The sequence below is a fragment of the Lemur catta genome, chromosome 4, assembly GCF_020740605.2.
Source record: "Lemur catta isolate mLemCat1 chromosome 4, mLemCat1.pri, whole genome shotgun sequence".
NCBI classification, from domain to species: Eukaryota; Metazoa; Chordata; class Mammalia; order Primates; family Lemuridae; genus Lemur; species Lemur catta.
In genome coordinates, this window is record NC_059131.1 from 82,719,946 (window position 1) to 82,792,034 (window position 72,089).

Below are 72,089 nucleotides of genomic sequence, written 5' to 3' on the forward strand. Positions count from 1 at the left end.
GTACTGTTCTAGGTTCTGAGGATTCAGGAGTGAACAGGAAACACAAAGTCTCTATCTTCATGGTGGGCAAAGTTGATAATAAATTAATACCAGAAGAAAAGCTTCACGATAGTATAAATTTTACCTTTTATTTACTGTTAAATTTTCAGGCCCACAACTAGTTGCTGGCACATAGCCAATGCTCAGTTACTATCCATAGAATGATTAAATGAATTACATTTGGTACAAAAATAAATGGAACAAGGGAGAAAATATTAAAAAATAATATATAATCTACAAATAAATATGCAATATTCCATCCATTAATGATAGTTCTACGAAGAAAAATAAAGTGCAAGAAAAAAATAGACAGTTGTCAGAAGTTACAAGGTGGTAGGGGAAGCCCTTTCTAGAGAAGTTATATTTGAGTAGAGAGCTAGTTAAATTAAGGTAACAATCAGAATAAATATTTATTAATCCCCTAATTATGTAAGCACGGTTCTTAATTCTCCATGTTTTAGATTATTCAGCTGTTCTAAAGCCCAGTGAGGAGGTGTTATTCTCATTGCCACTTTAACATTAATGACATGAGGCATTTGTCTACAGTCAGCCTCTCTTCTGTCTATCTGGATATCCTAGGTATCTCTAGGACAGCTGCATGACCCTAGCACTGTACATTCAAACTTTCTGTGGCCCTACCTAAATTTCACCAAGTAAGGATACATTCCTAAGCCTTGAACCCCTCAGATCCAAAGGATAGAACAATGGCATATTGATTCAGTGTGTTTCAGAATAACCTGTGCTCGAAATGTCAATGGCAGTTGGAGATGTTGTTTGGAGCCTTTAGCAGGCCCCCCCATAGGTGAATTGCAGTGCAGGCCTTTAAGATTCTGGGTCAAAGCCCTGTCATCATCCCCAGATAGCCACCCTCCTTCTGAGAGACAGCTCTTGGCCTGCTACTAGGCCCTGGTAGGAATTGAATGCTTGACTATGGGCTGCTAAGTTGCCATGCCACCTGAGCTGCCTATCATGAACTGGGTGTTATCTGACCTCCCGAGCCCTAACATTAGACAGGCACGGCAACACTGCATCACCAAATGGAAATGGTGTATATGTGATCAGGACCAAGCAGGTCCTGAAGGCACAAGCAAGTTACACAAAGAAGGAGCTCAAATGCCCTTGGTCTCCGCCCCTGCCACCCTGTCTTCTGTCTGCCAGACTGCACCTATGGCTTCATAGGCAGTTTCCTATGATCCTTTGACAGAGAAAGAGAAGATGTGGGCCTGGTTTCAGATGATTCTGCACATAAGCAGACACCACCAAATGTGGGCAGCCAGCAGCCGTAGCACTGCAGCCCCTTTCTGGGACATCCCTGAAGGATAGTGGCAAAGGGAAATCTTCCCAGTGGGTAGAATTTTGGGCAGTGCACCTAGCTGTGCACTTTGCTAGGAAGGAGAAATAGCCAGACTTGCATATATATCAGCTCACGGGCTATATGGTCAAGGGTGTCCTGCATGGTCAGGGACTTGGAAGGAAATGCAGTCTCCATTTTTATTTCTATCTTCTCCACTGGGCCGTGGGCTTCTTCAGGACATGGATTGCAACTGAGCCACTTTTCATTCACTAGGATTTTTGTGGTGCAGACAGAGAGATCCAAGCTGTGGGAAGCGAAGACAGGACAGGATGGCCTGAAAAGGAAAGAACCTGAGGAAAGATAGCGGACCTTGTTGACTCCATCTCTCAAACTGTCCCGGGGCTGGGCATCAGAAAGCAGCCCTGGGCTAGAAGAACTCCAGTTAAAACCATAAATTCCATCCTCACAACTTCTATTTTTGAAATAGCTACACTCACTTTCAGAGGTCCCTGGGTTTGGTTGAGGGTCTTCCTTGTAGGGAGTCCATTGAGCTTTCTTTCATCTTGTGTCTTGAACTTCAGGCTACTCAAAGACCTGGAGTTCGTCTCTCGAGGCACAAACATTGCTCTGCCCTAGAAGCTTGTGGGAGGATGATTAATGCCCCCAAGACGTCCATGCCTAATCCCCGGATCATATGCATATGTTATCCTACATGGCAAAGGGGTGCATATGTGATTAAGGTAACAATCTTGAAATCGGAAGATTATCCTGCATTATCTGCTTGGGCCCAATGTAATCATAAGAACCCCTAGAAGAGGCAAGAAAGGTACTTTGATGTGAGACCATTAGTCAAGGAATGAGGATGGCCTCTAAAAGCTAGAAAAGGCTATGTAGAGATTTTCCCCTAGCACCACTAGAAGGAACAGATCCTTGCCAATACTTTGATTTTAGTTCACCAGGACTGATTTTGGACTTCTAAATTCTGGAACTGTAATGATAACAGATTTATACTGTATAAGCCACTAAGATTGTCATGACATGTTACAGTGGCAATAGGAGACTAGGACAAGCCGCTTGGTGGACGTTCTGAGTTGACAGAGCCCACTTGAAGATGAAAAACCCATTTCTTTTATTTTTTAAATATTATTACAGGTACATAATAGTTGTATGTATTTATAGGGTACATGTGATGTTTTGATACAGGGATACAGTGTGAATTAATCAAATCAGAGTAATTGGGGTATCCATCACCTCAGGCATTTATCATTTCTTTGTGTTAGGAACATTCCACTTCTACTCATTTAGTTATTTTAAAGTATACTCTGAGTGTTGATTTTAGTCACTATTTTGTGCTATCAAATATTGAATAACCCATTTCTATACAAGACAAACAGACATTCTTGTTTCTTATGGGTATGCGAATGAGCCAAAGATGGCCTCTGTGTATTGGTCACCGGGTTGTTTATTTCTTCACAGTAGCTGGAGACCCCTTAGCTCAAAAGCCCACCAGCTCCAAACGCAAATTTTTGCACATCCAATTATTTTAAACATACCCCAAATAATTCATTTAGAATCTGCCTGCTTTGCATACCATGGGAAACCTAACTAGACAATTATCACCCTTTGATAAAATAATGCTCTGTAATTACAAATCCAGAAGAAGCAGTTGCTGCCCTTGGGAGGCCACTGACCCAGAGACTCCTAGCCCCACAGCTGAGCACCGTCTGGACACACAAGCCCCTCTCTGATCCCCCTCTCTCTCGGGAGTTCTCTTGCCCTCACCCACTTCTGGATGGTGGTCCCCTTGCCCTAAGCCCTAAGCATCTGGATGGTCTCATGCTGTGAGGACCTCTCCTCTTATGCAACCCTGTTATAGCTGCTCAAGATCATATCTTACTTCTTGATCGGCCCACAAACCCCTTAAAACTACTATACTTATAAGCTTCTATTAGGGGAAATGTACACTTGCCCCAAACTTCTTTTAAACAACTGAACTATTATTGAAGGAATCAAACCAAACTTTAAGTTGTCGAATTCTCTCTTTATGAGGCTATGCACATTTGTACAATTAACTCTATGAATAAAGTTAAATACAGAAACTCAATCTTATTTCCAATTATAGAACTTTTTTCACTTGGTATCTAGCAGGAAGTGTTGCCATACAAAACCTAGTGGTAACTACTCAATCAATTAGCCTCTGCGCGTGATGGAAATAAACAAAACAAAAAGATGGTGTTTTTTTTATCCCCCCCAGGATTATTCTCATTTATTCACCAAAATAAAATGCAATAAATAAATAAATAAATCATACCCTGCCCTTGCTAGTAAGAAAGTGAGAGACATTTAAAATGGACCATGATCACACTATGTGGGGAGGTTTATTGGGAGTTAATTATCAATGACATTTATGAAAGCTTTCCCTGGACCAAGGATTGTGACTGACTCTTTACTGGCACTATGTCCTTTAATCCTGATGTCATCCCAAGAGCTCAGTATTATTCTACCTGTGTCATAGAGTATGAAATTGAAGCTCCTAAGGATTTAGCAGCTTGGTCAAGTAGATTGTTAAGAGTCCCAAGACAAACATCTTTATGGGTTTTTAAGGTGCTCACTCCATTAATTTATTCTTTTGCTTACTTGAAGGATATCAAATGTATCATCTGCTTTTGACTATTAAGGAGCTCATCTTTTTAGTGTTTTTTTCAATTTGGTCAACTATGCTCAATCCATGATCAAGAATTTTTGTCAAACAGAACTGAAAGGACAATGGGTTAATTTTCACCCTGGAAATAGCTGACTGATGATGCATTGACACTGAGGTTGTAATGTAGAAATTTCATAAGTAGATTTGGAACATGATTTGGGGTGGCAATAACGTACTTCTCAGGATGGGAGAAAATGAAAACTCTGTGTACAGTAGTTTAAATTATAAGTGTAAATGATTTATTAGGTTTGAAGCTAAGTCACAAGTTATTCACATGAAAAGTGGGTGTAATTCGGCCTGCTTCACATTAAGTACCATGTTTATTTCCTGTCTATAAACTGATAAATAATGCAGCAATTGGAAACTGAAATTGTCATCCAACCATGATGCATAGATTTAGTGCTTCTGTGGAAATTTTTATGCATATATGGCAAATGAATCAAGAACATGGTTGACTTGTTTGCAATTAAATACAAAGTTCATATACAGCCTAAGATTGATTTTTCCCCCCTTTTGGGATCTATATATGTGTGTACGTGTGTGTGTGTGTGTGTATGGTAAAAAGTATATAATATTCATTTACCATTTTCATCATTTTAAAGAGTATAATTATAATTCAGAGGCATTAATTACATAAATAATGTTGTGCATCCATCACAACTATTTCCAAGTATTTTTCATTACCCAAATAGAAACTTTGTCCCTATTAGGTAATAGCTTCTCATTGCTCCCTCCTCCTAGCTCCTGGTAACCTCTAATCTACTTCGTGTCTCTATGAATTTTTGCCCATTCCAGATATTTCATATAAGTAAAATCATACAATATTCATTCTTTTGTTTCTGGTTTATGTCACTTAGCATAATGTTCGTAAGGTTCATTCTGTGATAGTCTGTATCAAAACTTTATTACTTTTCATGCCTAAATAATATTTTACTGTATGTACATGTCACAGTTTATCCATTCGTTAGTTGATGGACACTTGGGTTGTTTCTACATTTTGGTGGTTGTGAATAAGAGGAAGATTGAATTTTAATAAATAGATGGGCATGGCTGACTATTCCTTGAGCTTCAACATTCTCCTTTTGTGTCCTTTTCAAAGTTTCCATTCCTCACCCCTCCAGAAAATTAAATAGGACTCTACATTGGGAGAAGGGAGGAACAAATTTTAGAGGAATAAATTTGGTAAACATGAAAAAATATATACCTAATTGAAAATAGTAATTTTATGTTTTCGAAAAGCAGTTAATAGTCTTCTCTCAAAAGAGAGGTAAATTTCCCAACTATTTGGTTGGAGAAATTTTTTTTTTAAATTGGCTTTTATCTGTATCTGTCTATATATGTAGAAGAAAGTAACAGGAAGACCATTTAACATTTTCTTTTCCTTTATTTCCTTAATTAAAAAAAGAAAATGAACTTCATTGTTCTGATAATTATCTCAGAAATGGTTGTTGTTTTTTTTTTTATACAGGGAAAAATAAACTTTTTTCTATATTCTCACTCAATTTCCACATCACCACTTTTGATCACCAAAAGTGTTTTCCTCCCCACACCAAGCAATTTTTCAGTTCTCGGCTGATATCAACTGAAAGTCCTATGATTTAACTCAATCCTGAAACTATCCTGAGTTGATATCAGACCCCACAGGTTAAGGTCTCATTCCCACAAGACTACTCCCACTTCAGAAGCCAAGAACAAGTCCTAGTTTGTCATCAGTACTGCTTCCTTGCCCGGGTATAAATTGAAGTGTTCCCATCACCGCCTTCAGGTCAATAACTTCCTATGATGGCTCATAGAACTCAAGAAAGCTCTTTGCATACCATTACCAGTTAATTATAAAAACTACATCTCAGAAACAGCCAAATGGAAGAGATGTACCATGGCTTGAATGTGTCCCCAGAAATTCATGTGCTGGAAGCTTAATCCCCAAAGCAACAGTGTTGGGAGTGGGGCCTGTTAAGACGTGATCGGTCAGGATAGCTCTGCCCTCATAAAGAGGTTAATGTCATTATCATGGGAGGGGTTAGTTATTGAGAAAGTAGGTTTGTCACAAAAGATAGTTTAACCCCATCCTGTTCTCGAACTCTCACCCTTGCTTGTCTTTCTGCCTTCTTCTGTGGGATGACACAGCACTAAGGCTCTTGGACTTCCCAGTTTTCAGAACCAAGGGACAGATAAATTTACGTTCATTATAATTTACCCAGTCTGTGGTATTTTGTTGTAGCAACAGGTAATGGACTGAGACAGAAAACTGGTACTGGGGAAGTGAGGTTGTTGCTATAACAAATACCTGAACATGTCAAAGTGGCTTTGGAACTGGGTAATAGGCACAGGCTAAAATAATTTAGAAAAGCAAGCTAGAAAAAGCCTAGACTGCTGTACATAGCGCATTAAGGGCTATTCTGGTGAGGACTCAGAAGAGAACAGCTGTAAGGAAAGACTGAATCTTTTTAGAGATTACTGCAGTGGTTGTGATAAGAATGTTGGTAGAAATATGGACAGTAAAGGCCATTCTGATGAGGTTTCAGATAGAAAGGAGGAATATCTCATTGGGAACTCGAATAAAGATCATACTAATTGTAAGTTGACAAAGAATTTGGTTGAATTGCATCCATTTGCAAAAGCTTTATGGAAGACATAATTTTAGAGAGATAAACTAGAATATCCAGCAGAAGAAATTTCTAAGTAAAATATTGAAGAAGCTGAATGGCTACTTTTAACTGCTTACAGTAAGATAAGAGAAGAAAGAAATAATTTAAAGATAGAAATTATAATTAAACAAGAAGCAGAGTAGAAAAATTTGAAAAACTCTTAGCCTGGCCACAGAGAATAAAAAAGCATACTAGAGTCAGAATACTAAGGGTGTGGCCAAGTGACCATTTGCTAAAGAGATTAATATTGGTAGAACAAACCCAGGTTCTATTCATCAAGACAATGAGAAAATGACCCTGAAGGCATTTCAAAGATCTTCTGTGGAAGCCATAAGCGTGGAAGCCATAAGCTTGACAGCAAGGTTTTCAGAAAGGAGCTCAAGGGACCTCAGCATTTGTTGCCTTGTGCTGTTTTGAGGATCTCTCCCTGAATTCCAGTGCAGCACCTCTCAGTTGCCTCAGACATGGCTCAGGTGGGTCTAGGTGTGGCTTTACCCACTGCTCCAAAAGGCACAACCCATAAACTTGGCAGCATTTATGTGATTCTAATTCTACAAGCACATAGAATGCAAGGGCTATGGAGCCATGGAAACCTTCACCAAGATTTTAAAGGCTGTCTCAGTCAGCCTGGGGGCCTAACTTTGTCACAGGTGTGAAGCCACCACAGAAAGCCCCCACTAGGGCAAAGCCTAGTGGCACTGTGGGAGTGGGACAGCCCTTAAGACCCCAGAACTATAAAGCCACCAGAGTGCAACTCCAGCCTGGGGAATTTCAGGCATAAGACTCCAACCTATGAGAATTGCTGAGGGGACTGAACCTTACAAAGCCATAGGGTGGGACTGCATGAGGCATTGGGAGCCCAATCCCCACCTCAGTGTGCTTAGGTTGCAGGAAATTGAATCAAATGAGATTTTTCTCCAGCTTTAAGACTTAATGCTGTTTTCAACATTAAGTTGAGTTTGGGACTTACTTGGGAACAGTTACCCCCTTCTTCTTGTATATTTCACTCTTTTGAAATGGGAATATTTATCCTATGCCTTCCCCATCACTGTATTTTGGAAGCATATAACTTGTTAATTTTACAGGCTCACAGTTGTAGAGGAATTTGCCTCAGGATGAATCCTGCCTTGAGTTTCACCCAGATTTGATTTAGAGTCTCTGGACTTTGGAGTTGATAACGGAATGAGTTAAGATTTTGAGACTATTGGGATGGGATGAATGTATTTTGCATTGTGAGAAGGGCATACATTTTGAGGGCATAAATTTAAATTTTAAAGGGTGGAATTCTATGGTTTGAATGGGTTCCAAAAAGATTCATGTGTGGGAAACTCAATCCCCTATGCAATAGTGTTGGAAGTTTGGACCTGCCTGAGGTGATTAGGTCATGAGGACTCTCCCCGAATAAATGGATTAATGTCATTGTCTCAGAAGTGGGCTAGTTATTGCAAGAGTAAATTTGTTATAAAAGCCAGTGAGCCCCTGTTTGTTCCCTCACTCTTACCCTCACTTGCCCTTCTACTTTCTGCCATGGGATGGCTCAGCATGAAAGCCCTCACAAGTTGCCAGCACCCTGCCATTGGACTTCCCAAACTCCAGAACCATGAGCCAAATAAGTTTCTGTTCATTAAACATCACCAGGTCTGTGGTATTCTGTTAGAGCAGCATAAAACAGACTAAGACAAGACACATAGGGCAAAATATGTGGGAGGAAATGCAGAGCTTCCATGCCTTCTCTGGGCATGTCATTCTCCTAGCACTTCCAAATGTTTATCAATCTGGAAGCTTTCTGAACTCTATCCTTGGGCTTTTATGGTAGCTTCATTAAGTAGGTATGCTTGATTAAATCATGGGACATTGGTGATCAGCAAAATTGTCAGCGCCTCCCTCCTTCCTGGGAGATTAGAGGTGAGGAAGGGTGAGAAGTTGGACTGAAAGTTCAGCCCCTCTAATCACATGGTTGGTTCCTCTGGCAACCAGGCTATACCCTGTGGTCATTTAGGTCCTTTCCAAAAGTCATTTCATTAACATAAACTCAGGTGTGGTTGAAAGGGGCTTGTTATGAGTAAGAAAAGACTCCTCGCCCAGCTTTATTGCTTTTATCATTTAGGAAATTCCAAGGGTTTTAGGAGCTCTGTGCCAGGAATAGGGATGAAGATCAACCAACATACAGATGGTGCTCGACTTACAGTGACTTGACATACAATATTTTGACTTCACAATGGTGTGAAAGACATACAAATTCATCAGCAACCATACTTCAGATTTTGAATTTTCATCTTTTCCTGGGTTACTGAGATCTGTGGCATGATACGCTTTTGTGATGCTGGGCAGAGGCAGCAAGCTTATCGTTCAGTCAGCCACGTGATCACCAGGGCAAACAACTGACACCTGATATCTTCCTGCAGAACACTCTTCTTGCTAAACCGTCAGCAGGCGTCCATGCCCCAGTGCCTTCTACCAGAGATTCTTGGGCCTCATTGGAAGAGAGAAATTGATGAGATGTCAGTGTAGTTTCTACATTCCCAGCAATTAACTTTAGTTCAATGCTTCAGAGATTCTTCAGGATCAATGTGCTTTCAGCTGTGTATGTGAATGGTGAGCACCCACACAACTATTTTGTTTTTCACATTCAGTAAAGTATTCAATAAATTACATGAGATATTCAACACTTTACTATAAAATAGGCTTCATGTTAGATGATTTCGCCAAACTGTAGGCAAACTGTAAGTGTTCTATGTGTGGTGAAGGTAGGCCAGGCCAAGATATAATGTTCTGAAGGTTAGCTGAATTAAATACATTTTGGGCTTATGATATTTTCAACTTATTGGGATATTTCAACTTATAAGGCTTATTGGGATATAGCTACATTATAAGTTGAGGAGCATTTATACATATTTCTTATTATGTCACTATATCATACTTGTCTGTGGCTTGTATTTATGCAAATGGTTATTATTGATTTTTGATGTATTGGCCTTGAAGTTCATGGTGGTACAATGATAGCTAAAGGGCTGTTCTATTGCAGATAGTGAATTTCTATTTATAGACCCTTTGAATGGGCCCACAAAAAGCGTATTAAAAGAGCAACTACTACATGCTGGGCTGTGCTCACAGCCTTTAAGATCCACAACAATTTCTCAAAATCTTATTCCCGTTTAATATATCAGCAAACTGACCATCTGAAATGATTAATCAAATCTGCCCAGTATTACTCAAAATTTAAATGATGATGATGCCAAGATTTAAAACCTAGTTTTCTTTCTGAGAAGATAAACAGATAAATAGAAAAAAAATGTAAATCACAGCTGAATTGGATACTTGAAGTGCAAATCAGAACTAGGTACAGTATTTAATTGTGTGGAAAATGTAAATTGCAACTAAAGATAGAACTCCCAAATTAAAGAAAGTGGAAATCAAGTCTTCCATGCATTCTCTTTTAAATGCTGTGTGCAGCTTTTAATATCCAGTGTTAAATGCCTCAGCAAGCAACATTCTTTCACGTTTGACAAATTATCTAAGAGGTCTTGCAGGTCTGTCAGGCTGTGTGCTTTCATATAACACAAAGTTCTCCAAGCTGACCCTAGCTCACAGTTTGTTCTGAGTGTATACTATACTTTCCTCTCATGGGTTCGTGGAGCCATTAGAAAATTCAGAGGAAGCAACACAGTGCTCATGCCTGCATTCTACTTGTGGAACAAATTGATTTATGCAAAATCGCTTAATCACCATCTCATGTGATCAAAAGATTGGAGTGAAAGTAGTCAAATGCCTTAGGTCAAAATAGTTGAAATTATATAGCAGGCTCATGGTCTTATAATAATGATACCTTACATTTGTATAATGGATGCTAATATCATGAAAACTTACACCCATATTAATCTCCCTTTTTAAGTATGTCCAAAGATCCATTAGGCAGGTGTTCTGTCCATTTGATTGTCAAGGAACAACCAGGTATGGTAGCTAGTCTCCAAAGAGAGCCCCTCTGTGAACCACACCTCCTATTATTCAGCCTCTTATGTGGTCCTTTCCCACACTGAATCTGAGCTGGTCTTGTTGAAACAATAAAATGTAGCAATACTTTCCCTATGAAATATTTGCAACTTTTCTTTAGCCTCTTGGAACATTCTTGAAGAAAGCCAAACACCTTATAAAAATTCCCACTGATATCCCTAAATCTGCCATGCTGTAGGGAAGCCCAGGTGGCCACATGGAGGTGTTGCATTCATCCCAACTTAGGCACCAAATTCATGATGAAAGAAGCCACCTTGGACGTCCAGCTCAGTTCAGCCTTCAGATGACTTCAGTCCTAGCCACCATCCTACTATGACTGCATAAGCCCCCACGCAAGACCTTCCCAGCTGTGCCCAACTTACCCACAAAACCATAGGAGATAATGCAGACTGTCTTGTTAAACCACTAAATTTTGAGGTGGTTTGTTACGTGGCCATAGGCAACTAGAATACTAGGTCTATTGAGCTTTTATTGTTTTTCCTGCCTCACAAAAATATCAAATAAGGAGCATAACTTTAATCACCAACTCTTAGTTGAGTATCTGCTATATGCAGAGAGCGGTGTGAGGCCCTGGTTTCCACACTAAGCAACAGGCCTTCACTTGGGGAGCAAGTGATTAGACAAGAGACATTCAGTGTGGTCGATATTAGGAAGTAGTTCTGAGTTCTCATGTGGACTCTGCCACTACCTGTGTGAACATGAACGGTGACCTTACTCCTCCAGACTTCAAGTCCTTCCATAAAACTAGAAGTTTGACTTAAATGGCCCCTAAGATCCCTTTCAACTCTATCAACTGATGAAGCTGTAGTTTCTTTTTGGTTTTTTTTTGTTGTTGTTGTTTTGTTTTGTTTTGTTTTTAAATCTGGAAAGATACAAACCAAAACGTTGAAATGTTGCCAACTGTTATCTTTGAATGATCTTAGTTGGAGGCTCTGGGTATATAATGGGCATGTATTTTGGGGGTAGCAAAAGGCCACACATTTTGTTTGTTCTCAAGAGAACATACAGAAAAGTGAGTGGAAGGCAAGATGAATGGGTTAGAAAATAGACTTAAGTCTTTGTATTGGTTACCTATTATCTAACGAATTGCCGCAAACTTAGTAGCTTAAACCAACACACATTTATGATCTCAGCTTCCATGGTGCAGAGCCCTGAGCATGCTGAACTTCTGTTGCGGTCTCCTTAGGCAGAAATCAAGGTTTCGGTCAGACTGCTTTGTCAACTGGAGTTTGGGGCCCTCTTCCAAGATAAGTTGGAGACATTTTGTTCTTTGTAACTATAGGTCTTCTTGCTGGATGTTGACTGCGGACCCTCTCAGCTACCACTGGTCACTGTAGTCTCTTGCTACATCAGCCTCTCATAGGCCTCTCACAGTATAGCAGATGATGCCTCCAAGGCCATAGGAGACTTCCTCCCTGGTTTGCTAACTTGGAATCTTATATAACACAATGTTATATCCCATCATCTTTGTCATATAAAGTAAACTAACCAAGAGAGTAAATATCCCATCTTATTTACATTTCTGCTCACAGTCAAAGGGAGGGGACCATGTGGGGTTCATATATCAGCATGTGGGAATCCGGGGGACATCCTATGATTCTGCCTACCACAATATTTTTTCTGCTATTTCTATTAATTTTCTGATCTCTATCTCTGCTTCCTTTGTGTTCTAGCTTTTTCCTTGAGCAGATATATTGGAGAAGGGATTCTCTTTTGCTTTGAAAGGTGGTGTAGCATTCTAGTAATGAAGGCTCTGAGTTCTACCACATGGTGTCATGAAGAAGTAAGTCTAATGACACTTCCTCATGTTCTACTGTCAAGAGCACTGGCCTGAGACAACTTAGAGGTTTATCAACACCTACCTGGAGGTGATGCATTCTAGCTATGTATGAAGAGACTGACCAGGGAACAAAACTGGCTCTACCACTTACCAGGCATGTGATATTGGGCAGAGTACTTGATATCTCTGTGCCTTTGTTCTCCATCCATACATAAAGCAAGGTTAATAGTAGTACCTGTCTGATAGGTTGATATGAAGTTTAAATGAGATAATAATACTCACCTAGATTTCAGTAAACACTCAGTCATTATTTATTAACCTTCTATAGAGGATGACACCAGTACTGATAGCTAACTAGGAATTAGAAGGGGTTACTTTTCAATACCAGGAGGGAGTTTATGGAGTTATGATCTCTTATACATTGTTCATTATCCATGGAATACTCACAGAAGCTCTGTGAAGAAGGCATAATTATTCCTTCTTACAAAAAGGTACTGGAAGTTCAGAGAAGTAAAGGAAATTGCCCAAGGTCACACAGGTATGAAAAATACTGAGGTCAATCTCTAAATTTAGGTCCTCAGAATCTCAGGACAGTGTTCTTTCCAGTGGGCAACATGAGAAAACGCCATTAGACTTGTTCTCCATGACACTGTGTGGGAGAACTTAGATCCATGAGAGGAAGCTAGAGGAATATAGGTTTAGGTGAAGGAAGTAGGAATTCATTAGTTTATTATTCAACAAAAGGTTGCATACTATGGCATAGTGGAAAGAGTTTGGGTATTAGGGTGATTTATTTAGTTAATAAATATTTTATAGCTTCTATGTTGAGTATTGTACTATTTGCTGGGGATATGATGACAAGTAAACATGTGAAGCTTGGATTGATTATTTTTACAGGGGTTTGTGAGGGTTAAATAAAACAACATATTGTAAAATTCCTATAAGTGCTTGCACCAAAAAAGGTGCTCCCAGGATGCTGGCCAGATCATGAGGTTGGGATGTGGTGGAGGGGATTTTCACATTGCACTGACAACCAGTCTAGAGTTGCCATTCAATCCACAAACAATACTTGCTGCCTACCATGTGCCAGGCACTGGGCTGGGTATTAAGGGGCTTGCAGTAAAGAGGAAGAAACATCCATGTAATAGCTCTGAGTGGAATACTTACCAAACAATAGAGATACAAGACCCTGCAACATAAGATGAAACAATACATTCAGATTTGCTGGACCCAGAAAGGTTTCATGAAGGTGGAGCTTAAGCTTGATAATGATATGTTAATATTAGTACTATTTGATAGTCTAATAAGCCAAAAAAGAGCCTACTATTAATACTTGGTAATAATTTTATCTACTATTGTATTTAACACTTTTATGTGCCAGCTAATAAAATGGACTCATCCTCTGTGATCTCTCACTTAATTGGAAGAAGTACAGTAATAGCTCTGTAAGTTGGTAATATCACCCATATGAAAGACCAAAAGAAAAAGACAGGCATGCAAGATTACTATCTTAGATCGGATACCCTAGAAGCAAAGCCTGAGATGGGGATTTCTGTATTCTTGGGCAAACTGACAATGAGAGTGCAGGAGAAATGGGTGAGGCAATGAGGGACAAGGATAAAGTTTGGGAGGAAACAAGCAAAAGTGTGGTTTCAGGAGAAGCCTAGCCTCAGCCTGATCATGGAGGTTGTCCTGCCCAGAGGCAAGGAGGCCTCCCCACTTTCTCTCTCCACCTCCTCACCCCACCCCACGTCAGTCAATCATTAGTCATGTGAGTCATGTGCCTCCCCGCAGGAAAGCCGGGGAATGGGGTGGACAACACTTCCCAAGGATCTCCAGGTGATGTGGCTCCAGCCAACTAAGGGAAATCCTCCTGAAAATAGTAGGGTGAGCCACTATTAGCCAACCCTTGTGGCATCTGGGTTTGGGGGCACTACCCCAGTAACTGGGATCTGGATGTAGTATTAACATCAACAGCTATAGTCACATAGCTGGAAAATAAATGAGGGAAAAAATGACAATGAGTGTTTGCTGACCAGTTCAAAACCAGTTTGTGTCTGTCTCCCAAAGTCCTAAATGCTCTTAACCATTAAGCCACATATACGTAGAGTTTATGGTTTTTACCTACTTTATCTCATTGATTTTTCCCCAAACAGAGTAAAGTAAGTATTAGCCCATTTTTACCAAGAAGGAAATTAAGTTTTTGAGAATCTGAATCGAAGGCCACATGCCAGTAATTGGTAGAGCCAGGATTCACAAACAGGTCTCCTGGCTCTAATTGGTTTTTCTCTCCTAACGGAGAAATCTGGACAAAATGGATTAAAGATCTTAATATCAGAGATAACTGAAGCATTGAGGCCATTTTCTACATCAAAATACTTTAGTGAAGCAACTAAATCAGATGGCGTGGTCTTTAGCTTTGGTCCTTTCTTGTTTGGCATTTGGAGAGCTCTGTCGTGTTGCTCTGGCGTTTAGCTCAAGCTCAGTCTTCCTGAATGAACTTCTGCCAGTTAGGAGCATGTTTTATCATGTCCCTGTTGCATCAAGTCCCAGCCACTGTTTTGCCTGCAGGCGATCTTGGCATCCGCCTACCTGTCCAACCTTGAGTCCTAGATGGCCATAATTTCCCTGGAAGGCTCTGCTTAGTAGACACTCATGTTTTATTTCTCCCTCTATTTACCCACAATTGGATGGGCTGAAAAGTAACACAGCAAGAATACTGGAGACAAAAGTTCAGTTGTAACAAGCAATGGCTCTGTCATTGTGGGCAAACCCTTTAATCTCTGAGTTTGAGTTTCCCCTTTTGTAAAATTAGTACTCCATTTCTTACTTCTCAGAATTGTTATGTGGGTTAGAAGCAACATATTTAAAATACCAAGAACATAGCAGGTGTGTAATCAATGATAGTTATTTTTATGTGACAAACACACCTGCACAGGAGACAAAGACATACGTACAGGAGCTTGCTAAGTAAGCTTGCAACACTTCAGCCTTGGCAAGCAGTGGCTTCTCAATGTGTTTAGCCCACTCAGCATGCCACCTGGACAGGTCTCTTGCCTACCCTCAACCCCTAGCTTCTCCTCTTATCTCTTTCCCACTCCCTATGGCCACTGCTATGATTCTTCAAGCTTCTCTTGTCCAGAGGTCCTGGTCTGGTGGCCTCATTGCCTTCCATACTCCAGCTCCATGGTGATTCCGCCATGAAGTCTTCCTGTGCAAAGAACAGGGTCCCTGTGGCCCACAGCTTAAGTGATCTAGGTCACAGCTCTATCATACTACCTTTGGGAAGTGTCTTCATCTCTTACCTTTTCTAAGAAACGACATTCTGCAGGAAGTCTGTGCCATTTTTCACCTCCTGTTTGTGATCAGGCAGGACCATTTCTTATACCTCAGTTTCCTCCTTTCTATAATGTGGCTCTTTGATTTTTTCCAGGGATGTTGCTGAATTAAATGGCAAACTACAGAACACACTGCACCGCCCCCTCTTTACACAGCTAAATGTTATTTTTCCAGCCCTCCGAGCCCCTCTTTGTTTTTAAGACCTAGAGTAAATAATTAATGACTATTAATTCCAGTTGCATTTTCTTTTTATCTTCTTGAAGGCTTAATACTATGCTGAGCACATAGTAGGGGCCAAGAAGAAAAATACGATTTTAATGAATAATGATGACCTCAGACCCCATGCCTGCAAACAGCAGGCACGCCGGGCACTGGCCTCTCCTCCCTTCAGCTGAGTAACAGCCTCCGGGGATAGAAATAACAAAGCACCCTGTGCTCAGAAGCACATCATTATTTCTGCTAAACTGGAAAATTTTCAGGCTGAGAGCTGATAACCAATGGTGTTAGCAGGATTATAGCACTATCTGATTCCTGGAGGGAGGGGGCGGGGCCATTCTGACTCGGAGGAGCACAGAACTGCAGTGAATATTCAAATCCAATAGCTGAGGCTTTGCTCAGCTGCTCTCAGTGGCCTCTCTGGGAAGGACCTCACCTAGAGCCCCTAGGCTGCCCCTGGGCCTGGGCTAGTTGGGGCAGGAGCCTCATTCCCTCTAGTTGGCATCCGTCTTTGTTGATAGAATTGGTATTCGGCATGTTTGGGAGAGACTAGGTACCCATTAGGGCCTTTCCCCTTTGTCAGGACAGGCCCGGGTCTACTGCAGGGCCTCCTCTGAATTTGGCAGTGCTTGGTGAGATCTAAAAACCTGGGCTAGGTCTTGAGCAATGGCTTTTTACTTTTGTACCTTCCCAGTGACTGGCTGGGGTTGTCACAAAAATGAATAAACTCTGCCCCTAGGACCTTTGACCCCTTGCCCATGGTAGATCCACATGAACACTACCCTAGTCAAGATGCACCCCTAAATTTAAAACAATATATATTGAATTTACATCAACCAATCATTTTACATTGGACCACCCCCTCCCATCAACTATGTGAGCCCCAGCAGGTAGATCATGACCTAGGGCTGGTCCTGTCTTCCTTCTACCCACACCCTACCCCTTGCCAGCAGTGCATGCATCAACCAGACTGTCCCTATCAGGGCATTTATAGGCATTTTGCAAAGAGCAGCCTCTTGGGAGTCAGACAATCTCAATGGAGTTTTCTCTCAGTTACCAAATTCCTGGACAGGCTTAGAAACTTGACTTAACTTCTCTAGGCCCACTTATTTATTCAGCTCTTAAATGAGTTTGATAAAAGCAAGATCCAATGATGTGCTGCAGAGGAAAGCACTCTGTGCATTGCAAAGCACCATGTCCATGGGGAGCATGCTATAAATATCTCTGCTACTTCCTCAGGGAAGACGGTGGCTTAATGACAACCTTGATGGGTTCTGAAGAGGAGGGCATCCGCTTTGCTGTCCGTGCACGACCTGGGGTGGGGCATGGGCCATGCTAAGGTCAGGCCAGCCTGGAGCTGCTGAAACATAACCAAGGTGACTCACTTCCCTGATAACCGGGCTGAGAAAACTGCAGGCTTCTTCTTGCCCTTCCTCTAGCTGGGCCACACCTCTTAGGACAAAAGTTGTTTGGTACCAGAAAAGAAATGTCAAGTCAAATCAGGAAGAACTGGCTGTGAGTCTAAGATTTTCCTTTTGAGTTCAGAAAGAGTTTGGCAATAAGTAAATAACCTGTGCTTTGCCTATTAGTGGACTCCAAGCCCTGCTTGATAGTCAATGTGACCTTGGGTAAGTTTCTCATGTTCTCTGGGCCTATTTCCTCCTCTTTAAACTTGCTATAATTTCAATATCCTGGGGTTACGTGGAGAAATTTCAATGAATTCTTTTGTGTAGGAGATGATCAATAATGTCTATTTCTGTCCTTTTCCTTAAGTATAAACTATATCAGGAAATGGTTTATTTTGCTTGTTTGTATTTTCCCTTTTACTGTAATGAATGTTTTACTTTCATAAGAAAATAATTCCAAACCATTTAATTCTGTAAAAGAAAAACTGAATGAAGAGTGCAAGAGAAAACTTAGGATCAGAGGGGTTTTTATGGCCACCTCCAACAACCTGGGTGTTCAGGGCCAGAAGTGAAACTCAAATCTGGCCTCTAGCCTCTGGGTGTGGCTGCAGGGGTTTCCGTATGTGCTACCCTCAACTCTTTTTAACTTCAACGCTTGGGGGGGTTTAAATTTTCTTTCACATTCAGGGCTCCACATTTAGAGTTGGTTTTGAAAGGTACATATATTTATATCTCAATGCATATGGTATATGTCTATAAATGCATATTGATCTTTCAGGAAATAGATAAACAGACCCCCAGACTAAGTGAAAGGCCAGCCCTTAAGTCAGCTTTCCACAGAATCTACAGGATGAAGACACACATAGATTTTGCAATTTATGCTTTCTATTCCAAGCGGCTTTCTGGAAGCCAATTGCCACCTGGGATAAAATACCCAGCCCTAAAATAATTCTGAAGGCCAAGGGTTTAATCCCCTTTATTGTACGGTTTGCCCCCTGCTAAAATCGGAAGTGTATGCAAATATTCTTTGAGGCAAAGATGCACCACAGGGGACCTCTAGCCAGTTGTTAACTGCTTCTCCATCCTTGATGTTGCCTTGTTCACTTTGAGCTTACGTGGGGTTAAAATACACATTCAAGTACCTGCTGAAGTTGGGAATGGATAAAATTGCCACCTCCAAGAAGCTCAGTGAAGACAAATCTTACAATGCAAGTAAAAAATAAGTCTGATGACCAGAGTGAGACATTAAAAATTAAAAAGAGCCATGCAGAAAGGAGAGGGGACAGAGAGAAACATAATAGACATGAAAAACATTTTTTTTTTTTAAGTAAGAAAAGAATCTAGATTTTTGCAAAGAGTACAACACAGAGAACCGTTTTGAGTTGGGGGCAAGTTAATTATATTCAAAAAAAGATACTGTCTCCAGAAAATTTTTTGTTGTTGTTGCAGTGAAATATTTTAGTTCCTTCATATAGAGACATATTACACAATGTTAACAACCATGAAAAACAATACAAAATGCCCTCCATTTAACAAGTAGAAAAATATAACTAGTATATATGGCAATTGTGAATCTAATACTGTACAGAAGTAATTTATGGATTTTACAAATAAATTATAGCTTAAATGCCTTTTTAAAATCCTTTCTCCCCCCCTCTAGATGTACACCAGAACTTACAATAGGAAAGTTTCCGAGCCTAGTTTATTGCAAATCAGTGCCAGTCAAATGTTCTGCCGACAAGCTCAAAGAATTTCTTATTTGGCTCGTGAAAATATTCGTGCAGTTTGTTGAGTAGTTTGGGATCGACTTGGGGGTGTGCCCGGCCTTTGGACTCGTGTAAGCAGCGGTCCCGGCCACTGTCCCGCAGGCAATAAAAGCCCTTGGTTTTGTTAAAGTAGAAGTTCGAGGCGTTGATCTGCGGCGACAGCTTCAGGAACCTCTCCACCTTTTGGATCTCGGGGAAAGGGTCCCTGATGAGGCGGTCGCCGTCGACGATGTGGATGTGGCGCAGCGGGAAGAAGCGCAGCCAGTTCTGCATGTGCACGTGGTACAGGCTGCGGTTGAGGGCCTTGTAGTCCACGTTGAGCCGGCCGTCCCGCACCAGGAACTCCTCGATGGACGGGTAGGGCTTGCGCTTCTGCACATGGTTGTAGAACACTTGGGTGTAGTCGGACAGCACGCGCTCCGACGGGTCCCGCAGGATAAGCAGCAGCCGGATGGCCGGGTTCATGCTGTGGACCCTCTCAGGCACTTTGGGCGACGTGAAGTAAGCGGGGGTCTTTTCCACCGTGAGCTGGCGCGGGGAGGAGAAGGGCATCTGGCTGAGGTACCAGCCCAGGCCCTGGCTGTAATGCTCCTCCCAGTCGAAGAAGTGGACCTCGTTCTCGGCGGCCGCCACGTCGGGGTGCAGGCTGAGCATCTCCAGCAGCGCGCGGGTGCCGCCTTTGCGCACGCCGATGATGACGGTCTGCGGCAGCTGCCGGGCGGAGCCGTTGGGAGCCGCACTCTCTTGGACGACATCCTGGAGGGTCCCCGCTTTCCGCAGAAGCTCCTGCTGACCTGGCTCGACCCCAGGGGTGGCGGGGCGGGAAGGCACTAGCTGGGGCTGGGCCACCAGTAGCACCGCGCCCAGGAGCAGCACGGCCATGCCGGACACCACGGTGGCTTCACTGGGCCGCGCGCCGCTGGGTCATGAAGCGCTGCAGCGGGGAATGTCTCCGATCAGTGGCACATGGGTGCCGCGGGCTGCCAGTTACTAGGGAACAAAGGGGGTACATATTAAGCCAAAATAAATGCAGGGGTAATCCACCTGGCCACTCTGTAGCCACTCGATACACACCCCCCTCCCCAGAATTCTCAGTTTCTTTATCCAATAAAGCACCAGGTGGCCAACATTTCCTGCAAAGGGCCAGAAGGTAATATTTTAGGCTTTTGGGGACATAACTGTCTCTATGGCAACTCCACTCCAACTATGCTGATACAGATCTAATGCAGCTATAGAGAATACACAAAGGAATGGCCGTGGTTGTGTTCCAAGAAAACTTTATTTGTAGACACTAAGATTTGAATTTCAGGTAATTGTCGTGTCATTAAATATCATTCTTCATTTTATTTATTTATTTATTTATTTTTGCAACCATTTCTGTGTTTAGCTCTTTGGCCACACAAAAATAGGGCCAGGTCTGGCTGACCAGTCACTGGTTGACCAGTTTGCCAACCCCTGCTATAAAGGAAATGATTGGGAAGGTCCTTTACACCTCAGCAAACATCAATGAAATATTTACTACTTGCCAGCCCCTTGCAGAGGGGCAGGTGATACCAAAGCTGGCTTGTTTCTGTGCCCTACTACCCCCCACCAGGGACTCCTAGTCTAATAGAGCAGGTGAATCTATATGGAAGATTGAACATTTAGTCTCAGTTCTTCACCCTGCATCCAACCGTTACTGTGGCCTCATTGTGGGGTAGTGTGCTGCTCAGAAATTTGGTTTGGGCTTGGCCAAACCAAGCCCAGAGGGTTTCCACTAGCCCTGTTTCACTCTTGTCACAGCCAAGAGAAGAATGTACCCTGGCCAGCTTATGGTCCCAGGGGGAGGATGAGAGACACGTATGGCAGAGCTGCCCCATGAGTTCACTGTGTGCAGCGAAGCCATCCCAGCTCACGAGTTGAGAATGCACCATTGGTTTTACGCCACTGAGTTTGGTGTAGTTTGTATTGCAGCATGAACTTGGGAAAGGTTCACTGATGCAACCTGACTACCGGCATCAAGGTGATATATGTTATGACTGTAATTTAGGTTCTATGAAGACACATTTTCATTCATTTTGCCTGAAACAACTGGAGATGGCCTTATCGTAGAAGACATGTTTGAAGTGGGCCTAGAGGAATAAATAGGTGAAGATACTAGAAAGAACAAAAAGCCTTCATGTGTACAAAGCTTCACTATTTATAAAGTGGTCTCACAGTCGGCTCCATTGATTGTCACCACAACCCTACAGCACAAAGCAGGGAAGCAGGAAGCGTTATCACCACCATTTTACAGATGACAGTCTTGTCTAAGGACGCAAACCTGGTCTATTTCAAAATTCACAGCTCAAATTCAAAATTCTAAATGCAGGGCTCTTTTTCCACAAATCACCTCCCTTCTACCAAACTTCTCCTCTTTACCTATCTGAGGTTTTTCATATTTAGGCAAGAAAATCCCTCAAGGACACATCTGCCTGCCTAGATGCTGTGGGGTTCCAAAGATGGGTGAGTCAAGGGTTCATGTTTTTAAGAGCTGATATACAACAATTTGCGTTTGACAATCTCCCAAAAAGAGTAGATTAAAAGCTCTTATTTAAGTCAGCCCAGTTTAAACACATTAAAGAAAAGGTTAGAGTCAGGCCCAGCTTGGAGACTGTGGGATTTACAAAGCTAGTGGAAATATCCCTATCAAGAGGACCCATCATCTTCTTTATAGTAGTTTTAAAGTTTATTTCATTAGTTTAAAACTTGTCCAGAATGAATAAATGAAGAATAAATTCCAAAACTTTCATTTTTATGATCAACCAGTTGATCTACCTCTGAGATTGTGTAATCTGCTTTGAAAAACATATATTAAAGAGCAAGCAATTAAACAAACGGAAGCTTTTAGAGAACCACAATACACTGGAGAAGGGCTTGAGAAATCGCGATGAAAGTCCTTAGGAAAAAAACAAATGTTTAGGCAGGGATGGCCAAGCAAGATGTGGTTTCAGGTTGTTTCTCCTGATTGGATGAGCTCAATTTAATGGGCCATTTGCTTTAGTCAACTGAAAGTTTCATTATGTTTCAGGTGAATTTCATTTCCTTCTCAATCGCCCAAGTGGGGCTGACCAAATGGATCAGTTGTGGTTGCCTTTTACATGTTTGGGGTGTGAGTATGTGTGCATGTGTGTCAGGGATGAGTGAGCCAGGGCGAGACTCTGTGTGTTGGGCACTCCTGTCACCAGCGTACAGTTCTGTATTCAGACTCATGTACAACCGATCCATGTTGTTCAATACTGCAGTGATAGAGCCGGAAGCCAGATGTGAAACTGATATTGTTGAACTGTTCATGCTCTTTCCACGCTAACATGAGGTGTCCTGGTTAGCACATTGCACATGAGATTTTTTCCTAAAAAGAAATTACCAGTAGACAGCAAGGAAGAAACTAAATATAGTTTGCCCTTCATGAAAAAAAAAAAAAAAAACCTGGGCAGTTAGTATTATAGTTTAAAAGCTCCTTGTATGTACTTTAATACTTTCTAAAAATGTATTTACTTATGTCTAGACCTTTTTCATTCCAAAAATATTTGAGGTATATGGAAAAAAATTAGCTGAAGTCTTATATACACATATGGCATATATATATATATACACATACTATATATAGCATACATATAGCATGTTTGTGTATAAGACTATGTGTATATGTATAAACGTGTGTATGCATATATGTGTTTGTGTGTGTATATATATACATATCTGCATATCTAAATATATGTAACATATATTACACATGCACAATAGGCAATGGAATCCGACTTCCTCTTTTTTCTTTTTTTTCTACCCGTTTGAAAGTAAGACCAACTTCCTCTTGTATGGTTTGATAATTTGGACTTCCCAGTAGTACAGACAGAATTTCTGAGCCCTTTAGTAATACCCTCAGAAAAGAAAAGATCCCCAAGCTCAGGTGAACCTATAAGCCACCCTGATCTTGAGTACGGAATTATAAACATCAGAGCAGAAGTGAGTCATTTAGTCTTCACCTCCATACCCCAAGATGACTTGCCCAAAGTCACATAGAAAATCTGCTCCTATAACTCTTGGCCCCTGAATTCCAGATCTGTAGTTTAGCTGCTATTATTTGTCTCCCAAGTAAGAGGTTATAACATAAAATAATGACAATGTTTTTAGGATTCCAAAGAAGAGACATCCAACAAAATCTACCTACCAGTGACAACTCTCTGCCAACCAACTCTAGAATCAGCTGACAAACAAGTTATGTACAGCACGGGATCAAACTCACTAATTTGTTATCTTCAGTACAATGGTCAAAAGGAACTACACAGGTTTTGGAGTAAGAATTCCTGTCTCTAGTTTTGAACTTAGTCAAAGCGACTTAAACTTTCTCAGCATCAATGTCTTCATCTGTAAAACAGTCATAATTCTATCTGCCTCAAATTGTTACTAGGAGACTGAAATGAGATAATGTGTATTAAGGCTGTGCAATAGAAATATGTGAGCCACATATACACTTTAAAATATTCCAGGAGCCACATTCATAAAATAACATACTTCACATAACCCAACATATCCCAAATCACAAAATTAATGAGATAGTTTGCATTTTTTGTGCGAAGTCTTCAAAATCCAGTGTGTATGCATCTAGCCTTACAGCACACCTCAAGGCCACATGTGGCTGGTTGGCAGCTGAGATGCAGAGCACAGAGACAGAGAGCACTGAGGACATTTGCAAATCTTAATCCAAAACCTCTTTAAGTGTGGAAAGCTCTCACTTTCTTAATAGCAAGATTTCCTATCTATTCACAGATTAGGAGCTTCCTGAACAGGAAAAGGACTAGGGAGGCAAGTTTGAATTTTCAGGCATCACAAAGACAAATTCGTTATTCTCTCTCAAGAAATGAACCAGATAGAATCAAACAAATAAAAGCTTTTGAAAGTCTGGAGCATGTAGGTGGCATGTGAATGGACCGAGAATGCTCTACAGCACTTGGAGATGAAGCCATATCACGTGGCAAAAGCAATGATCAGAGCTCCCATCTGCAGCACTTGCTGAGCAGGCACCAGGCTGACAAGCTTGCACACAGGGCTCCCTGCGATCCTCACTGTAGGATCGATCCTCTCTCGATCCTCGAGAGAACTCAGATTATTATAAAAAAGTGAGGCTCAGAGAAATGAAATGGTTTGTCTAGAAAGTTAAAGGCAGAGAAATAATGAGAAATGAATCAAACTCAGTCTGAACACACAAAGCCAGGGACCTTATTGTCCTTTTCACTCCTTGGCAACGTCTGGAGTTAGTATGCAAGTAGTTCCTGGATCCCCTTGGTTTGACTCTTTGGTCCTGTTGAACATTTATGCCTGGTACCAATTCTTTGATGAAGGACAAAAAATTTTTTTAAGGCCTAGACTGGCTAGGATGGGCAAAATAAATTCCCTCCTTCCTGTTGTAGATGGGTCAATAGGTACCAAAGGGAGATACAGTCACCTCTCTGTTTATCTCCCTTTATCAGGGAGGCTGTGTTCTGGGTGGTGCAGTGACACACCAAGCCCTGCGTTTTAAGAATTCACAAGAGTCCTTCCCATCTGCAACACTAGGCTTCCTTGAGCCTAACTGTGAAGACATTAACCATACGTCTGGCATGGGAAACCCAATGGAGTCCACGGCATTTTCCAGATGGAGGCTTCCCTTCCACTTCAAATTAAATCTAAACTCCTTTCTAGGCTGGGGAGGCCCTTAGACATGGACTCTCCTGCCTCAATTTGCTCCTTCAGCCAAGCTACAGCCTCACTCACCTTTCTGTCCTTTTGAACCCACCAAGCTCATCCCAGCTTTGGGCCCTGACATTTGCTGCTCCCTCTTTCCAGGATGCTGCGCCCCAGGTGGTCTGAGCCTGGCTCTTCCTTGTCATTCTGATTTTATTTCAAATGCCAGCTTTCCCTGCAACATGAGCACGCCCTCTCGCCCTCTCTCTTTTCATCGCTTTCTTTCACATCATCCCCTTTTATATGCCTCATATACTACCAAAAATTACATTTGCTTGTTTACTGTCTGTCTCTCCACCCAACAACGTATATTTCAGAGTCTCCTTGTCAGTGCTTTGCCTTCCTCTGTTGCACCCCACAGGACCTGGCATGATTTCTGGTACGTAGTAGGTGGTAGAGACACAATTTGTTGAATGAACTTGTCCAATGCAGCACACAGTGGGGCAAATGGCTGGAAGTTACTGGGAAAGGATTTTAACTTAGCAGAAAGAGAAACTTTCAGGTGGTGAATCTTCAATCCCTGGAGAGTCAAGCAGAAACCAGATGTTGAAAAGGGAACTCAACATGTCCAATGGTGATTAGAAAAAAGATCACCTGAAAGTCTAGGAAATATTTTAATTAAAAAAGGAGGGGAAGGTATGAAATAACCCTTCAAAAATATTTTAATTTTCTCCGTAAATCTCCTTATTACATAATTCACATCATGACCTAGATTTCAAATGTAATTAACTATAATATATTCTTTTGGTCCCACTACTAGAATGCATTCATGGATGAAATGAAATATCTAGAATATTTCATTAAAAAGTAAATTTAATACACGAGAAACAGTGATGCCTGCTTCCTTCTGTCTGTAGGACACTTGCACAACCCCTCAACAAGAGACGGTGACACAACTGTCACAGGCAAGAATCTCCTTCAGGGTAACAGGGATGATCAAAACACTCAACCACAAGCAGTTTAATGCATTTAAGGAGAAGTTGGAAAGAATGAGATTTCTTCCTGAGCACCCACTGTGGGCCAGGCAGTAAGCACTTGGGTGTATTATCTATTCTCATACCTGTGACAATACTGAGAGGTGGTGGTTCTCATTTTATATTTTTTAAGCAATGAAAAGATGGTGAAGCGTATTGGATCAGCAAAGGAGGTTTTGCGGTCAGAGAGATCCAGGCTAGAATTCTTATAGGTAACTGACCTCAGGTAAGTTTCTTACATCTCTGGGGCTCAATGTGCTGCTCTGTAAAAATGAGCTTAAACCTACTTCAGAAGGGTGTCACCATGATTAAATAAGATTACCCTTGCCAAACACATAGCAAGTTGTCTGGCCTACGGCAGGCATTTAACAAATGTTAATGGCCTGCCTTTCTCTCCCAAAAGGTGTGGAAATATGCTATTAATGTTAAATGACCTCCTCAAGGTCACAGAACCAGGAAGTAGCAAAACTAAAATTCCAAGGGCCATCCCCAAGCTGTTCTTCCGTCCACCTACCCATTTTGAACGCTTCCTCTTGGGCAGTGGGGAGTGCTTTCCAGGCATACGGGGAACTTACTCAAGAGCAAGATAAGATAGCAGAAAGCATGAGAGCTATTACACTGTTGCGTAAGATCTGCTTCTTTCCAAGCATCCCATGGTGCTGAGTAATTTGACTTTCTGGCATGTTCTGAAACTCGAGAAAGACAATTTGAACAACAAAAGTGTCACTTTTTTTTTTTTAATCCAGCCAAACTTCTGGGCAATCAAATGGGTAAGATTATTTATTCATCATTAGGAGCCGAATATGTCTTTACTTTCATCTTTGCACGACTACTCAGGAGCACCTTGCAGCAGTGTCGAATTTCCATCCTTGCCAGGTCATCTTGGAAACCAAGAAATCAGAAATAGATTTAGTTTATGCCTGTCAGTCTGTGAAAGGACAGTGATATTTTAAGACCTGCATAAATATTTATTTTCTTGAAATTGCCTACACTTGACACTCTTCAACAAATGTTGACATTCACTTTTGTTTGGATTTACTTATGGCAACAGTTGTGAGGTGGGATGCAGTGGAAAGAGTTCAGGGTAGAAAAAACTAAGTCCAGATAATGTCAATAAATTTCCTTGGACCACATTACTGTCTGGGGGCAAAAAAATGTGTAATCAGGTCCATTTTGCCCTTGAAAAAGAGGAGAACTCTTTGAACATCCCTTCCTCCAGCCTTCTGCACTCCCTTGAATCCTGGGCGAAGCTTAGAGGTTCCATATTTACAAAAGCTTAAGTGGACAATGAACACAACTCTCTAGGACTGAAGGAAGGAGATGCCTTGGCAAGCCAAGGAACGCTGCACGGGGAGATAACAGGAGCAGGAAGTGCAATCCCCACATTACTTCTGAGCCTCTGAGTGCTCCGTGATAAAGTGAGAATGAGACATGCAACCTGTCCCATAGTACCCTGTGAGTATGACATCCCCTCTCAACGTTATTCTCCAGATTAGGTGCAAGATTAGGACCAAGGATCTGGATAAGAAACCCTCCAAGGATTTCTAACCGCAAATTAAAATCACCAGACATAGTGCTTTCCAACCATAACTATGCACAGGGATCCCCTGGGGATCTAGTTACAAATGCAGATTTTCATCCCGGAGGCCTGAGATTCTGCATTCCTAATGAGCTTCCCGAGGAGCTGTCCTACCCACCTACAGTCCTAGGAATGTCAAGGACCAAGAGAGCTCAGCACGCTGTTATTCAGATTCTGATCACCTTGGCCTGGGGCAGGGGTGGGCAATATCCTTTGCTTTTTGTTTCCTGAGGTTCTTGGGGTAGTTTGTTTTTAATTCCAGGACTGAAAACAATTGTGGTAGACAAAATAGGGAAGGATTAGCCTGCCACGGGGGTTGTATTATGGGGGGAGGGAGATGGAGGGAAGATGCTGGAATTAACAGATAATTTAGAGCCACAAACCTGGTCTCAAATGTCAGCTCTGTAACTTAAAATCTACAAGACAGCCCTGAAACTCAGAGCCTGAGGATCAAATGCATTGACGCTATATATTTATTGTGGGGATTAAATAACATAGTACATGTGGAGTGCTTAGGATATTGTCAAATTGCCTAGCCTGTGACAAGCCCCCGAATCATGGTAGCTATTTTTGTCCCTACAAAAAAAAAAAAAAAATGCTGTGTGGTATAAATGGGATTCAGGAATGATAATTAGCCAAACTCATTTGTTCGTGATCCAAAGTACTGCAGTGACTCAACCAGACAGAGGCTCAAAGAAGAAAGGAAAGTGACACACAGAAATGATCTGGTTGTCTGTGGGACGGCACACAGTAGGTCCTCCGTAAATGCCTCCTGAATGAATGATGAACAGCCAGGTGTGTGCGGTAGCAAGGCCCCACTGTAGGCAGGGGAGGAGGAGTTACTTCTCAACATGTTTGATCTGCGATGCTGTGCACAGAAGGCAGCAGTGACCTAAATAAATCCTTCATTAGAAGCAGAAACGCACTGGCTCAGGCAGCGCGCACACAGGTCTGTGACAGGAGGCGGACGGGCTTCTCTTACTATTCAGTGCAGCTGAGTGGAAAAGCGGAGCCGTAGCAGACAGGAGGCAGGAGCTGGGCTGCCTCAACCCACTCTGGTGTGTGTGGCTCAGCCCTGCTCCAGGTGTGACTCAACCACTGCAGGAGCCTCCCTGCCTGGGGCGGACAGTCATCCGTCACCCCACAGATGGCAAGCACCCACGAATCCCATGCGTTTCCCCAGAAATGGCCAGCAAAGAGACACAAGGCATCAGAGGCAAAGGGCCATGTGCCATCATATTGTTCTGTTTTATCGTTTTGCAGAAAGGAAAACTGAGGTAGGCAGAGAATGAGAACCCCAAGGTCAAGTGTGCAAAGGCTGAACTGAGTCAGAAACCTGGCGGGGGGTGGGGCGGTCTCCTGGTTCTCATTCACTGGACCCCAGGTTGCATGTTGGGGCAGGGAAGATTACAAGAGTTCACAGCTGAAAACAAATTTGTGTAAATCAAAGTAAATTCTTTTTCTGGACAGGCAAAGGTAGAAAGACGATTGGTCTCATTTCTTGAGCCAGCCTCTGTTATGGACTGAATGTTTGTGTCCTCCCTGAATTCATATGTTGAAGCCCTAACCCCCAGTGTGATGGTATTTGGAGGTGGGGGCTTTGGGAGGTGATTAGGTTTAGATGAGGTCAAAAGGGTAGGGACCTAACTTGATAGGATCGGTGACCCTATAAGAAGAGGAAGAGAAACCAGAACTTGCATGCACTTGCACGCGCTCTCTCTCTTCTCCGCAGTGTGAAGACGAAGCCAGAATGCAGCCCTCTACCAGCCAAAGAGGCCTCACCAGGAGCCAGATCTGCTGACACCTTGATCTTGGACTTACAGCCTCTAGAACTGCAAGAAATAAATATCTATTGCTTAAACCACCCATTCTACAGTATTTGGTTGTAGCTGCCAAAGCTGACTAATACATAGTCCTCAGAAAACACAGTAAGGACAAGGAGTTTGCCTGGAACCTCTCCAACTCTTTAAGTAGCTCCAGGAGCAGCACACAGCTGCCTCTGAATTCAGGCAGGTGACATCCATGGGTGAACCCTGCTGGCTGATGGGGGACCATGACACACAAACACACAAAGTCTGTCTAAAGAAGCAGCTGCTGCCAACCCTGGCAGATGCAATCAGAGACCAGGGACCAGAGTGGTCTGATCTTCAGATTTTTCAGGATGCAACTATGGATATTTATGTGAAAAGTCAGTCCCAAGTAAAGTGAAAGAAACAAAAAATAAAAAAGATCAGAGGGCAAGTCAGCAAAGATTGATGCCTCAGGTCGGTGCTTTGCCAGTAGGTGAGCACTCACTTTTACAAGGCACATGTGACGTTTCTAGGATTATACATTGTTCCTGGAGATGCTGAAATAATCCAGTCCCCGTCCTCGAGGGGCACTCCTGTAACATGGAAGGCACACATGGAAGGTACTAATCACTAGGCTTCAGAGTGGACCTAGATCCGGCCACAGCAACGCGAGGGCCCAGAGGAGAGAGATGGACCTGGCAGAGGAGGAGGAGGGCCTGGCAGGGTCCCACGGAAAGGGTAACGTTCAGGCAAAGTCTTTGAGGAGACTTGGGGTTTGTTCAGCAGAAACTCCCTCGGGTGCATTCATTCTGGGTACAGTTTGCAGGAGGAAACAGGGCTGGGCAGGGTGGAAGGAAGTCCTTGGCCCATGCTGGGGTTTGCTATGAGAGGCGCTGACTATAGCGGGTGTTGGTGGAGATGAGGCTGCAGGCTCCAGAGGCTTCAGTGCCTTGACTAGGAATTTAGAAGCAGAGTGCATGAAAAATAGCCCTGGCAATGGAACAAGGCAGAAAGTCCTGAGCCTGAATCCCAGCAAGGCCCCTTCACCACGTACAGGTTCCGACTTAGACAGCATTAATGGAAAATCTTGGAAACTTCTGCTTAGGTTTGGCCCAGGAACTTGTTTTTATCTTTCTTTTTGGAAAAGCATGTTCTTGGTTTATCAGGATGCTTTAAAAACAAATATTTAAGAGAGCACTTAGTATTGCCAGGCAGCATGAAACACACAGGGTCAGAGCAATGGCTAACGTACACCCTTGCCTGCAAGGAGCTTGGGGGGGGGTGCGGCGGGGGACTGGCATGGAAACAGTGGAAGCACAGTACCATAGTGGGTTTTGATTTTATATTGGCCATATTTTTTTTTTACCTTTTCTGAATAAAACTGATCTTGTGACAGCACTAAAAAAATTGATTAGCACATGGTTCTTTCCTCTGCCCCACACGCACACACCACTGCAATTTTCATTTGTCCCTTATGTGAAAAATTTAATATGCACAATTCAAGTTGAATATTCCTTTATTCTGATGCTTTGGGTTCTACAAAATGAATTAGTACCTCATTTGCTTCTGATTCAAGCTTTAAACTTATCTATAATGAATGTACTTTAAACAGTGGTGCCTGTTTTGTTATCTCACTAATCTTGAAATATTTAAATGCCATGTAATCTATCCGGAGGAGCAACACCCTTGCACTCTACACAATTCACTCTGTGATCTCTTTTTATGTCTTATAATTTCACTATCTTCAGATTAAAATCAATGGTATGTATCAAGTTAAACCATCTGGGGCCTGGGTCATTCATTCTTTCTGAATGTTGATGCAAAATGATTTATATTTTATACTTTAAAAATGTTACTTATTATTACTTAAAGTATTTGAAACAAGCTGGCATCGGGGGAAGAAATTCAGGAGTCACCTGCATGAATTAAAGGAGCTCCGAGTGGGGAGGCTGGCAGTAAGAGCCTGGCTTTGCCTCCAGGTCCACCTCACACTCCCTCTGGGTAAGTAAGAGCAGCTAGGTGACCTCTGCACACCTCATTTTCCCATGTGAAATGTGGGCTTGGCAACAGTACCAATCTCGTAGGATTGTCGTGAGGATTAAAGGAGATATGACAATATGAAGTGCTCAGGAACAGGCCTGGCATGTGGAAAACCCTCACCAAATGTCAGTCAGTCACTGTCAGGTTTCCGTCTTCCACTGTTGTAGCTGATAAAGGTTCTATTCAGGTAATCAATATTGCAAGCACAGATAATTTCAAGCACATAAACTGCATCTCCACAAAATCTGCTTTGCTTGAAAGGGCCAATACACTAGGCTGCACAAGTGCTGAGCTGGGAGACCAGAGCTGGGGTCCAGTCCTGAGCTCGACCCTGACTTCCACGTGACCTTGAACAAGTCACAGAAATACCCTAAACCTCATTTACAAAGGATCATAAATTCCTTTGTAAATATTAGATCGTAAATTCTAAGATCTTTTAATATATATGTAAAACATGACGCTTTCAGAGAATTAAGAAACATATTAACACTTGTTTGTCATGGCAAGATACCATTATGCAAAATTCCAAATCAAACAGTTACTGTTAGAAGTTAAGCACAAAGTTTTGTCAAGTGTGTCAGAATCAGTCTAATCTTTCAGAGGTTAAAAATGGTGATATGTAAGAGTTTTCCAACATTTTCTTCTAGAATTCTTATAGTTTCATGCCTTAGGTCTAAGTCTGTTATCCACCGTAACATAAACATTTGTACCCCCATAATATGCTGAAATAATAAAAAAAAAGATAGTGACATGTATCAAATTTCCAGGCTGCTTAGGTCTTCTTCAAAAGGGAGGTAGCGGGGAAATAATACAATCGTTAGTGGGAAAAATGACTGTTTCCCTGGGTAGGGCCTCTCAAACTGCACTTGCTATGATTGTGTTCGCATGATATTTAGTACTCATTCAATGATTATTAATTGAACACACGATCTGATTAAGAGGTGGATCAGTCAGACTACAAAACAATTTATAAAGAGAAAAAAGCATTATACTGTTAATGAATGAATATTTGTGTTGCCCCAAATTCATATGATGATATTAAAGGTGGGGCCTTTGGGAGGTGATTAGGTCATGAGTCTGATGACCTTTTAAATAGGATTAATGCCCTTCTAAGAAGAGGCCAGAGAGCTAGCTCACTTTCTTTCTGCCATGTGAGGATACAAGGAGGAATCTACAGTCTGCAAGCAGTGAAAGGGCCCTCGCCGGGACCCAACCATGCCGGCAGCCCTTCCAGCCTTCCAGCCTCCAGAACTGTGAGAGATAAATTTCTGCCGTTTATAAACCATCTAGTCTATGGCGCTTTGTTGACAAACAAAAGCAGCCCAAGTTGACAAACATAAGCATTATATAAAAAGTTTTCTCAGTGATAACAAAATATACCATGAGAAGAAGCCCTTCAGCTTGGGGTGTGCGGTGGGATAAGATTTGCCTTATTTCCACTCCAAAGGGGCAGTTTAAGGACATTCTAGGCTGGATGGGGGTGATTTACTTCAGGGTTTTTCCTGCTTAAGTGACATGTGTAAGCTTGAGAGTAAGGAAAATTGTTTAGGACAACGGAGGAAGGCTGAGAGCTGCCACGGGGGTCCAGCTTCGTGGTTTTTGCCACATATCACCCTCGACCTCTCCCTAAGGAAAAGGAGAAGCAACCTTTGAAGAACATCAGGCTGGAAGAGAAGCAACGTGTCAGCTTGCCCAGAGTACACACGGTTCAGAGTGGAGACATAAGCAGGCATGCAGGGTATCAGGCACTTGGGGACTGGAGACAAAGTCGCCATCCGTCCTGCCCCTTCCCTTAAGCAACTCACGACCATGCAGGTGTACGGCGTGGAGAGGCAACGATGCAGCGGGAAGGCGGGCGGTCAGTCGTGATTACATTAGGGTTAGGGCAGAGAGAGGACTACGGACAAGCTGCTTGTGGGCGGGGCAGAGACAGTCACGGAGAATGTAACAATAGGTGCACACGCATCATGCATAAAAACCATTTTGGTCTTCTTCATGTGTTTAGGTAAGAAGAACTCTAAGAAAGCTAGGTTTAGAAATGGTTTGTTTTATATTTCAAAATCAAAGAGACATGAGTTATCTCTTAATAACTTATTTCTTCCTCTAACTATTAGAAAACAGAGGTGTTGGGGGAAGGAATGAAGGGCAAGTACGAGGCTGCAGGAGATTGGCTTTTTTGTTCCTTGTTTCTTTCTTAAATCCGACAGCACCGCATATCCGCAGGCAGTCTCCTATCCAAGTGCTAACCGTCCCTAACCCTGCTTAGCTTCTAAGATCAGGCGTGTTCAGGGTGATATGGGCGTGGACTAGATAGGCTTCTCTCTGTTGCTTCTTCTTATGCCAGTGTCCACTGGATTTGACAGGACCTTAGTAGGGTTCACTCATAAAGTACTTGATTTCAGCTCCTTCAGAGAGGAATCTAAGGCATAAAACTTTTGTGTGCATATGAGAGTGTGTACACGCACGTGTGTGTCTGTGTGATTGCTCCAATGAGGAGCTAAGATTTCAAGACTTCCAGCTACTGGTGCACCCTCTCAAGGCCATCAGTGTATTAACGAACCTAGCAAATACCTCGAGGTCCTGCAATTTTTCAGCCCACAGGATACTTCCATGAGGATGAGTGCTCAGGTGTCTCAACAGTGAAACTAACTGTGGCCGCCTTGGTCAGTAAGTCATGCTGCTTTCTCCTTTATCAACCACATTTACTTCCAGGGCTGGCTTTGTATCCCAGATGGTTACCAAAACTAAACCAGCACAGTCATTAGTGTCCAACATGCCACGGAAAATAAGTAGGTTTGGCCAAAGAATGATGGTTTAAGTTAAATGAGGCTTTGAAGACTGTGTGCTGAGATTTCTGGATTGGCTGTCCACAGTTTTTCTTCAAATGCTCAGATTCGTAGGTAAAGAGACTTTTAATACTGTGAGTCACTAGTATTAAGAAGTGACTTTTTCTTGCAATTATTATCCTCCCTTCCACAATATAAACTAGCAAATTCAGACACTGCCCAGGGTAAATGTCATTTGCTCAGGACACAGGTCATCAGGCCTCATATGTGCAGGCTCTGTCGGGCATTGCCCAGGAATACAGGAAGAAGATGGGGTCCCATCCCAAGGAGCTTACTGTGTAAGGGAAAAGATGCACATGGAAACAAACACAACCAATCTAATGCGATGAAGCAGGCTGTGAAATAGACATGATTTTATCAACTTAAAGGAGGATGGAAAGAGGAAATTTGGGATATGGTTCATGGAGAAGACATCTGAGAAAAAGACAAAAACAAAGTTCAACACTTTTAACTAAAGTCCAGGCTAAAGTATATAAATAAAAAAAGAGAGACATAAATGGAGTGGTGTGAAAAGATCAAAGCAATTGGATCTAAAACACCCTGGTTTTAAACTCTGAGTTAGTTACATGCCCTTGGAAAAGCTGTTTTTTTCTGTGGGCCTCATTTTCCCATCTGAAGAAAGGGAATCCTGTGTACTCTCTTTGGTGGCCATAAGAATTAAATTAAATATTATAGAAAAAATATCCTAGCCCATCTGACACATGGGAGACTTCCAATAAATAGTAATGCAGTGGTATTCATTCAATGAATAATAGCTTGATGACATTAGCTTGAAGAGAAAAATGAAAGAACAATATTGGTAATAATTTAGGTTTTATAACTAGTCGTGTCTGCTTAAATAATTGTTATAAGGAAAGAAACTACAACATTCTGAAAATCGACAAGAAGAAAACATTCTTCAGTGAAAGCACAAAAATGTTTTGCATTAATAGCTGTGCAGGGACAGATGACAGAGAAGAAGCATAATAAAAAAACATAAAGTGGTTCTTAGTCTAGTGTTTTTAAAGGACACCTATTATAAGACAATTAGCCTTTATGCTCCTTTAGTGGAGAAGCTTAAAGAATTACTCAAGTAAGAAAAAGTAGCAGGTGATGACAATCTTAAGCGCGTGGGTTTGCTTAAATCAGTGGGGCCTGGTAGCCTCTGTACCCAGAATTCCACTAAATGGCTCCTATGCCAAGCCAGAGCCCTTCAGCTGCTTTTGTTGGAATTTGTGTGGCCAAGAAAACGTGGCTGGGAGTCAGAGCAGGCAGGAGCAGGTTCTACTTGTTAGACCAGAAGTGTAAAGACGTCCCTGGAACAGGCCCTGCAAGGCTGGAGAAAGGCTGATGCACACCGGAGAGCTCAGGCAAGGGCAGGGCACAGGTGACATTGGCCTTACCCAGAGAACATTTTCTTGAGTCACTTTCATTCCTTTATGAGGTGCCAAAGGACAGCTGCCAATCTGAACTCAGGAAATCTGAACTAAAATACCACCTTCCCCTCAAAGACTCTCACTTCCCAACTGCCACGACCTAAGGCCATCTCCTTCCACCCCCTCTACCCACACCAATGCATATTTCAGGCAGTGACCCAGCACTAGCACCCTGGACTGGGCAAGATGAGGATGAGGACGTTTGTCTTGCTCTCCAGGAGCTGTTTCCTGAGGGATGCAGCCAAGTCAACAAGTGATTATAACATTGTCACCTGCAAATTAAGGACCTGCCTCACTCAGGACACACTAGGTTAGGCTGAGGTACATACCACATCTCAGCACTTCCTCCCCATGGCTGCTTGTCCCACAAGGGTTGGTGGCAGGACTCTGCTCACTCAAGTCTCCCACAGACCCAGATAGCTGCCCTGAGTCCTGCAGGCGGCCAGGCTGGATGCAGGGAGAATGTGCACAGAGCATGGGCTGGCTCTGACAGCTCCAGGCCTGGTGACCACACTGCAGCCCCCCTCACATTCACAGCGCCATCCTGAACTTCAACTAGGAGCCCAGTCCTGCCAAGGGCCTAGAAGAGAGAGATCCACTGTGATTACCACACAAGCAATGATTTACTGTGAGATGGGGAGGCGGTGGGTCGGGAGAGCATCCAGACAGACCTTAAAGAATGAGACACTCTGAACCTGATGAGAAAAGGTTCCAGGCAGAGGGGACAGTATGTGTAAAGGATGTGAATATCTACATTCTTGATTTATCTGGGCACAGTGGACAGTCCTGTGGTCAGATTATGAAGCTGTATGTATAGGACGGAGAATGGAAAGGGTTGATGCCTGAAAAATTAGAATGTGACTGCTATCCTGTGGAACTTCCATTTCAGCACTAACTTTATCATAAAAAAAAAAAAAACCCAGTAAAAGAAGAGCTAGCCTTCAAGCACCCACTATGTATGTGCATTAAACACTCCAGTTTAATTAAATGCATTATCATATTTAACCCTGATGACTTTATGAAATTGAGGGTATTAGGGTCCATGGTTCTTCATTCAACAATTATTTCTGGGGTACTAACTGCTAGGCATTGTTCAGGCTGGATACAGAGTTAGGGGCTCTAGACAAAGTCCCCTTCCTCCTACAATTTATTGAAATGGATTAAACATTAAATAAATGGAATGTATGAAAAATACATAATTATAAAAGAATACATAGGTTTAGAGAGATTATTAACTTGCCCAAGGTGATACTGCAATGAAGCCACAGGTCGAGACTTCATTTCTTTCAGCCTCTGAGTCCTGCAGGTGAACACTAATGCTGCAAAACAACGGGAAATCATGGAACACTCTGCATAGAGGATAGGGCAGGGACCTGATTATACTTGTGTTTTACAAAGATTGCTCTGGTCAGTGGGAGAGATTAACACAGAGAAACATTGCAGATTGCCAACGGTTATAAAAGTTGCAGAGCTGGGGAGGAAAAAACAAAGGGAAACCAGAAAGATACAAGATTGGTTTTTTAGCTGAAGATAGCAATAAAAGAGAAGTCAGGAAGCTCAGCAGGATCAATTACCAATAGCAATATATAAACATAAGTGTGATAGTTGCTCAAAGGCAGGAAGGATCGATTCAGAGTTACCATAGTCGATTAATTTTCTTCTTTCATTGCTTCAAATGTCTTTGTGCCTCAGTTTACTATTCCATATTTTTTTTTTTTAACCTGTGGGCATGTAACCTAGTTTTGGGCTCATGGAACCTCAAGGGAAACATCTTCTGGAGGCTTTTGAGAAAGATTTCCCTCTCCAATTAAGAGAAGAGACGTTGCCCCAACTTGCTCTCTTCCTGCTTTAGAGCAGAGTGATGAGATCACTGCTTGGGGACACTGTGGCCCTGTCACCACCTAGAGGGGAGGATCAGCCAGGAGGAGCAGGTGGACTGAAAGGCAATAAGCAGCTAGATCCATGAGGACATCCTTAATCTGCTTTTTAATCAAAACCAGGCTAACCAGCAAGAAAAATTAATCATTACTATTAGGGGCCACAATATAGATGCTGAATTATGTACTAGGCTCTCTAATGGGTGCTTTGCATACATTATAAAATGTGATTCTCACAGCAAAAGTCCACAGGGATGTATGTTTCCATTTTATAGATACGGCAACCAAGATTCAGTGAAGCAAAATCATTTCTCCAATGTCCAATAGTCAAATAATACACTCCCTTCTACATCAGGAAACATGCTCTTGTGCCAGAGTCACTAGGAACTCCAAAGTGCTTGGAGAACGGAGCTCTGGCCCCAGAGATGAGCCTTTGTGGTGGCATGACTGATGGGGATGGATCCATTACCCCAGAAATGACCAGTTAACACAGTGCATGCAGATGGGGCTTAGAGACAGGAGGGAGGCCAGGATGCCCTGAGCAAACCTTTCTCAAGGAGGAATTGGGGCAGAAGCGATAATACCCTGAAACTCTTTTACAATGTCGAAGTTCAGCTAATGGAAATCTGGGACCAAACCACACAAAACCCTCACACAGTAAGAGTACCAGCAGGGACACCGGGTCCGTCCCTCCACAAGATGGCACTCGGATCCCTTGTCTTCCATTGTCATCTGTGATGTTACGCTGTCACGGAAACAGAACAGGGAGAAAGGCACAGGCATCACTGTTTCTATAACACTTCGTGTTCTCTCATGTTGACCATTACAGCTTCTGTGTCTTTCCGTCAAGGTCATGGGGCACTATGCTGTGGTCCTGAGAAGCCTTGGAGCAGGGAGAGGGAGTGGCATTCACCTAAATGACTGTACTGGGATTTACTCAGGGGCTGCTGAAGACTGTGCTGTCGCGAAACGTCACTGGACTTCCATGCTCTTCACACCCCTTTGTCTGTTGTCCATGGCTGTTCTGTCCGCTTGTCTTCTCTTCTTCTCCTTCCCCTTCTCTCCCTGTACTTTGTATCATCATCTAACCACTCCTCCCATATCTTTTCTACATTGCTGCTTCTCATGTGTTGGCCCAGAAAATTAATAAAGTTTGCTTGAATTATATAAAGTAAGACTAGAAAACAAAGGGCAAAAGACTGAGATACTGTCCATGAATATGATGTATGAGATTTAGTTCCTGATCTCTGTGACATGACATTGAGTTTGCAATGCAGAGGCCATCCTTGCTCTCTCTTATCTTATCAATAGCATCTTTTCTTTTTTTTCATGCTAGCTGTGAACCAGGCACAAGAGAATGGGCACAAGGGAATGCCCCCTGATTTAGAAGGGAATATATTATTTGAAGTATTGGACATTGGAGAAATGATTTTGCTTCATTGGTTGCCTTATCTGTAAAATGCAATTATACATCCTTATGGACTTTTGCTGTGAGAATCACATTTTATAATATATGCAAAGCACCATGTAAATGCTTGACATAACTTATTAATTTAATGTACATGAAACTATCCTCTGCTATAATTTTAATTATGCCCATTTTGCAAATGTGAAGACTGAGGCTTAGAGATATGAAGTAATTCACCTCCTATGGCATGGAGGAGAAGTAGCCTAGCAGATTCTAGCCGGATTTCTCTGGCTGGTTAAATGTTCTTGCTAACCATGATGCACTTATGCCTTTTTTCTGGTCCATGGTCCATACAAACACACTGCTAGTAAGCAGCTCAGGTTAAATGAGGAATTATGAATATTATATCCATCAGAAACCAGTTATTTCTGCACGAGCAATACCTCATTATTGAAGAAAGCATAAAACTCTGCTTTGGAAAGTTTACATGCAACAAAATTCTTATTAATTTATTTCTCCATCTGGTTATTACCTGAAATGGAAACACAACATTTTCACACCCTTCCTCAGAACAACATGCTCCAGCAGTCTCAGGGGAGATCTAGGATTCAGTTTATAATCTGAGGTCATCTACTTGGGGGGGAGCGAATCTGAAAGGCTCTCTAACAGTTTTATTAGCTTTGGATTCATCTGATGCAGGAGCAATTTCAGGTGTAAGTTTTCAAAGCACAAAGTATCCCTTCAGTGCACTCAGTGGAGCCCTTGTGTTAGCCTGGCCTTTCTAACTCCAGCTCTACAGTAACGAGCTCGGAGCAATATTTGTGTTAATAAGGCACTGTCTTAGAGGACCAAACACTACCCTGGTGGCCCCACAGGGTTGAAATAACACGAGAAAGAATAGGGCTCACTTATTAAATGCACAAAGACTTCTGTTTTGCTCTGTGCTTCTTTTTCTCCCTTTAGCAAACAAATAAGCTTGCCTTGGTTCAAGTGTTCTTTTACTTAGCTCACCAAGGAAAACAACCCCCTTCCCTTTCGCTTTGGACCATGCCCCAGCCCCTCGTAAGTCATAAGTCATTTCACCTTCGAGGTTACACTGTTCTCTTTCTTTAACTTCCTATGGTTCTAAAACTTTGAGAAAAGTAATCTTTCAGAATTGTTACCACACTAAGTATGCTTAATAAAATATAGGAAGCCCAGGTAAATTTAAATTTCAGATAAACAATGACTAATTTCTTAGTATTTAGTATCTGGGGGCATACCTATACTAAAATATTATTTGTCATTTATCTGAAATTCAATTGAACTGCGTCCTGTGTTTTTATTTGCTATTAATAAATCTGGCAACTCTACACAAGAAGAACATAACTTCTATTGAGCATCATGCCAGGTACTTCATATTGGCAATCTCCTTTAATATTCATTAGAACTGAGAAAATCGAGGCCCCCAAATTTGTCTATTTCTCAGGGCGATACAACCAGTAAGGACCAGGCCAGAAATTCCAACAGACATGACTTCCAAAGTCATGTTCTTTCTACCACAAGAACAACTCCAAAATCTAATCCCAGAAATCTGTAACTGACATCTCATTCCTAACCTGGAAACTGGGAAAAATCTGGTTTGAGAAGTAATTTAAGAAAAATTCAAGCCAGTTTTCTAGAGGAGGCTCTCAGCCCACTCTCACTTGCTGCCACACAAGTATTTATTTTTCTGAGAACAGCTAGGCGAGCATGCCTTTTCATTTCAGCTGCATCTGCAATCACCTTTTTCCCACTGTATTTTAACTGCTGATACAGAACTTTGATTTACTCTCCTAAACTAAAGGGAGTGAAGACATTTACATAAAACAACCTATTGCAGGGTGTATGTGTACCTAATCTGCAGGAATTCTAAGGGAAATTCGACAAGACATAAAATGCTGAAAATGGAAGTTCCTGAGGGATAAAAGGAGACGTGAATGTTTTAAATCTAAGTGTATTTCTTCACTTATAGAAAAAATGGGCTACTCAGTCCTCCAGGAATTTAACAAATCTCCACCTTGAACGATTTGCTCACTGCAGGGAGAGAATTGTGCCTGTGGATCCAGAATCTGCCTCCTTCACTCTTGGTATCTAAGAAAAGCTGCTTCACTTCCGGGCCTCAGTTTCCTTAAATATAAAATGAGGATGGTAAGAGCTCTCCTGCTGCCCTTGCAGAACCAGGGACAGGAGCCAAAGATGACAGCGGATATTATCACATTTTCTGAAAGTAGGGAATTATCGTCACTACATTCTTTTCATGCCAGAGTGCTTCTGCAGGAGCAGACCAGGATCTACTCAGCAGAGGGCTTGTGTTAATGTGCCAGTTATTCAGCTGGAGGGACCACATTGGGAATCCCTAAAATAGACAAACGAGTTCTCAACAAGGGTTGGAGGGCGATACAAATTTAGACTATGCTTTATCATTCTTCTTTGGCTTTTCTCTCCATGTCTCTCTCTTTTCTGAAATATTTCTCCCCCGCTGAAGCCTTCCCTGATTCCCTCAGACAGAAATGCTGACTGTTTGTTCTTTTCTGAGCAACTACTTGGAACCAGACACACAGTTCTGCCAGGCCCCTGCTCTCACGGAGCATATATTCTGGTGGGGGAGCTGGAGATAGTATTCAAGTGAAGCAATCGAGTAACGAGATGACTCCAGAGAAGCATATTTGCTACACAATTATGTAACAGAAGAAATTATTGCTATGAAAGAAAGAAATCGGATGACGAAAGGGGAATATTCTTGGGATGGTCTACCTAAGGAGACAGAAGCTTGCTAATTTGACTCCCATCCTAAATTGTAAATTCATCAAGAACAAGAACTATTACTCTCCTGCACAACTGCCCTGCCGACAACAGTCAATATCAAAGTTTGGGACAGATTTGGGAGAGGGTGTGTCAGAGTCTCAAAGGGCATAAGTACACTTCATACTTGGAATAATTTTTAAAAAATATTTTGTTCTCATAAGGAAATTTTGTAATAATAAAAGCCATTGCCAGATAAAGAAATTAAAGCCTTACCAAAAAAAAAAAAAAAAACAGAAAAGAAAAAAAGAAAAATCTCCACGGATGATAGGAGTCAGGTTTAATGTACGTTGAAAAGCACAGAGGGAAATTGTTCCTGGCACAAAACTGATGCTCAGTTAAAAAGGTGCCGAATGTCACAATTCTGAGCATCTGAGCATCGATACTTCACAGTTAAGACATCCTTGCCACACGCCTCAATCACTGTAGTTAGCTAATCACTTGTGATCATGTATCAATGTCTTCCACGCCGGCCTAAATTTCCTTGAGGATTGGCCCTTGATTGGTTTTGTTCACCAATGTATTCTAACCCTTAATGCAATGCCTGGCACGTAGTAGATAATAAATGTGCCCAATAGTCAATATCATTAAAATTGAGAGTATAGTCCAATATCAGGGATTAACCCATGAACGAAATTCCTAGAATATAATCAAGAATCCAAACTCCCACATGGAAAAATCTTTTATGTCAGACAAGGACACTTGACCTTGGTTTCGTTGAGCCAGAGACTGAACGGCAGAACTACAGGCCCCCTGGCTACTGGCCTAAGCCTCCCCCAACCCAGCACCCTGACATTTCCTATCACCTTCCCCTGATTTGTTTGTTTTTTTGTTTTTCTATCTAACTAGGAGAGATTTTGCTCATCTATCTTGCTTTTTGTCTGTCTCCTCCACTAGAAGATAAGCACAAGGACCAGGATTTCCATCTGTTTTATTCCCTGCTGTGTCACCAGTGAGCAGAACAATACTTGGTACAAGGTTGGAACTCAGTAAACATGTGTTAAAGGAGTACATGTGATCCTTGTAACTTCTTACAGAGACAGGGACAAGGAACCCCTCCCTGGGCACACTGTAACGGAAACCAGAGGCCGTACTTGAGAAGGCCTGTGCCACAGATTTGAGGTCTACCTACTGAAGCGTTTGTTTTGGCCTACATGGTGTTATGTAGAAATATTGAATTAGCTGCTGGCATTTAAGTCAGTAGATTCCACATTAAACTGTGAATTCACAGTCTATCTTGAAAATACAAAACCAGATCCGGCAAGACCAGGCGTGATCCCACCTGCAGCCCCTGTGCTGGGCCTGGCCTACAACCACACTGCCGTTACTCAGTCACCAGGCCCAGGGCCTAGTCCATGCAGACTGTCACTTTCCTGGCTGCTGAAGGCCTTTGAGTTTGCGACCCCTGCTGGAAAACTACCAAAAAGCACATAAGATAGAGGGAAAAAAATAAAAATGCCCACTGGGCTCTATTTCTGTTACGTTCAGGCTATTCCTTGGAAGAATAATGTATTCATTTTTCTAGACATCTTGTAGTAGCACATAACTATTGACAAACTACGGCCCAGCAGGTATTATCCTAATGACCTGAAAAAGCTCTAGACTTAATTCCCCATGGATGGAGGAAGCTGAGAATGCTTCATGCTGGAGACAGGCCTGAAGATGAATTGTGAGAGGCTGTGTGCACCAGTCGGTTACAATTCTGGCTAACTCAGAGAGAAAAGGAATTTGCTTAAAGACTATGGGTTGCCTCTAGGAATTGGTGAGAAGCTGAAAAGCCAGGATTGGAAAATGAGAAGGAGTGAAGGAACCTGAGCACCAGGGAACATCTCAAGCTGGTACTGAAGGAATGGTACCTCTGGGACCACACCCTGGGACACGGATGCTGCTGAGGCCACCTGATTCATGCCCCAAGGTGGTAAATAAACACAAAACTCTCCCTGTGTCCTTTAGCTAGTCCCTCAAGTTCCAGGCTCCAGGTGGGATCATTCAACTAAGCCCTAGTTCAGGGTTGGAAGATATGGACAAGAAGAAATACCAAAAACAAACAAACAAACAAACAAACAAACAAAAAACCCAAACAACCGCGATGGGGGGAGGGTGTTGCTTCCTAAATAAGAGGGTTTTTTGTTGTTGGGTACTTTCCAACCACTTAGTAGGGATTTGAGTGGAAACGGGGAAGAGGGTACTACTATAAGCAGGACAGCAGAACGGAATGAGAACAGACAGACCCGAATTCCAATCTGGAGTCCTTTGTACCTTTAGAAAAGTAATTAAGTTTTCTGATCTGCAGATTCCACATCTTTAAAATAGAAACGATACCATCTGCTCTCCAGGGTTGCTGTGAAGATTCATCCAATCATTCATTCACTTGTTCCAAATATATTTATTGACTGTTGAATGTCTGTTAAGTACCAGACACTGAGCCAGGTTCTGGGGGCAAATTCGGAACAATAAAAGGCAATAGGGAGCCAGTGCTTTATGCTGACGACAGATTTAGACAAGAGAGATTTAGGTCATCTTGTGAAGCTGGTCATGTTTCATTTTTCCCAAACTTATTCACTGATCTATGACTTTTTTCCCTTTTTGGTTAATCAATATTAGGGCCCTCCTTCCAAACAGATTTTCTTAAGACACATAACATGCATTAAGTTAAAAAGAAAAAAAAAAAAAAACCTCTAAAAATTCACTCTGATCCTGAAAACTCTGATTAATCATTCTTGCTGAGAAGTAGTAAGCCCTGGTGCTCGTAGAATTCAGATGGAGTGAGCACAAGGAGACGGGACAATTATATGAGATCCTGTCCCTCATTTAATGTTTTGCATATGTAATTTACTCAGACATATCAAAACTACGATTAAACTGAACATTAAAATAGCCATAAAATAAAAAATGCAGGAGAGACAAATCAAATAACCCTGTACAATTCCACAAGTTTTTTGTAACTATCAAGATGCTTTTCATATACATTTTCTCACTTTCTCATAATAATCCTCCCATCACTATTTTACAGAGGAAGAACGTGAGGCTTAAGAAGGGAAACATGGTTTGCCCAAAGTTGTGAGGCAAGAAGTTGGCTTCAAATCCAGCTAGCACTCTCTTGTCTTTCCCTGTATGAAAAAGACAGCCTCAGTCAAAAGCACTAGGTCACGTAGCCAGGTTGATGGATGACAATAACACCAAATTGATAGGGACCAGCCCTGATCCTTTCCGACGCCAGCTGGAAAGTTACTGCCTTTTGCAATAGCTGGAAAGTTATTTCATTTCCCACGGAGCAGCTAGAAGTTACTCTTCTGTCACAACACAAGGACCCTGGCTTAGAGGCAGGCTCTGACACCTGGTATCTGAGCACTAACTTAAGGTGCAGGGTCAGTTCCATCAGAACATCCATACGTTTCACTGTGCCTCACTCCAAACCTGGGCCTCCATAGACAAAACCTGACTCAGTACTCAAGGCAAGTATGTGCCACCGTGGGTAGATGCCATGGTCTAGGACAGGCAGTGTGCACTGATCAAGCAATTTACACTAGCCAGTCCATCTCTCCAGCCCCGTTCCTAGTCAACATCAAGTTTTAAGACAAGAAAAGCTTCCCCATGGCTTTTCATTTCAGAGAGCTCCGAGGAGGACTTTTTTAATAAAAGAATTTCTTCTTTCAACAAGACCCAACTTACAAGGAGTGTGGTGGGGAGGTACAAGATTTCATACTAGGCAATACCAACAGGAGAGGAAAGAGCCCTTGGCTTTTCCAGACTCCCATTTGCAAATTCAAAGTACCACTTTGTCACCAGCTTCCCAGAACAAAAATCTCCCATCTTAAAGCTACAGTGCATGTATGACCTGCAGCTTCACGGTGGAACAACAGCCTAGAAGCACAGCTCAGGTAAGCCTCACCAAGGGATCTTCCCTCTGTGCTACTGTCCTAATTAACCGCTTCCACTTAAGAGTGCTTCGTCATGAAGTTGCCCATCTTTGTCAAACTTGGCTGAAAGAGTTAGACGGCCTAGCTGAATCCTGCGAAGACTCCTTTAGAAGCTGATCTTTGCCTAGCGCTGGAGAAAACCTTATGTAACACAATGGTCCATTTCAATACGTTATTTCTGCAATCCTGTGGGGGGAAAATCTAAGCACTGGAAATACAAAGGGAAGGGCAACACGGGATTTGCAGCTGAAGCGTTCATCTTCTGCAATTTCGGTAGGTAAGGCTTATTCTAATTGCACCCAGCGTTACCCAATGTTACCCGGAAAGCAGGGAGCAAGAATAATTCCGGACGCCAAAGGATGCGCTTTAAAAATGCCAGGAGGCAGAAGTTAGGTTATCGCTCCCTCCCTTTTTTTTTTTTCCTGAAAATGTAATTCCTGGAATTAACCCTTGGGTGGAAGCTGGTAATTGCAATTCAACAAAATGAGGTGAGATTTGGATGCAAAGCGAGAACGCGCTGGGGAAACAGAAGGATCTTGCGTGCGCTCAGGTTTCTGCCACAGCGCTGCCGAGCACCCAGCACCCAAGCGCGCCGGGACTCGTCTGGGGACAGGCACCCGGGAGGGCGGTGGCGGGGTTTCCCTCCGGAGCTCCGGCTGCGGGAGAAGAAGCGGGCACCCTGGCTTATCCGCTTCTTGGGCCACTCTCCCCACCACTCCTTGCGGTTGCTCCCTGCTAGGAAAAGACTGCTTCTGGGAGCGCAGCCCAAAGACGATGGATTTGGAGTCGCCTTCCAGAATCCCCCCCAAAAAGCATCTTGGCACAAGTTGTGGATAAAAATAGCCCGAGATAACGCTGGGGGAAGGGGAGGAGCGAGACTCGCGCAAGGCAAGGCAGGGATACGACTGGCTCTGCAAAGTCGGGGGCAGAGAGGGAGGGATGCAACCCTAGTCCGAGAGACTGCCCTGGGTGTGCGAGGAAGCGCGGATGCCCTCCCAGCCGAGGAGGGTGAGATGAAAGACGTACGGCGCCGGCAAATAACTGCACAGCCCAGCACACCCCACACCCTGCGCTGGCGTCCCGGCTTTAGCTCCCGCTTCTCCATCCCCTCACCGGCCAGCACTCCAGGTTCCGCTCTCAAAGCCGGCCCTCGGGTCCCCGGGACAGGATGGGACCAGAAGGGGGAGCAGCGCGCGGGCTGCCGCTCGGCTGGGAGAGCGCACCTGGAGAGGGCAGGCTCGGCGAGTAAGCTCCTGGTTCAGAGATGAGGGCTATGCGCTCCCACCGCGAGTTCGCGCCCCGTCACCCCTCACTCCCATCCGCTGCCACTAATCAGGTGCCCGAAATAGAAACTGAGAAGGAAAAAAAAGTAATAAGTAAAAAGTAATATGAATAATCAGGGGCCGCATGCAATTGGCATTTGGAAAGAGAGGCTACTTACTGCCCCGGCTGTCATCTTAATCTCTCTCCTTGCTAGGACCCTCTCCCCTGGGGAAATGTCCGGTCTCCTCCCTGCTCCAACCAAATGCAAAGGCAAACCAGACCAAAGCTTCTCCAGCCCGGATGCTCCCTCCGCCAAGTTACTTTTGCGGACTAACCCCAACCCAGTTCCCGGCCCCGAGTGGTACCCGGCTCCACTGAGCGCTGCGCTCTGGCTGCCCCACACGGCCCCAGTGTGAAGCTGCGGGCGCGTAGCGGCAGGCAGGACCGAACCTCCAGACTCTGCTAGGGGGAAGAAATCCAACCCATTAAGAATCAGAAACCCAGATCCCTGTCCTTATAGACCAACAATCCCTGGGGACTTCCACAGCTGAGGTGCCAGAGCAGAGGAGAGGAGGATGGGAAAGCCCTGGGTCTCTCCTTCCTGGTTCCCTGTACATGCACCCCACCTACTCCAGCCCCGACTCATCTTCAGCTCTGCACTTGCCCTAAGTCCGGGACGACAGATGAAGTCGCCGCAGCAGCTCCGCGCCTTGCCACTCCCCAGCCTCGAGCCCCCAGCCCTGCGCACGCCGTACTTACCTGAGCCGCGCAGCCGTCCAGCCCGTCCGGCGCTCCAAACAGGTTCCCGGGCTGGGCCATGGGCAGCACTGCCGAGCACCCGCGGCGGGTGGAGCGAGTTTCAGGACGCCTCGGGGTGGACAGGCTGAGAAGTGGCGCGAGCACCCACGGAGACCCGGCGGTGGCGGCGGCTCGTGCCTGCCAGCGCGCTGAGGACCTTGCAGGCGGGCGTTTTGGTGCTCAGTCCGGGGGAGGGGAGGAGCAGGAGGAGGAGCAGGAGCAGGAGGAGGGGACGCAGGAGGCCGAGCCCTGAGGGAGAGCGCGTGGGGCCAAGGAGGATCGCGAGCGCCCACTGCTGCCCAGCCTGCTCTGGTGCTGCCCCAAGTCCGGCCCGCCAGGTGCCGGGCGCTCCACCCTGTGCTCCGCGGCTCGGCTCCGCCCGACCGGGCACCCGACTTCCGCGGCGAGTCCTAGAGGAGTCCGTCCCGCCCACCCGTAGCGGCGGCTCCTCGGGTTTCAGTCCAAGGGGAGGGACCAGCGCTGCCAGGAGGGTGGGCGGTTGGGTTAGTGAATCCGAAGTCAGTGCAAACCTGGGACGTCCTGTCTACTCTCAGATCCCAGCTGGGTCGGAGCTTACGTCTTCCCCCACACCCCAGCTGCGCACAGTCACTGGGACCTGCGCTCCTCCCACGTGCGCCTGCACCTCGCGCTCCCTTCCTGGCAGGCGGCCCACCTTGGGCGCCCCTGCTCCTAGCGCGGCGCGGGAAGCAGGGGGAGCCATCCTCTCGAGCTCGCTCCGAAGCCGGGCTGGGACGCGGAGCCGCAGCCTGGCCCGGGATCCGCGCGGGGAGCCGGCTTCAGAAAGCGGCCTGTGGCCATTGAACGCGCCCTCTCCTTTGGTTTCGAGTCTGGGAGTGGACGCCGGTTACCCTGAGAGCGCGGAGTATTCCGCTCGGCTTTTGCTGGTGTACTAGGATTGCAAACGTCAACTCTGAAATAAAGCAGGGTCTCCCTGCCCCCGCCCCCTGTTCCGGAAGCTGGGAGGTTTTGTGGGATAACTGACCTGCATCCAGTAGTTGGATTTGAGACTGAAAATTTCAAGGAGCGTGAGGTTGGAATCTCCTTGGAGAAAGGCTGCTTGCTTACCCGAGCTAACGCACGTTGCCCTCAAAGGCAGTTCAGCAACCATACCAAAAAAAAAAAAAAAAAAAAAAAAAAAAACCACAAACAAACAAACAAAAAAACCCAACCGATTGTACATCAAAGTAACTTCCTTTAGATGAGATTTCAATAGATCCTCCATATCTTAAATGTTACGATATACATATTTGGAAGAATTAGTGATTTACTTTTAAAAAATATTTCATTAATTTTTTTTAACATACTGACTGCCATACTAGAAAAAAAGTTTTCCCTTGGGGCCACGGTGTTTTATTACTGAAATAGAATAACAACTTTGAAAACAAAAGGAATCTTTCTAATTTAATGAAAAAATTGTTCTTTTTTTATTGTTTTCTGTGCATGAGTTATATGCAGCATGTGAGTTACATGTGTTTCACTAGGCGCCGGGTTCAAACCAGCGTGAGTTAAATACAACTCACATTAATGTGTTAAATTTAAAAATATTCTCCCATCTAAGGGAAAGCTTCTATAGGAACTTGAACCCTTAACTCATGCAAAGATTACCCGCAGCCCTTTTGGAAAGCAAAGCAATGACCAGTATTTTCTGGCTGTTTGATAAAACCAGAAGCATTCTGGAAGCTGACACCTAATCCTAATGGTGCTTATGGAAAATAAGATTTTAGGAGTTGAATGACCTTAGCTACTTCTTTGAGTCAGACTACCGTTGACATGCCTATTTTAAGTGAAAAATATGAATTTTTAAAAGTCACTTTAAAGTCCCGGTTTGAAAAGTCTTAGCATTTAAACTTACATTAGATTTAAAATAAGTGCTTTTCTCCTTTATTCTATGAAGCTGTGTAAAATCATATATGAGGTTGTGTGGGTTACATGGAAGTCTGAGATAAAGCCCTGTCAATTTCTGGTGCCTTTAAGCTTCTAACAGCAATCAAGCACAGTGCAAATCATGAGTTCTTCAAAACAGGGAGTGATTCTGATGCTCTAAGTTGGTATGATTACTTTTTCTAAAGGGTTCAAAGTGCTTTAGTGCCCACAGTATGAATTTCACAACCCATTGTGAGAGACAAAGTGGGTTAGCAATGATTCTATTTGCACCCTGCAAGCTAAAGCAGGTTACTGACATACTTAGTTCCCCACCACAAGAAATTGAAAGAAACTAGAACCCCAGGACCCAACCTTGAGTTCCTTTTAGAAGCTTCCATTTACAGGAAATGACTACAGGTACATGCACCAAGTGACAAGAATTTGAGGACTGGCATTTCCTTTCAATTCCAGGAATCATTCATTGATCAGTAATCATTGTTCTTATGAATATGTTCAGATAAATAAAAGTATCAACAGCTATTTTGTTCTTATTTAGCTTTCTGTCTCTGCCCAGACATTTCCAGCCTTTCCTAAATAGCTCTCCCTGAAGCCTCTTAGTCATGAGTTAGGCTTTCTATCCAGATGCTCATACAGTAGCAGACCTTAGTTCTTCTATAACAACACAAACATTGTGTTGAAAATATCTATTTAGGATCTGCCCTCCCCACTAGATTATAAATGCCTTGAGCATGGGTGCCACGATTTAATTGTCTCCCCCAAGAACCACCTTGCATGATGTCTGAAATATACTATACTTTAAAAAAAAGGAAAAAAAAGTTTTTAAATTGAACTTCCCTCAAGGAATTAGGGCTTAGGTCAGACATGTTTCCCTTTCTAAGCTATAGGCATAAGAACAGAGGCTTTTAGAAGACATAGTAGTAGTCAGCTGTAGAAGTGGCTGTCACTTCTAGATGTGTGGCCCAATATTCTCTTCCTCAGTGTCAACAACTGGAAAAATGAGAGGGTTTAAGTAGATGATCTCTGCACCGTTAATATTCTAAGATATCAAAGTCTTTATGGAGCACCTGGTATATGTTCAACACTATGCCAGTTACTGAGGGAGAGATGGAAAGTTAAGACATCTACACTCCCCTAAGACAGCATAAAATCTTATCTCAAGGAGAATAAGGCTTACACCTGTAGCTCACCTTTACAGAAACTCACTGGCATTGGTTAAATTATAACTGTTTTCTGTAGAAGACAATGGCTCAAAGAGTAAAATAGAAACAAAAGCCACTGATCCATGAGTTTGGTCTATATTCAGTAATAATACCAGCTGAGATATATCCAAGGCTTATGTGCTAGGTACCATGCAAAATGACTTACATGAGCTGCACCTTTCTTTCATTTTGCATATGGGGAAACTGAGGTTTAGAGAGAAATTAGGCAACTTGTTCAAAGTGACATACTTGTAAGTGGTAGGACTGACATTCAAGTCCTAGCTCTCACATGACTCCAACGTGCATGCTTATAAGCCATCATAGAAATCATTAGCCCAGACTCCCTATTTTATAATTGAAGGAGTTCATTAGAGCACCAGAGGAAGAAGTGATTTATTTAGGGTAGCTACCCTTGCAGCAAAAACTAGACTCTTAGTCCAGTGTTCTATTTGTACGGTTGGCTTATATTTGCTGTTGTTGTTTTTGATTATTTTCTTTTCCAACAAATATGTGATAGGAGAGGGGAGGCGAGGAGAAGGGAGGTGAGGAGAGAGAAGAAAAGAGAGAGGTTGCTTCTGAAGATGCCCAGGATCCACACTATTTTACCTGCCTGGACTCAGCAGGGTTTTATTTGTAACTCCTGTCTATTGGGCTGCCCTATATAGCCTCTCCTCCCTTAATGGCCATTTGAATCTTTCAGGTTAATAGCATGAATATTAAGGAGTCCAATGGGATTCTTTATAAGCAGAGGAAATTGGGATCAGGTTAAAAATCCAATTTTAATAAACTTTCCAAGTCCTGATTTAGATGGTGCACTAATGGCTCTTACTGCTGAATCACCTTAAAAGTCAAATGTATTTTTAAAAGGTCCTTGTTGTGTGGGAAGCTTGATGGGTGTTGTTTAATTGTACATTGTGCATTCCTGTCTTTATAGGAAAAGATCATGTATAAAACTGATGAGAGCAGATAGGAAATGCCACTAACCATAGAGCCAGTTGGGTAGAGGGAAAGGCATTGGGTTTGAAAGATAATTTTCGCTCTTTTGACCAAAACAAAGAGACCATGATTACACTGTGTGAAAATGATATCCTCAAATAACTCCACTAATTTGATTGTGCTGAGGTCTAGAATTGTTTCTTTTTCTTTTGATTTGCTAATTAGCTGGAGCAGTCTGCTAGTGAGAGAGGAATTGAGGGTCACAACCACAAAACATGGAGAATCGTGGTTGCTTCTAACTCAGCTCAGCCACCACCTGCCTCCCCCACCAGACCATCCCAACTCCCGACTTTGTATGTATGCAAAAGCAATCATGCATCTATGATTAATGGATTCTTTGATTTTATTTTTCTGAAAACAGGATTTTTATCTCCTTTATGACAACAGATTTACGCTTGGCATGTGTGGTAACAGGGTTGATGTCTTAGTCCATTTGAGTTGCTATAAAGGAATACCTGAGAATGGGTAATTTATGAAGAAAAGAGCTTTCTTTGCCTTACGGTTCTGCAGGCTATACAAGAAGCATGGTGACAGCATCTGCTTCTGGTGAGGGCTTCAGGGAGCTTCTACTTATGGAGGAAGGGGAAGGGGACCAATTATCACACGGTACAAGGAAGGAAGCAAGCGAGAGAGGAAAGAAGTGCCAGTTTCTTTTTAATAATCAGTTCTTGTGGGAACAATACACCAAGAACTCATTCATTACCATGAGGATGTCACCAAGACATTCATGAGGGATCTTTCCCCATGATCCAAACACCTCCCATTAGGCCCCACCTCCAACATTGGGTATCATATTTCAACCCAAGACTTGGATGGAACAAATATCCAAACTATATCAGTTTAGTTATGACACTTATGATTTTTGCCTTTATGGGCCACTTCCTTCAGACACACACATAAATTACAATTATATTTTATAACTACATTACTATAAAGATGAATATATTTTCTTATTTATATATCTTCTTTAACTTAAAACTTCCTTTTTTTTATTTTAAAAGAAACTAAACATTTTTTGAGAGGTCCTGTGAGCACCATGGGCTCTAGGCACTGTGCCTCCGACTTCTAATGGAAAGTTTGGCCCTGTGTAGATGGTGATATTGCAGAAGATGATTGCCTAGTTGATTCAGGTAAAGTATGTATGCAAAATACAATTTCATAAAAATAGCTTGTAGTCCATTTGCTGTGTTGGATAAACAACTATAGACAATATATTGCTTTTGTTTCTGATCCTGTGTCAAACTTTGGCCCAAATTACACACATCAGCACTACAAAAATTGCAATATTGCAGGCTTTGAAGTGATCTCCTTGTTCAAATTATTAGAGCCTGCTGAGTGCTGGAATGCTCTCAGGGCAATGGAAAATTGTGTCACTCTCTTTGATTTTAGGTTTGCTGGGACGAAAGCCGGCTGATCCTTTGATGAACAGGTCTTGATTTTTCTCTTTTTGGCCTTATTCAAGGATACTAGGAGGCTCACACCCTTCAGGAAAAACAAAAACAAAACACAAAAATCTTTCCCTCTTCTCACAGTCCCATCAGTTCAGCTGAAGCAGTATTTATTAGGTACCCCTGTGCTATGTACATAGGTGGAATTTATGGAGACGAATGGAATTCAATCCCTTACTTAAAGGAACTCACAGGTATGCATGGACAGAAAATTACAATTCAACCTGAATCTCACAGGAGTGTTTAAACTGTTACTGTCAAACCCTTACGTCTTACCCTGAACTCTCAGCTTCAAGCAGCACGTGGTATTTCTAACAGCCTTCTCCTGTCTTGGAGTCCTCACTGAAGTCCTCTAGATTGTGGCCCTGGTGTTGCCGAAACCTAACAGTGTTGGCTGACTCTTCCTTTCTAACCTTTATTTTGATTCCAGATTTAAAACAAAGCCAAACCTATGAGAAGTCCCTTAAAAGATGTTAGAGTTCTCTTTCCATAGACTTTTGTTACACTTTTTCTTTGAAAGAGTTTACATTGTCACTTATAGGAGCTAGCTATTATATATATACGGTTCTCCTTTGAAAGTGGTGGTAATAAGTATTCCATATAATGCTTTAAACCTCAGGCAATTAGCTCCTAAATGAAAAAAAATGTATATATATGGCATCTGATATTTAAAATGATCAAGTTAGGATGTCTCAATATGTACACAATAATATTTATTATAAACTAAGCTCTGTAAACTAGTGAAAGACAGTTATCTTGTACAAAGTTAGGAAAACCCATTAGATAATATGGGAAACAAGGGAGTGGTATGTGGAAGTAAATAAAAATTTATTGAGTAGCTTTATGTTAGAAGATTTGAATATATTCTCCTTTTATCCTAATTTTACATAAAAAACATAGAAGTTAAGTAACTTCTTGAGGGTTGCACATTCCAGCATGATACTAGCCGATATGGATTTAGATGTAGGTCAAAGTTAAGTTGTTTCATGCTCTTACTGTCTCATGATATAATTCTCCCCTTCTGCTCTTACCTTCTGCACTATCTAAAACTAGAAAGAGGACTCCAGTGTATTTTATTTCTTTAAATGAAGGAGAAGAGATCTCAGTTATTCATGTCTTCAAAAGGTACTTACATTCAAGGAATTTAACTATACATAAGGTATTTAAATCTAACATTCATGATATTGTTATGATTGCATCGAGTAAACTAATTGATGAAAGAAAATCTAGGCTTAAAGCTCAGTTTGCAATGTAATTGTTTTTCTCTCCCCACATATAATTAGCCCTTAAACATAAAAGATGTTATAGAGATAAAATTCCCAGAAAACTTTATCTCACATTGAGGCCCTTGATTTCATGTGGTGCTTCAAGATTTCATTTTGTGTCAATGGTCACTCATTTATTCCAGCATCACTTAATTCTCTAGTTCTTAATGTCTGCCCAGCACTGGTGTAGACCCTGGAGGTACACAACCTAGCTAGAGACAGCACCTCTAAAAATCAGATAGGTATTGGGATGGGATATTCTTTGGAGAATATAATGCCCTTCCTAGCTCGTGTTCCTTATCTGGAATCTGCCTGCCTTTATGGATTCAGCTTTTCCTGGAACCTGTTTTGAGTTGACAGGAACATTCTGCCTTTGGAAATGAAGGGATTTATCTATTGGTAAACTTGGGCAGAATAATTTCAAATGCTCCCATCAGCTCTGTCTTTCTTCCTCTTGGGAGCAAGTTGGCTGCGGGGAGCATCCAGCTCACAAGGCTTCTCCGCTGCCCTCTGGATGCCTCTCTGTAGGAGAGAGGTCTGCCCTTATCTGGGGTTGCTACTTCCACCCTGCATAAGTGTGCCTAGTTCTGGGGTTCGGGTAGCTGGTCTCTTGGCTCTTCCGTGGTTTTACTCTCCAAACTAGCCTCTCTTGGTAATAAAGCAAAGACTTTGCTCTCATCTGTCTTAGTCTTTGTTGCATGAGCAGGGAAAAGCCATGCCATTTATTGAGGCTTATTTAAAACTGAAAAATTTATGAGCTTCCTTGATCTCTTTCTTGCCTGGCTCCTAGTTCACTTCTTCTTTGGCCCATAGTTATCACTTATTATGTACTGTCCTGTTCTTTCATTGTTATGGCTACGGATTTTTCCGTGGGTTACTGTGAGTCTATTTTGTTCATAGTCTGTATCATTTTGGCTCTACTTATAAAGCAGAAAGAGAACAGGAAGTGAACTCCACCAAAACAGACATTGATAGATGTCGTAAACTCCAAGAGAACAAGCTGGCTGGGTTCAGATCCCAGCTCTGCACTGTTAGCTCTGTGACTTCACCCATGTTAATTCACCCTAGTTTCTTCCTCTATAAAATAAGGAAAATATTGATTATGCCAGTCCATGAGCATGGTAGGGATTTTCATCTGTTTACATCCTCTATAATTTCTTTTCTCAGTATTTCGTAGTTCTCCCTACACATGTCTCTCATCTCCTTCATTAAACATATTCCTAAATATTTAATTTTTTTGATGCTATTGTGAAAGATATTGTGTCTTTGATTTGATTTTCAGCTTGACTGTTATTGGTGTATATGAATGCCACGGATTTATGTGCATTAATTTTGTATCCTAAGATGTTACTGAATTCATTTATCAATTTCAGGAGTCTCTTGGTGGAATACTTGAGATTTTCTAGATACAATATCATATCGTCACCAAAGAGTGAGCGTTTGACCTCTTCAAACAACTCCCTCAATAAATGGGCAAAGGACACGAACAGAAAATTCTCAAAAGAAGACAGACTAATTGCCAGCAAACATATAAGAAATTGTTCAACATCTCTAATCATTAGGGAAATGCAAATCAAAACCACAATGAGATATCACCTAACTACAATGAGAACGGCTTTTATCAAAAAGTCCCCAAACAACCAATGCTGGTGTGGATGTGGAGAGATTGGAACTCTCTTACACTGCTGGTAGGGCTGCAAATTAGTACAATTCTGTGGAAAGTAATTTGCAGGTACCTCAAAGAGCTAAACATAGAAATACCATTTGATCCAGTAATCCCACTGCTAGGAATCTACCCAAAGGAAAAAAGACATTCTATAATAAAGACATCTGCACTCTAATGTTTATAACAGCACAACTCACGATTGCAAAGATGTCAAAACAATCCAAGTGCCCACCAATACATGAGTGGATTAATAAAATGTGGTATATGTATACCACGGAATACTACTCAACTACAAAAAATAATGGTGATCTAGCACCTCTTATATTATCCTGGATAGAGCTTGAGCCCATCCTTTGAAGTGAGGTATCACAAGAATGAAAAAACATGCACCACATGTACTCACCATCAAATTGGTACTAACTGATCAACACTGAGGTGCTCACAAGGTAGTAATACTCATTGGGTACTGGTCAGGTGGGGAGGGGTCGGGGAGTAAACTCACTGTATGGGGGAAGGGGCACGCTTGTAGCCCTGGCTTGAGAGAGGCAAACACATTACATGTAATCAAAATGTTTGTACTGCCTTTATATATGAATTAAAATAAATAAATAAAATAAAATAAGGAAAATAATAATGCACCTTTCTCATATTATTACACACAAAGTACCTGGCACATAGTACACACTGAATGCATGTACGTTGTTATTATAAAGAGGAATTAAATCAGATGGTTCCACCTTCCTTAGAAAGAAAAAAAAAATGCAAAAAACCCTCAACTCTCTTAAGCACTCCTAATGACCTCTGCACTACAGACCGTTTAAGGAACAGTCCTTCTTGTGAACAGACAGCATCTGCTCTAGAGGTCATTGCTGCTTAAAAGGACTAGTAAAAAAGGAATGTTCTCAAAGAGCAAGACTTTGAGGTCAGATAAAGCTAAATTTGAATCTCTGTCTTTCAAATTCACTCACATATCCTCTCTGAACCTCATTTCTTCCTTCATAAAAAATACAATAATATTTACGTATGCTACAATATTTTGAGATTTATGTAAGATCATATAGCTGAAAGCCACTAACAGTGCATGGCACACAGTAGGTCCATGTATTTTAAATGACCAAATACAGGGAATATTCCTTCTGCTACTGATTTCAAGTAGTGCCATTAACCAGAGCAATTGATATTGCCTGAGTTGACTTGTATTCACCTGCAAAGAAGTGACCCTGAAGGGACAGACCAAGAGGAAGAGGCCCTCCATGGAAAACCAAACAACTTGCCCATTTCTTTTGGAATAATCAAGACTGAGAGGTGTTTCTTATGCAGAGCACATTATTTTCTAAGTTTGACAGCTCTACTCCATTCACAGTGGTGACATGCCATTCATGCCGGAGCAGGTAGGAAATTTCCCACGGTTTCTCTGTCATCATTCGCTTTTGATATAGGCAGAATAATGGATAATGGCTCCCCTAAGATTTCCACATACTAAACCCTGGAACCTATGAATATGTTATTTTACATGGTTTTATGGGATGAACTATATGTTCCCAAATATGTTGAAGTTGTAACTCCCAGTACAGCAGAATGTGACTATTTAGAGATAAGGTCTTTACAGAGTAATCAAGTTAATGTGAGGTCATTAGGGTGGGCCTTAATATGACATGACTAGTGTCTTCATGAAAAGGGAAAGTTTGGACACAGATATAAGGACAGAGGGGAAGATGATGTGAAGACACAGGGTGAAGTCAGCCACCTACAGCGAAGGAAAGAGGGATGGAACAGATTCACCCCCACAGCCCTCAGAAGGAACCCCCTCTCCTGACACCTTGACTTTGGATTATTTAGCCTCAGAACCATGAGACAATACATTTCTGTTGTTTAAGCCAGTCAGTCTGTGGTGTTATGTAGCTAGCAGCTAACAAAGACCTGTAAAGCACTTGGTTGTTAGTTTGCAAGAGAATATAGAATTCTTGCCCATTCCTACAAATAAAGACATTGGCTTCATAAAACCATATATATACCCCGGTGTTTTTTTTTCATATATGCTACCTTTTTATTCCAATGTCAAATCTCAGTGTGTTTTTAAACACTTTTTAAGTGACAATTATACTCTTCATATGTACTTCAAATAATGCTCATATCTCTATTGAAGTGATGATAATGTGAATGTATTAGCTATACATTGCTGCATAACAAATCACCCCTCCTAAGTTAGTGCCTTAAGACAACACATGTCTATTATATCACAGTTTCTGTGAGTCAAGAATCAGGGAATGTCTTAGGTGGGTTCTCTGGCTCCAGGTGTCTCAGGGTGGAATCAACGTAGTGGCCAGGGCTGCTGTCATGCAGAGGCTCTCTGGGGTGGGATCTGTTTCCAAGCTCACTGGGAAGACAATTGGCAAAATGTATTTATTTATTTTTTTACAAGTTGTTGGACTGAGGGTTTGAGTTTCTTGCTGGCTGTTCCAGAGAATTCCTCAGTTCCTTGACATGTGGACTCTCAGTAGGGCAGTTTTTTTTTTCTCAGAATATTATGGGTGTACAAACATTTAGGTTACATGTATTGCCTTTGCATCACCCAAGTTGGAGATGCAAGCATGCCCATCCCCTAGACAGTGCACATAGCACTCATTGGGTGTGAATTTACCCATCCTCTCCTCCCCCCTCCCACCTGCCCGACACTCTATGAATGTTACTTGCATATGTGCATATAAGTGTTGCTCAGTTAGTACCAAGTTGATGGTGAGTACATGTGGTGCTTGTTTTTCCATTCTTGTGATACTTAACTAAGAAGAATGGGCTCCAGTACCATCCAGAATAATATAAGAGGTGTTAGTTCACCATTGATTTTTGTGGCTGAGTAATACTCCATGGTATACATATACCACATTTTATTAATCTACTCATATATTGATGGGCACTTGGGTTGTTTACACATCTTTGCAATTATGAATTGTGCTGCTATAAACATTCAAGTGCAGATGTCATTGTTATAGAGTGACTTTTTTCCCTTTGGGTAGATGCCCAGTAGTGAGATTGCTGGATCAAATGGTAGTTCTACTTTTGGTTCTTTGAGGTATCTCCATATTACTTTCCAGAGAGGTTGTACTAGTTTGCAGTGCCACCAGCAGTGTATGAGTGTTCCTATTGTAATGTGGTGGTTGGATTCACCTGAGTGAGCAAATGAGGTAGCCAAAGAGGACACCCAGGATAGAAGCCACAGGTCTTTTGTAACCTGATCTCAGCAGTGACATCCTGTCATATTTACCATATTCTGTTTGTTAGAAGCAAGTCACTAGGTCAAGTCCACACTCAAAGTCTCTCAAACATACACACCAGGAGGCAGGAGTCTCTGGAGGCCAGTGTAGAAGCTGCCTGCCACAGGAGGAAGTCCATCAATGAGCAGGCAGTGACGTCAGCATTGTGTTGACTATTTGGCCAACAACAGTGGTGACATGTCATCAATCATGAAATAATCTCAATTCCATAAATATTAAAATGTAAAAAAAATGTCATCTTGAAGTCAAGGAAATATAATATGTTACTTCTTAAAATCTTTGAAATAGTACCCTGAAGTCATGTTTTATAATATTTTTTCATCATTTGTGTGACTTGTACATTACCTTTCACATTATATATTCCAGTAGAGAAAAAAGAAAGTAAAAATAACACCAAATCAAATTTCTGGATACTGATTAATTAATAGATCCTTCAATCAGTCAGGAAATGGATACCACTGTGTTCTAGAAATGTATACCAACCTTCAACATGTCTGATACATTCAGATAAATAAGATCATCTTGACAAGAGACTTTTAAGGAGTTCTGGTTCTAGCTGACTGGTCAGGAGAGGGGAGCCCTCACACAGAAGGTGGGACTGAGCAGGCGTCCAGGAAGCACAGGTTCAGTTTCGATAGAGGACTTTCGAGTAGCAAAATTCTCTGCTGAATTTACAGAAAGCATGAGGGGAGAAAGAAGCATTTACAAGACCAAAATGATACCTCAGAGAGGACTGCACCTAGCTAGTAAACCTACAAGTTTCTGTATTCAAGGGTTAATCTGAATCTTTAAAGTTTACTTTTGCATTTTTAATTATAAATTACTACTTGTTCACTATTGTTAATTGGAAAAATTACAGAAAATTAGAAAGAAAGAGAAAAAGATTAAAAAAAAAATTCCACCACCCAGAGGCCATATAAATAAGCAGGTGAAATAGAAAAGAAAAAACAGAATCAAAATTGCCAGTTTGTTGTATCTGAGAGTTTGTAAGTTTTTAACATTTAAAGCTATTTATGTTTAGCTTTATTAAACATAACATTCATTGTATATTTAGATTTCCTATTTCTTAGGAACAGGTGCAGGGGAAGGGTTATTCCTTTAAAAAAATTCAGTTAGTGTGTAATGTTTCAATAGAAGGAGACAAACAAATCAAACTTCCTGGTGTTTGTGCATGGAGTTCTGGAAGAAAGGTAAGCAATGGAACAACCCTTTCTTTAACCCAATTCTTGAACCAGAATTGAAGAAGTGGGTTCAAGATGTACAAATAGGTTTTCCTTTGCCACCCAGGGCAAGGGGAAGAACATTGGCATCCCACCAGAAGTTTTCCACTTCTCTTCCTCATCAACACATCTTCCCTTCTTCCCCAAATTCACCACTATCCTGAGTTTTAAACTTACAGTTTAATTGTATAAACTTTGAAACCTAATTTAAATACTATCATACAATATCCTTCTGTTAGTCCTTTTGTTTAACATTATTATGGAATTCATCCACATTGTTGCCTGTGGCTGAATTCATTGCTGAATTATATTGTTGTATGAACATGCTGATGGTATTTGGGTGGTTTCCAGTTTAAGACTTTCACAAATCCTGCTTCTATGAATACACGTCTGTTTTTTGGTACACAGTTGCAAACATTTATGGTTGGTGCACACCTAGGAGTGAGATTGCTGTACCACAGGATTTGCAAATGCCAAATTCGAGTGGTTAATGCTGAACTGTTTCCCAGAGATTGGACCCACTCATCGCCCACCAACAGTGTTGTTCTACTTCTTTTCCAGTACTTGGTAGTAGCAATCTTTTTAGTATTAGCCACTCTATTAAGTATGTAGTGGTGTGTCATTTGGGTTTTAATTTGTATTGTTGGGATGACAAATGAAGTTGAATACTTTTTCCTACGTTTAGGGCTATTTGAATATCCTCTTTTATGAAGTGCCTATTCATATCTTTTGCCCATTTTTCTGTGGGCTTGTCTTTTTGTCATTGGTTTCTAGAAAGTCTTTTATATTTGAGACAAGTTACTTTGCCTGAGTTTTGTAAACTATAAAATGGGGATAATAACACTTACCTCCTATGATATTGTTACAATGATTACATTATACAAGTTATTACATGTAAAATCTTAGAACAATATATAGCACATATTAAGTGCTCAATGTTATTATGACTAGCCAAGATCATACTTTTGGACACAGAACTCCAACTAGACCTTCTAACTTCCACTTACTAGATTTTGCCTTTTATAACAATAATTTTATTAATTCAGAAGGATTGAAAGTCACCTCATTCACCTCAAATCATGCCCTCCCTGGGCGCTGATACTAGCTGTAGAGGGAAACACTGTCATGCTTTTATTACAATTACAATGATATTTTTAAAACATTAAAATTGTGTTTTTCCTCTGAGAAGAATAAGACGGTTTTCAAACTGAAAACTGTGGGGAAGCATTCATCCTCACAGGCTCTGCATGGTGCAGCTGGCATTTAGCATGTTAATCCCCAAAGTGTTAAAAGAATGATTTTGCACGAGGAGAGAAAAGAAAAAAACAAAACAAAGCAAAACTACTCCCTAAACACAGAAATACAATGTATTAAATATTAAAAAGAGAGCAATATGAGCAATGAAGTGTTTTAGGCTAAGTGCCCATTCTTGCCCCACCCAAATTCCCTTGGTCCACTGGCCACACTTAAAAAAGGGACAATTTTTCTCTTCTACCTTACCATGAATTCCTTTTCTCCTGGCGGTCAGACAATAAAAATTTCATATAAACAGACAAATATATAAACTTTAATCAGCCTGATTATTCTCCTTCCATTTGTGGAATTTTCACAGATAGAGTAAATAAATTAATTTTTGAGGAAGGAAGCATGAGGAGGAATACAATTTAGGCCTTCAAAACCAAAAATGACAGACAATCATTCATTTATTATTCCTCACAGAGAACAGCTACTAATATCTTCCTTCTAGATTCCTTAATTAAATTCGGCTTCTTATATGTTTCTCTTGATTCACTCCCTTTCGTTCCCAGATTAACCTAGTTTTTCATAGTTATAATTTCTCAACTGTTAAATTTCACTTACCTCATTTAAATTCTTGTAGTTTTCTCTCCCTGAGTGGAAAGTTTGATTGTTTACTTTCTTCAACTCTCTCCCCAAGCAAGAAAACTATCCAGCTTAGACTAGAGCTAAGTGATTTATAAACATTCACATTGAAATGTATTATTCCCTATAATAAATCTATGTGTGAACATAGATTTTTAGAGAGTGAGTATGATTAGTCTGACTGTCAGGAATGATCTCCATCTTTGAGGGTCTTCCTGAAGAGTTACCTCTTCTGTAAAATCTCTAATTCCTTTCTGGAGGAAGGAATAGTTTGTCCTCTCAACTCCTATAGCATATCTCTGAGGGCATTATGGTAGCAACGGTATTTCTCCAATCATTTGCTCCTACTTCTCTCTAGAGGATCAGACATATTGTCTAATTGTCATATTGTCCTCTTGTCCCAAGTTCCTCTAGCTTGGTTTCCGGAATGAGAAGGCATATGAGCCACGGGAGCTGAGCTGTGGCCCCCTACATGTGACATGAGCAAGAAATAGATATCTGAGTTACGGGGGTTGCTATTTACTTCAGCACTTAACACTTGCAGTCTTCTATTGAAATTGATTATTTACTTCTATTCAAGGTGGATTCTTTGAGGACAAGGAATGCATCTTCTTTGTTGGACCTCTACATAATTTGGTGTTTGGCAGTCAGTGAGAACTAATAAATGTTTGTGGAATAAGTGAATGACTCAACAAAGACCTCCAATGAGAAGCTTCTTTTCTCTGCTGTGACAGCCATGCCTGCTGGAAAATGTTTCTTACCCTGAGCAGAAATTCCGTCCTCCAGTACTTCTGCTAATGCGTTTTAGTTCTATCCCTTGGTTCATATAAAACCATCTAATTCCTCATCCATATGACAGCCTCCAGTGTTTGACAATAGCTCTGCTCTCCACCTTAGGATTTTGTCTTTGCCAATTAAATAGTCTCAGATCTTATTCATTTTGTTAGCTCCCGTGGTTTCACTCTCCTCAGTTTCCTGGAGGTTCTCCTTCTCAGTTGCTTTAACTGACCCATGTCTCCCTTAGAATGTGGGGTCTGCAATTGATACCATATTCCACATGTGGTCAGAGTAGCACAAAGTGAGGACTCCATTTAGACCGATTCTATCGAGTCTAACACAGCCCACAGTTGCCTTCTCTGTGCTTGGCAGCCACACCACGCTGTGATTCACATTGAGTTGGCCACACCCCTTAAACCTTGTCCACAAGCCACTATTACTAAGCTCTGCCACAGCTTGTGCAGTAGTTTTGGGGGGTACCCAAAGGTAGATCCCTACACTTTCCCCTGTTAGATTATTCACCACATTATATCTAGTTAGTGATTTCTGTCTGCAGTATTTGGGGAAAGGTTTTGATTTCTGGAAAGGAAATTCATCAGGTAGCCAACAGAAAGGAGAAACAAATTTGTCTCTTTAACCCTGGCATGACTAGAGAGCTGATCCAGCAACCTGCACTTAACTAAGTGATATAGCTCATTGCCAATACTATGCTGTCTTTGCTTAAGTTCTCAAGGAGAACAGAAGAGTGGCATTAATATCATGCACCAACAGACAGCTCTATCTATGTGTGACAAACAGACTCTAGGGTGGTCCTCACCCCCTGGTAATCATGCCCTCATATAATCTGCTCTGCTTGAGTGTGGACATGTCCTTTAACTTGCTTCTAACAAATAGAATATGGCAAACACGATGGGATATGTGATTGCATATACGTGGTTGCATATACATGAGACTGTAACATTGTCTTAGACTTTCCTTTGCTGGCTCTGAAGAAGCAAGCTGCTGTGGTATAAGCTGTCCTACGGAGAAAGCCACAAGGCAAGGAGCTGAGGCCCTTGCCAGCAAGAAGCTGAGGCCCTTAGACTGACAGCTTATGAGAAACAGGCTGCACCCAACAACCACATGGGTTGGAAGAGGATGCTTTCCCGGTCTAACCTTGCAGTGAGGCTGTGGCCCTGGCTGACACCTTGATCACAGCCTTCAGATGAGACTCTGAAGCAGAGGATCCAACAGAGCCAGACCTGGACTTCAGACCCACAGAAACTATGAAATAATAAATGTATGGTGTTTTAAGCTTCCAAGTATGTTGGAGATGACTACTCAGTAATATATAATTAATATGTCATGCAATTAGGTGGTGGAAAGCAAATTCAGTTGGAAGCACATGACATCATGAAGCCAAGAAAACACATGTTCTTTTTGGAGGGTTGAATTGACTGATAGAACGTTTGCTGATTCCCATGCTCCACACTACCCAGATGTTCAAAGGCCACCTGTTAATATCATTATTGATATTAGAGATGTTTTCTAGTGTCTCCCGAGACTAGCATTCTGCTCACCCATCTTCTCCCATGGTCCCACCTCTCATCTTTTCCTTTGGTTTGTATCCCTTAGTTCTGTATCCAGGTGGAAATATTTGCTTCCTGCCCCCCTGATCTCCTAACTTCATTGGAGCAGGGTTCCCCAGTTTTGATCCCTCCTGTCCTCTCACAGGGATTGTTTTCATCTTGCTTCTGTAATATCTGCATCATGTAGATCTGGCTCTCCCAGACCTCCTGTTAAAGCAAAAGCATCTAAACTCTCTGCCCCTTTAGTGGTGAAGAGCCTCCAGCCAACAGTGTGAACTTCGCCACAAGAATAGATACTCGTGATGTCAGTTGGGGTCGCCTTAAACCATTTTGTTATTTCCATTGGAGTTCTTTTCCTCTCTGAGTCTGACCTTTATTGTCATCATATTACAATTCTGCACATATATTACATATAAAAAGGAAACTGTAAGTACCACTGGTTGGCTAACAGTCATTTCCATTCATGTGCTGATGGCCCTTTGGTGATGACCCCAGGGCGAGGTTTGTAGATCCTGGGAAAGTGCTTGATATCATGAGGCTAGTTTAAATCCCACTTGTAGTTTCTGATAGCTCAGATACTGGACACAGGTGTCTGAAGGTGAAGCTGATGACTCAGCCTTTGTCTTGGTATCAGAATGCTATTTCTACATGCAGCTAAGCTTGCCAGGGAGAGAAAGGTCTCCTGGGTCCCCTTAGTCCTAATGTACCTTAGATACTATGCACAGCAAGCTAGAGATCCGGAAGCTCAGGTCCTATTCACCTGGGCTTGCTCTTTAAAAGCAAAAAGATCTTTGAGCTTAGAGCTGTGAGCCCTCCTCTTAGACATGAACTTTTATGTTCAGGATGCTTTCCTTAAGGCATTACCACTGAGGCAAAACATATGCAATGAGCAACTTGAGTCATGCTCACAGACAGCCCTAGAATCATAGACAAAACAGAAATGGAACAGGACTAACCTCTAATACAAATCCTTAATTTTAGGAACAGAAAAATGGAAACTCAGAAAGTTTAAATGCCTAGACCAAATTTATACCATTAATTAATGACTGTGTCCAGACTTGATTTCAGACAAGCTAGCCATGACGTTCTTTGAAACACCATAAAGAAAGTAAAGCCCTGAAAAGAGTCAATCACTTTCAATTATTTGGAGAAGAGGTGAGTTGTAACATGGGAGGCTAGACCTGAGAGGGCAGGCGCCAGCTCCAAGAATTATTTTCCATCTCCTTGTCTAGACTTTGAGGAGTCCACAGGACAGAAAAAGATGAAAATAGTATCTGCCAAGTCAAGGGAGACCAAGACCCAAGAAAAGAAGGAGGCAGGCATGATTTCCTTTCCCGTGTGGATGGACAGGCCTCTTAGATGGAGTTTTGATATTATAGGACTATTTATTTTCTAGTTTCTGCTCTTCGGCATTTAGTAAAGAGCCTATTGATTTTCATTATTTTTAATTCCAGACTTGCCTTGGCCGGACAGAGGGGAGTTAATGGAAAGGTCTTTTCTGTCCAGGCCAGAGTGTATGAAGATTGCCACCCTCTGACGATGGCAGGATGGTGACAGCAGGAACCAGAGAAGGCTGCAAAGGAGAATCTGGAAAATGGGGTCAGAGATTTAGGATCAGGTGCTTCTTCCCCCAGGGCATTCTCTTTCCAGTGCTGACCTTGAAGGGATTGGTTTTTATTTTTGCTTTCAATCCATTTAGAGCTTAGGTGAGAGGCCCTCCCTATTACCAAGTTGCTGTGATTTATCACTTACTTCCTCAATGCTTTCTTCTGTGTCCCATAGCCCTTTAACAGGACATTTCCACCTACACATGTAGTCTGCCTTGGTTTACAGTTAGCTATAAATGACCCTGCCCATGCCCCCATGATTATAATCTTTTCCAGGGCAGGGAAGGTCTCTTTTTGACTTTATACCACCCCTCTCCTCTAGCCCCAGCTCTAACTGGTTAGAACACTGACTTGAAGATAGTAGACACTCAAGAACTATGTATTCTGTTAAAAGAGAAGGAACAGCAGGTAGAGGTTAGGCCCGTGGCACCTGAAGTCAGATCGTCTGGGTTTGAAATGTGGCTCCAATGGCTCACTTGTTACTTGGCTTTTTGGTGCCCCAATCTCTCAATATGCAAAGGGTGATGTTAGTATTGTCTGCTTACTGAGTTGGTGTGAGTATAGAGAAAGTTAATTCACAAAAAACACCAGAACCTGCTATTGGCACTTGTGAAGTTCTGTCAAGGGAAGTTTTTATGCACAGGGCTCTGTAGTCCTTGCTCTGTCGTGACGGTATCCCTCCGGAGCATGGAAGAGCCTAGTGGGAAGGCTGGACCTGGCTCTAATAGACACTCCCCAGTCCCCACCCCTGAAACACATGTCTAGCAGTGGCTTCTGACATTTCGGCTGCCCTCTCCCTAACATGCAGGGATCCATTCCAAGGCTGTTTTAGCCTCCATTTCCCTGCTTTGACATTGCAATGGGTCCCCCAAGGCTGTACTGTAGAAATAGACCACTATAGGGGCATCTGTTTTCCCACAATCTTCCACTTCTGTCTTTATTCAGTCCAAAAAGGGTTAGGATTTGGTTGGGTGACTGAGTCTACTTGGTGATGACACTAAGCACTCCAGATTTTATGTTCTGATTCATGGTGGGGCGGGGAACTAAATCTCTGGTGCCTCAGGGAATGCAATTCTGGGTAGAGCATCCTCTCTCCTGTTCTGAAGGTTGTTGGTCAGGGGTGCAGGGCCTTCGGGGGAATTGGAGAGTGATAATAGCAAGACCTTACTGCCAACCTGTGAACCACCTGTGGACATTGTGGTTCTTGTAGGCCAGTGGTTCTCAAACTGTGTTCCAGCACTAGCAGCTGCTCATCTGAGAGCTTATTAGAAATACAAATTCCTGGAGCCCAATCCAGACTTATTGAATCAGAAACTGTACTTTCAGCAGCCCTCCAGAGTGTGCTGATGTGTGCAAAGTTAAGAGCCATTACTCCAGGCCTTCCATCCATAATTTTCTGAGATCCCACAGATGACTAGGGAGCTCCCCGCTAGGTATCTGTTACACGTACCTGCCTCAGGTAACACATTTTATGGTGGTGTTTTCCAAATGTTTATAATGATAAGATCTACATGGAGAAAGTGGTTTAAAAAATTCTCAGATTTTACCCCTGACCTTCCGAATCAGAATCTCCAGGGGTAGAACCTGGGAAGCTAAATTTTTAACGGGATCCACAAATGAATCATATCAGTGAAGTTTAGGAAACTCTCTTCTAGAAGGTGGGAGAGGTGGCTTTATGCCAGGGTGGCCTTTTTCTACCTCCCATATTGGAGATGAGTATGAAGGGGTCAGGAGCTGTCAGAAAGACAAATTATTGCCAAACTGTTCATTCATTTTGTCTCTGTGAGATGGACGACACAAAGCCCTGCAAGTCTACTCAGGAGCAGCACAAAACGTCTGTCCAGGCATACCTCATCTGCCCTTGCAGTAGCTTCCAGACACATAGAGTTGCAGCCTCTCTGTCCTTGTCTTTTCTTCCCTGATCTCACCCAGTCTCTAGGTGGTGCCAAGTGAGAATGCCCTTGAATGCCCTTGATCCCAATGTGTTAGTCACTCTCAGAAGCCTTTTGTCTGCTCCTTATCCTGCAGAGCAATCCCATGTGAGTGTCCTCTGGTTCTTACTGTTTCTCTTTTCTACTGACTCCTGCTCATCTTTCACATCTCTGTTTCCTCCCTGAGCAATTAGTCCTGTGCCCAAAGAGTTTTTCACCTGGGGAGCAGTTTCCCATTGCACTAAAGATAAAGTCCAAAATCCTAAATGTGGCCTGGCCCTGCACACCTAGCTCAGCCAAAGACTTCTTCATGAGCAACATAGACTGACACGTGATAATTTAGGTGAAAAGGGAGATTATTGGAAGGGTTCTTAGGGGTTGGTAGACGCAACAAGAAACAGAAGGACCAGACTGAGAAACCAATAATTTCCAGGGAAGCTGGTCATCACAAATTGCAGCAGATGTGACAACAGAAGCATGGACTGGCCTGCTCAGGTCCCTATGTCATTGCACCACTCTCTCAAGATGCAAACCCCAGAATTGCTTGACAACTTGTTGAGCCCAACTCATGTGCCAGCTTCCTGTTGACCCAGGACAACATAGGAAGAACTGTGGTTGCTTTGGGTTTTCTAGTGCCAGGCAGGGGATTCTCACCAAGATTCCACCTAATAGGAGTTTCCCAAAAGGGAGAATGGGAGACAATATAAAGAGGAGCTTGACTGTCAGAGAACCCAAAATCAGTGAGTGTCTGCTATGCCAATGTTCCAGCCTGAAAAAAATGCAAATGTTTGGGGCAAAAACTCAAAGACTTTCTTGAAATTAATGTACCAAATGGCTTTCTCTTCTCTCTCCTCCCCTCACCTCCTTTTCTCTCCTCTCTGCCTGCCTCTTTCTCTCCTCTCTCCATCTATTTTCACTAGCATGATGCTCTAATGTCCAGTATTAGGGAAGCTCTAGATGAACTTGCAGGAATAAATGGAAAAGGAAGATTCTGATTTGTGAGAAAGGATATAGAAATGAGATGTGTCTATGGGAGTTGATGAATTAAAACTAACAGGAATTTATAGTCTTGTTTTGGAATTGATTTGGAAGTTTTCTCCTAATTTCACAGCACACAGACCCTTGAAGTTTGAGGGTGCTCTTAACACGTAACTCAGAAATTTCCCTACAGATATTTCTCTGTTAGAAAATAATCCAAAAAAATTGGGGAGAAGGTTTATATAGAAAAATGCTCATTTCAGCTTTATTTATAACAGCCTTCAAATTGGAAACAGTCTAAATGGGATGAATATCTCTATGGTTTGCTCACTTTATAGTATATTATGCTTACAAAGCATTTAAAACTTGGAAAATGTTTATTAAAAAGTAAAATGTAAAAGTCAGTGCATAAAATGTTGTGTAAAATCTAATCACAATTATATAGAATAAGTTAAAAGAATAAAAACGTAACAAGTAAGAAAACCCAGAAGTTAGACATACAACATTATTGCAGGGATTGCTTTTAGATGATAGGATTCTTGGTGATTGATTTAAAAATATTTTTTTGTCTCCTTTTGCATTTATTTAATTTCCAAAATGTTCACTTTGAGCATGCTAAAACAAAACGCATGCATTTCTTTACACTAAAATAAAATAAAATTTTGTTAGTGATAAAAAAGAAAATGTCCTTGCTTAGGCATGTACCCAGTGCTTCCAGTTTGAGTGGGATCTTCTGAGATGGCCACTGTCTTGCTGAGGTCACCATAGTGTCCCTGTAAGCAACTGTGGTAGGCATGCTCTGCCCTCATTTTACTCAACCCTCCAGCAGCATTTAATGTGGTTGATCAGTCTTTCCTGACATTCTGTCTACCATTTTCTCCTGGAAATACACCTGCTTCTCTTGCCACCCTTGACTCTTTTGTCTTCTCTCTGTTCTCCTTGTTCATTCCTCCTCCTGTACTAAAACTCTAAGTGTTATACCCCCCCTCCTGACAAAACTTTCTTTTGTCACCAAAACGATCCTATCCACTCTCCTTTATAGTCTGACACCTTCTTTGTTTATAGGTCTGGCTCTCCCTCTCTGGGATTGGCAGTCTAACTTCTTCCTTGACATCCCTGTTTGAATATCACAAAGATTTTTCAAACTTATGTCCAAAATGGGACTTTTTATCTTTATGTCATAGAGTGGTCTACGGAATGAAGGTTCATGTGTCAGTTGATAGAGTCAACATTGGTACAATGTAATTTTCTTATTTTTTAAATTTAAAAATGAGTTTCACTAGTAATCACCAAGACCTGAAAACAACCTAAATGTCCTTTGACTGATAAATGGGCAAATACTGGTATACTCATATAATAGAATACTATGGGGCCATAAAAAATAACAAATTACAGATACGTGCAGCAACATGAATAAATCTAAAATGCATTATACATGATGCTAAATGAATGAAGCCAGACTTTCACTTACATGATAGTCTGGGCAAGGCAAAGCTGTAGGGATGGAGAACTGACAGTGGTTGCCAGGGGTTCAGGGCATGTGGAGGTGGAGGACTTGAATGCAAGGGGACATCAGTTTTGTGTTGTTGAAGTTGCTCTGCACCTGGATTGTGACGGTGGTTATCCAAATCTCATAAAACTATATATCAAAAAAGTATATTTTAATATACATAAACCAAAAATAAATTTGGAGAAATCATTTATTGTTTGCAATGTCTGCTCCCACTCCTGAGCCATGCCAAGGAGATACAGCTTAACCAAAGCAAAGCATGATGAATGATGTCACATGATGGCAGCTCTGATGATGAGTTTGTGGCCCTTCCTCCCTTAGCACCCTTCCGACCACATTGCTGTGATTGCATGCACTGCTTTGTTGGTCTGTTTCATCCTCCCCCTTTGTTCGCTCACTCTTTTCTGAGCTGCTTTCTCCTCCCCTGTAAATAAGGCGTGACCTGTAAAACACAAGAGGGACAGGGAGCATAAAAATTTGCATACTGTAATTAAACTGTTGTGTCATGAGCTTTATTTCTTTGGTTATGTTTGAAAGAAAACAAAGGTATACCTCTGATTGAGAGTTTGGAGTGTTATCCCTGGGAACTAGGATGAGTAAAATAGGGCAGGAAGGCTTGCATGCCTTACACCTTAATGCAGCCATGGGCTGCACTATGTAAGGAGAGAGCACCTGGCGGCATAGTCCCTCCTGGACTGGACTTTATCTCAGGTAAGCGGGCCTTTCTGGTTGGATCTCTTCCAGACAGGTGTGCAAGAAAGGATGAGAGCTTGGCCCATGGGTGAATGGTTGCTTCTCATCGCTGGAATTCATTTCTGTATCTGAAACATTGCATAATCTGGTAAGCAGAGCACTACACTGAAAATCCAGGATGGATGGACTTTAGGGGAACTTAATGACTGCAAAGTGATCACCTTAACAGCTTAATGCCTGTATTAACTCAATCATTACGATGGTTGGTAGTTTGTAATAAAAATTCAGACAGTTTATACATGGCTTAAGTTTGTAAAGTGCTTTCACACATTTTAACCTTTTTAATCTTCAGGTTCACATGGGGAAATAATGGCCAAATCAGGTCCAGTGTTCTGTTTTTTATAGGTACCTCATCTTTCCCTCCATATTTATTCTATGAAGGTCCTTGAGTTAACATAGCAGATTTGATCTTGGACCTTATTCATTCTTGAATCA

General features: G+C 42.1%; 1 protein-coding gene across 1 annotated transcript; it reads right to left on the minus strand.

Annotated features, from left to right (window-relative positions):
• Positions 1-18,863: 18,863 nt before the first annotated feature.
• Positions 18,864-48,665, minus strand: HS3ST1 (heparan sulfate-glucosamine 3-sulfotransferase 1). Its single transcript, XM_045550382.1, has 2 exons — positions 47,640-48,665; positions 18,864-20,193 (listed from the first exon to the last, which is right to left on the minus strand). The coding sequence occupies exon 2, from the start codon at positions 20,083-20,085 to the stop codon at positions 19,150-19,152; it is 936 nt and encodes a 311-aa protein (XP_045406338.1). The 5' UTR covers positions 20,086-20,193; positions 47,640-48,665; the 3' UTR covers positions 18,864-19,149.
• Positions 48,666-72,089: the final 23,424 nt, after the last annotated feature.

Coding starts and splice junctions, on each gene's coding strand:
- HS3ST1 (XM_045550382.1), bottom strand. CDS start 20,085: ATGGCCGTGCTGCTCCTGGGCGCGGTGCTACTGGTGGCCCAGCCCCAG.